Genomic DNA, 72,089 nt, shown 5'->3' with positions numbered 1-72,089 from the left:
GTGGGCAACAGCTCTGTGCACAGCCTTAGCCCTGCCCAGCTGTGGGGTCACCCATCCCCACGGTCAGCTCCACCAGATATCTGTGGCTCCTCTGTGAGCTTGCCTGCACGATGTCCTTCGGGCACAAAAAACCTACCGTTGGGCTAGACAGCTGCAGAACCCAACCTCAGCGACTGAGGGCATGCAGGGCCCTGGCAAAGTGGGGAAAATTAATAAACAAAAGTAAAAATCCAGCTTCATAGTGGAAACTTTTCATATTGCTGTGGTCAGGTATAACACCGTGTGCTGACCACACCAGTGCACAGGCGGAAAAAGGGAAGTCTGATCGATTAGGTTAAGCAATCACATAATTATCCAGTTTTGTTTTGTTTTTGTTTTTGTTTTTTTTTAAATAAATCAGATTAGTTCAAATAAAGCACCTATCTAATATTTGACACATCATTTCCCTTGCTCAAAACCTGCAGCACTGTCTTGCGCTGCTCTTAGTAGTTTGCAAGTAACTTGCTTTTCCCGAAATTTCAATGGACAGCATAAAGATGGCAATATCAGATTGCTTGCCAGAAACCCTCATCATTTATGCAGAGAAAAGCCTGATTAATTAATCAGTCTTTATTTAAGCACAGAATTTAAGCACAGAACAGGAAGGGAAAGCGGAGATACAAAGCCGCTCCAAAAGGGACTCTGTAAGGAAATGCTATTTTTAATATAAAAGATTGGCTCGCAGTGCAGCGTTCCAAGTCGGAAGGACTTAAAAACCGGTTTCTATTTCTGTTAGCAGCGCAGTCACAGTTAGGACGGCTGGAGCCCACTGCTGCTTGTGCATCAGCAACAAGCCTATTTATGTAAGCTGCCAAGTATTAATATATACAAAAATCGCAGTGCGCTCAGTTTGTAAACAGGCAGACAATGCCGGGGAGCCAGGGACACAAACAGGCACTTCATCTCTGCGCCCGAGAGGAGTGGGGAACGCCGTGCACTGAACTACCTGAACTTTGCATGCAGAGGCGCCTCCGCAAGACGAATCCGAAGCTGCCAGATAAATGTTCCCGGGGATGCATCCGCGCACATCGGTGTGACATCCTGTGGCAGGTTCAGTTAGGCTCAAGGGCTTGCTCTTACCTATGTCTCCCCCACGCAGCACCGCAGCTTTTGTCCTTCTCCCCCGCTCCCAACCCCGGGAGAACGGTGGATGCAGGTGGCTGCTTCATCACGACGTGCCATGCTCGAGGCCAGAACGGGCTTTGTTTTAATCAGCTCCTGGGTTAAAGAATACTTTTCTGTCTTTTCTCGGTTGGTGGTTAGCGTCGCACCCCTTTTAGCATCTCCCTCGCTGGAGGATGGAGGCAGCACCCCCAGCCCTCCTGTTATTTTCTCTTGCTTCCCTGCGAGAGCACAGGTTCTGCCGGGGGATGCAGGGCACTGCCGCGCCGTTTGCTGCACATCACATCGCCTTTTAATGTTTCACGCACGGATCCAGAAACGGCAACGCATTTTTTTCTGTGGCACAGCAAATATACCACAAGGCCAAGCTGCTGCTACAGCCCCCGGCTCCAGCAGTCTGTGTTTCTCCAGGGTGCTCCTACATTTAGTCTTAAAAACCAGACCCTCTCCTTAGGTATTTCCCGTTGTCCTGGTTTGAGTGGCACAGGACTAATTTCTCTTCTAATACCCGGGGAAACTGCACTTTTAGAAGACTCCGCTGTCTGAATTTGTGAAAATATTTACTTTATAGCCAGCTATGGTTTATGGGTTTCAAGGTCTCAGTGTTTTTGAGCTAGCCAGGCGCAGGGATGAGGAGGAGCGAGACCCGGGCACTTGACCCAAGCTGGCCAACAGGATTATTTCATACCATCAACGTCACATTCAATATAAATTAGTTTGCTGCGAAGTTCTCCCTCTCCGTTGATGGCTGCCGTCCTGAGAATTTCTTGCCCCGATGCCGGATTCCGGAGCCCTTCCCTTCCTCCTGAAGCTGTAGCGCTCAGTGTCCCACGTTTGCTGTCCACTGCTGTGAGTGCACAGCTGCCTACTGCTATAGTTGGCTGAGTATAATCTTTGCATATTATGTATTGGTATCAGGATCAATATTGGTTCTTTAGTGCTATTAATGTTAATTATCTAATCTTACTCTATTAAATCTGATTATACTTCAGCTCCCGGGTTTCCTTGTTTTTTTCCCCAATTCTCTTTCCCGGGTGGGGAGGGGTCATCGTGTGATAGAACGATTGTCTAAACAACAATAAATTGTTATAGGTTTCTCAAACACCCATTCATTTAGAGGACCACAAACAATAGCATTCCTCTGTGTCAGAGGAAAACCTTTGGTTTAGGTTTCTGAGATGTGCCTTGCCCCAGAGGAGGTCTCAGATGGCTTGGAGTGCTGGCTGGCAGCTTCACTGGCATGAAATACATGAAGATCCTTTATGCAGATGGTGTCTAGGACAATCCAGTCAGGCTGACTAGGTCCTTCCTAAGGAGGTCAAAATCTTAAACTGTTTTAGAGTCTGTTGAGAGGCAGCTAGTGAACTAACAAAGTCTGGAGAGCGGGGCTGCGTCCCTTTCTCACCGGGTGGTGGTGATAGGGCCTGTTCGCACCTCATGGATGAACAGTTTTTCCATTAAAAAAAAAATATATATAAAAGGCATCTGTATTTATTTGCAGCAGCACTTTCATAACAGCTGCCTGAAGCAATATTAGGACTGTGTCTCCATGGAATTTACTAATCACACATAAAATACATACTTTCTTCTCCTGGGACTCGTTAACAGGGCTGGGGGCAGACGGGGCTGAGGCCGCACTTCTTGATGGCTTGGTGGGAAAGGGAGCTTTGCCTACTGGAAAGGTTTGAGAATCGCTGCCATAACAGGCTGTGATTTAATGCTAGGAAAAACTGTATCCTCTCAGTAAATGTACTTGGACTCGATTGTATGTAAGTAAATGCAGAAAAACCTTACTCATTCTTATGTCACTAATCCACACACCTCATAATTTGCACGGGGTGGGGAAAATCAGCACACTGCTGCTTGCCAGCCAAAACATAATGCTGATTTCTCACTACCTAGATTTCATTAATTTTCTACAAGACAAGAGCAGAGCATTTACTAGTATACGCAAAACCACACACAGACCCCTGGAGGTAGTTATTGCCTTTGCTCTTTGATATCTACTATGTATGATTAGACACCTATGCCCAAGCAGATGTAGAGGCACAGCCTTTATTGATGTGCTACATTTTAATGGCCACAATGAAATTAAGTTACACCACTGGCTGTTAACTTGGGGGCATCATCCCTGTTGTCCTGCATGGTTGAAGCTCAAACATTTTACAGATCGGCACATAGTGTCTTAATGTCAAATCACTTTTTCTTTGCACCCTTGTGCATTCTCTGCTCTTGGAAAGACAGCACAGTCATTATCTCCTCCGCTTTTCCATCCTTCCCCTTTACCCACAAACACTTCAGAGGCACGGAGTAATTCAATCACTGCTTTCAATAAGAGCAAATAGTGAAAGAGAGCCTTTGAGGAGGTAAGGGAGCCTGAAGCACAAAATACAGGGTCCCTTGATCACTAGGAATACACACATGCTGAGCCCCACATACCCCACCACACGTCAGGTCAACTGAGTCATGTGCGGGGACTTGGTAAGCGTCCGCTTCGTGAAGCAAACGATGTGCTTTAATCACCCATTGGCAGTACCCAGCAGAGTGTCTGCATAAGCAGAAAAAGAAAATTAATTAGTTGCTAAACCTTTCCCAGGAACCACATTACCCTCAGACTTAATGATCTCATCTGCTGGCTTTGGGGTTCTTCTTAACAACTCCCGATTCTCTTGGTCCTCTTTCCCTGGGAACGCTGCTTTTTTATACACAGGCACATAATTGCCAAGGCAAAATGGTAACATCTACTCTGTTCAAAGTTATTGCCCACAAGTACACCACCATGTTATGAAAGAGTCCCAGCACCCACAAATCTGTCTCGTTCCTCCTTAATTGGGCCCTACAAGACTTTAGGACTACAGATAGCAAGAAGGAACTGAACAAACATATCCACTAAACAAGCCAAAACAGAAATATTTACCAAAAAGTTTCTAAGTGTTCTTGCCTTTGGAAATTGTGCTGCCAAGTAACTTGTGGAATAAAGAGATAACGTCCTGACCTTACTGCCCCTTCACTTTGTACTTGGTAGGAGTCTCCCTGCCTCTTCCGTCGCAGGACCTCCTCCCTCACAGGAAAGGGGAAGAGGAAGATGAAGACTTCTCACTCTGTGGTCACGTTCTGTTGTAACCCTCGAGGAAAGCTTATACTATGTTTAGGGAAGCTTCAGCCTGCATGTTTACCCATTTGGTCTCCACAAAGCTGGGGAAAACAGGGATTTGGGATCATGAGAACGTGCAGGAACACGACCAATGCTCACAGTTCTACCTAGCCGCAGCCAAAACCTCATGCTTTGGATGAGAACGAGTCATTTTAGAGACCCTCCGGAGAAAGCCAGCTCATTGTTTTCTGAAAACAGGGCACTGGTGTACAACCAAAATCCCAAATTCAGACACTTGGGAGTAGCCCACACCTTTCTGCCAGGTAGCTCTGAGAGCTGCGTTTCACCACAGCTGCTGCTTTAGCCCCTTCTAGCAACGCACGCATGAAAACTGACACCGAGTTTCATGAGTTCTAGCCATGCTATAATTCACACTATCCCGCAGTTATTGTCATTTTATGATTTTTAATGATGATATTTGGATCCTACTACATCTAATTATAAGACACGATTTTATGATGAGACCGTACTTCACGCCGGTTGCTGGCTATTTAGTTTTATGTGATATCCAGCATTTTATGAATTTTAATCCCCTTTACATTTCAGCTTTACTCCAAGTTCATGCTACATTGATAATGAAAGGCTGGATTCCCTTGGGGTTCCCAGCGTGTAGGCTTGGGGAGCGCAGTCCCCTGAGAGCAGAGGCAGCACGGGAGCCGTATCTCACCATCCTTGTGCCACCAAGGTTCAAGTCAGGAGCGTCTGCAAACTTGTCACAGGGACAGGAGGGAAAGCGCAAGGCAACACAGACTTTTGTAACTTCATATTTGCATGAAACAGTGTCTCATCCCCCCGACCAGCTCCCTTTCCAAGGGAAAGCATCCGGAACATCAGGATCTCTTGGGAAAGCTCACCGTTACGTTAGGATGAACTAAAACAGTGTTTGGTGCAGACATTTTCAGGCAAGGTGCAGATGTCCCAGACTCAAGATCATTTCCAAGTCCCTTTTTAAGCACTGCATAACAATTGCATCAACACATCACTTCCTCCGATGGTAATTCTCATTGCCAACTGCCTATTTCCACCCTTTCCAAGCAGATAGAAAATGCTATTTCTTGTGCAAGCCCAGTCCTAACCTATGTCCTCTTAACCAAGTCCCTCTTTCATGATCAACCAGGGACAGCTGTGGAGAGAGGACCGTGGTTCTGCTTATTATCCAGAAAGCTACTTCTTTTTTAAATGTCGTAAATTTGCTTCATTCAAGATATTTAATTCAACCCTTTCTCACCCCAACTTTTATGCCACTCAGAAACACTATTCAGCCCAGCCTGGTGGCAATTACGACGGCCCCAGTTTGTTCCAGGATTTATGAAAAGGCTTCTATAGATTCTGGCAGCAGATTTGTTTGTTATTTTTAAGTAACTTTCACAGACCGCAAGTGATCACTGAGGGCGAGAGTGTTATTGCCAAAGGTTGGCAGTAGCACTATATTACTTTAAAGCAAATAAAAGGAAAGGTAGCTCAGTCTCCCTGCCCATGCACACAGAACAAGAACAACAACATCATTGAATGAAAATTACGTGGACTCCGCCGCTAATTAAATTGCTTACATAGTAAAAAAAAAAAAAAGCAGGTTTTAATGGAGGACTGCAGGTTCCAAACTACAATTGGGTTTCACTGATGCTGAAATCCATTCACAACTAACTGAGTCATTTCATATATGCCACAGGTATCTCTCAGCTTTTGGGAAGTACCTGGCTGGATTGGATTTGATAAGTGACCTGACAACACAGATGGACTTACCCCATCACCCTTCTGCCAAGCCATCTGATCACCAGAACCAACAGAGTTGGTTAACTCTCAAAGTCAAATTAGTTTCTCCAGCAAGAACTTAAAGATCACGCTGTCCATTAGGGAGGGAGGAGATCACAGGAATATGGTGCTTCAGTCACTGAATTTGTCGGGTCAGAGCAGCTTAGAAGCAAGGAATGAGGTTTACTTCTTTCTGACTTAAAAGTTAATTTAAGTTATTCATTGACATTTGAAAACCCGGTGTTGCTATCAGGACTGTAATGAAGTAAGGATATAAAAACCTCAACACAATTAAGGTTAAAAAAATTGATATAAAGTACATGGATAACATAATTACATTAAATAATTACCCCCTTATTTGCATTCAAAAAGAAATCCTTTAAAGGATTACTGAATAAGCTCGACATAAAATTAGTCAGTCAACCAGCTAGTATGTGGTTAGGATGACAGAAAGCAGGCTAGATAATTGTTTGTGGAAGGTTATTGCTGTGGCATTCAACCTCAGGGTCAGTTAAGGAGAAGATGATGAAGGAGCAAAGCTAAGCAAGAGCAAAATAAACCGCGTGAGCTCCCAGTAGTGGGAAAAATATGCTGTCGGTGGATTGAGGCAGATCAAATTGTAAGCGTGACCTGTGGCCATCACCATCCATGGAGTCAGGAAGTAAGCAAGCGGTAAAAAGCTGGTGCTAAACATGACAAAGCTTGAAAATCTGGATTTATAAGTAGCCACTTTTGAGCAGGTACACAGATTTTGGCGTGAACCGCCAAAATTAGTGAGTAATTTTAAAAGCATGGGTACAGAGAAGCAGACTTATTTTGTAATCACTCCAACATTGTGGGTTTGATAACTAGACTGGAATTTGAACTTTCACTGATTTATTTTCTGGGTTAGAGTGGGACTGATAAGAAAGAAAAAAGGACCATCTTTTCTGAGAAATATTGCATTCTGTCTGGAACAGGGTGATTGAATGTTCAAAACATAATAAGAAGGGGGGGGGTCTAGAAAAAAAAAAAGATAGATATTTTTCTTTACAAATTATCTCTAAGTTTCCATTTACGGAACACAACAAGAACCTGGAGAGGGGAGCAACAGGAACTAGGTGTGTGGAAAGAGCATCAAAACCTCCTACTCCCTGAGAGCTTCAGCTTCAGGCAGCGTTTGCAGGGCTTCGAAGATCAGCGGTTTGAGAAGGTTTCACCTTGCAGAAGCTTAGAAGCTTTGGGGACTTCATCCCCGAGGCAGTAAAAAGGAAAACAAGATGCTTAAAAGGAGGTTTGCAAACTCATCGGTCACCTGGACTTTGGTAGAGGACATGGAGCTGTAAATGTAGAAGCACTAGGGTGTCTCTCTAGCTACATCACTTCCCACCATCAGGTCTCACTGGGGTGAGAAATCGTCTCTCTTGGAGAGCTGAGGATGCCCGTGCCCCCTTCGCTGGGTCACCAGCCCAACAGAGGGGACACTTCAGCCATATCCTCCATTGCCCTGGTTTCTGAACTTGTGTTTGCTCGGCTGTGCCATGCTGAATACTCGGACAAGTTCTAACCGGGGTCTTCCAAGAAACCACACGCATCTTTCCTGAGGGCACTGTTCAAAAACAGGCAGAAAATGCCACGGCACAAAGACCGTGTGTCCCTCACTTTCTTAAAAATTTACTCAAACTGCTAATTGCAAGGGCGCTTTTGAGGAAATTGGATTGCTAATGCTGCGATCACAGGTCTGTAAAAATTTTGCTAGCAACTTTCGAAAAAATGCTATAAACTTCTATAAAATAATTCAGAGGAGGCAATCCTAGTTTCATCCACGCAAAACCAAAACTGCAAACAAGACACCAAATCCCGAAATTTACATTTTAATAGAGAAATGCTGCTGGAAAATTATTTTAAATGATACCTTTTACCTCATCAGTGGAATTATCTGTATGAAATGAAACAAATGCCCCTGCTAGCTGTCCTGCAAACAACATGCAGATGCTTTTTACAGAAATAAGAGGGAAATTACCAACTAAAGAATATATCTGAATTATCAAGATATTAAAATCCCTTTTTGGCGTACTTTGCTTGCTTCTAACCTGACCTTAGATAGCAGATTCTCCACAGGACTGGTTTCATCATAATTATGAACCATTTTGTTCTTTTCAACACATTTTCAGCTAATTTTCATATATTCTATTGCAGGTCTTTGTACCAGCCTTTACTGCTTGTTCTCTTTTATGACAGAGAAACCAACTTCAACATGCTGCTTTTTTGCCTTCACAATTTTCTTGACTATGCTAAACATCGAGCCTCCTTTAATTTAACACTAATCATCCCTAGTGGATACCTAAACCCTTTTGCTGCGTCTCTGAATGACCCAGGATAATTATGCACAGTCATGAGGGTCATATAGCTGTAAAGACAACAGGAACGTTTTTCCCCAAGATGAATTAAATGCTCTGAATTAGAAAGCCGTGTGTTACCTTTATCTATAGCCTGGTATTCAGGCATACCTTGACTTCTTACTAGCACCTTGCCACAGGAAAAATATGCTTTTGCTCAAGCTCAGAACAAGCACAGTACTTCAGGCACAAGGCTGTCGGCACGGCCCAGCACTAGAAAAGCAAAGCGGAGCTGAACAAGTCAACCGTGGCCAACGCAAGGCCCTTGGCTTTCAAATGTCCGAACTTTGATACTCCCTACTTCTTGAGTTGCTCTTTGGCAATTCAAAGCACTACATTGACTTCAGTTGCATAATGTCGTTTCACAAACATATTAATGTTCCTGCTCTCATTAATAAGCATTCCTATCCCGTTACCACATGCAGCGTCAAATGCTCTTCAAGTGCTTTCAGGGTGAATCCAGAGAAGTGCACCGGCATTTGCTCCTTAGGCCACAGCTCCTCTTTGAGGACCTCCAACTTAACTTCTTCCACCCCCACTTTCTGCGAGGAGCACTGAGCCCCAAGACATAAGCGATTCCCTCCCCTCGTTTTACAAGTGAGAATGCTGAGGATGAGAATTAACATCACACTTCACCACATAAAAGTCTGCCCTTCCGGAAAGAGGACCAGAAACAAGGAAATCTCCCCAACATAGCTGTCAGGTCAGATCCCAAATCAGGTTGGCCAGTCCCTGCTGTAACCCCTGCACGGGCTGGTGGCCAACCTTGGGTCAGGATGCACTCCAGGAAAGGGCTGAAGGAGCTCGCATCCCTCAGAGTGGGAACACAGCATCGCTACAGCCACAGCATCACCCTTGGCAGCATGGTTCGCTCTTGATGTTGTCTTGGAGTCAACAGTTTCCAGGAGTCTCAGCTGGGCTGAACCCTCACATGGAGATCCAGCACTGAACGACCAACTCAAACACATGCCCAGAGTCAACAGCAAAGGAGGTTTTGCATTTCCCGAGACCACAAACTTAAAACTCCTGTAAGGCCTTCTCCTACTTCAGGATACCAAGTGAAGGCTTTTCCCAGTAAACATAGCTGAGGGCTTCTAGTCTGAGTGCTCCAAAGGGGATCAGGTAAACAAACATCAGGAAGGAAGAAAAGAAACACCAGCACAGATTACGCTGTTAGAAACTGTCATCTAGAAGGAAAGCTTCACTTCCTTCTAAGTCTGGCAGGCTGAAGTGTCTAAAGTAGTAGCTTGGGAAAGCTCAAAACTCCTGGTGAGCCTCTGTAAGTCAATATTTTTTAAGATCTCTCATGAGTGTAAGAATATGTCATTATTTTCAATACAGAGAATTTCACCTTCACATTAAGCTCCCATTCACAAATACATGTCTATTTGCCCCCCTCTTTGCAACCACGTAGTCTTGGTAGAACAAATACATTGTCAACACCTACCCTCCAGGCAAGACGCAGCACTCTTGCAGGTGCTGTCAACCATTGACAGGAACATTTTCCTTTTTCAACCACAGCCCCATAAAGTTTAGCAGTAGCATGACTAGGAGCCCATGCCGCAGAACTAACTGCCTGAAGACATTACAAACAGGACACAGGAGCCTCTTTCTGTTTTCTCTTTCCCACCAAGGCCAGGCTGGATCCTTCTCCTACATGGCTCCAGCCACGAGTGAACGCTTGGACTCACCTGGAAAAACAGCAGCCGCATTTCAGGATGTCAGCGCACAGTTCTGACGTCATTAACAGACCTGGGTCACGCTCACCATGCAGACAGTGGAGGCAGGTGCTGTGCACAGGCGGTCCCACCAGCGACCCACAAAGACCGCTCACCAGCCCCTGGGAAGGCACTTCAAGGTGCTTCAAAGTCTGTAAAACAAAAGAGGCAGTCAGGCAAAGCCCCTCTCTCTGCTCGCATTTACTATTTGGGATTATTAGCCACCAGGAAATATTGACATTCGTTATTAGAAGAAACACCATCATTTAAAAAGCTGCCTGCACCGAGCCGTTTAAAAAATGGTTCATTTACAGACGACCGAAAAGTTTTGACAAAAGTCAAAGCGCTTCTTTCCAACAGCAACTCTATTTCATTTCAGATATGCATTCAGAAAATGACATCCTTTTTGGGGGTGAGCAATTGAATGATTTCATTGCTAAAAAGGTCAAAGTGACACACTCTGACCTTATCAAAAAGGCTCCTTCCCAATTATTTTCTAAGCAAAAACTGTATTAGAATTATGCTTTCCATGTAATGTCTTGATGTTAATGAAATTAATAATTTTCTTAATGTAAATTAAATTATTTTAGTTTTCCTAAAGAATAAAATCAAAACACCTTATTCCAAAAACTCTTGTCAGTTCAAGTTAAACGAGAATTACCTAAGAGCACAATGGAAATAGAATAAATCAGCTTCCGATGAGCACAAAGGTGTGCTTAGCCTTGACACCCACCCAGCATGGAAAATTTTAGCCCCAAATAGCTCAAGTTCAGCAAATCTATAAGGAACTGAAACCTGAGCCTTCTCAGGATAAGCGCAAGGAAACCGCAATGAGACTAACAGAGCCAGCAGGGTGATGACAAAGCGCCCAAGTCCCCTCCACGAGGCAACGATTTAACCTTCAGGGCAAAAGGGATGCAGGGAAACCAAGACGGATCTCGGGTGGGCAAGGCTGTCAACAGGCTGCATGTCCAGCCTGGTTTCCCAGCGTTATGACACCAGTTGGACGCAACTGGCTTTCAGTCACCAGGATGCAGCTAGCCCTAGGCCCTTCCTGAGAAGCTGAAGGATCCGGGACGCTCTCAGACCCTTGGACAGGCACACAGTGTCTCCATTGCTTTCTGCAGGTATCCTATCTCAACCCAGCTCTCCCTGCTGCCCAGAGAGGGGCCTAAGGTGGACTTTTGGCCATGTAGAAACTCCCTTTCTACTAGGTCACTGTTTCCATCTTTCTGAACCGGGTCAACAATATCAGAAAGAAATGCGTGAAGCAAAATTATTATTTTGCTCCAGCGCAGCTCCCAGGACCCATTTCTTTCCCTGGTCAACAGCTCATGTCAAGAGGTTCAGCTACTGACTGCCAGGGATGGTGTTCCTGTTTCCTCACCACTCAGCAGAGATGTGGCATTTTCCCCCAAACCCAGGGGAGGAGGGTCTCGCACTTCTGCGCCCAGTTTTCCCTGTGTGTACCACCTGCTGCTTCTTGGCATCTCCCATGCACGGTACTTTTCAGCAAGGTGCTTTTATGCATATTCCACCCTCTGATCATTAAAAGCCTTAAGGTTTTTGATCTTAAAGGTGAAAAAGGAAGCAAAGAGAAATACGGTCTCCAGCTGAAACAGAAAGGAGAATTATAACAGGCAAAACATCATTATTCTGCGGGCGTAGACCATGTGCCTGGAGTGCTACTGAAGGCATCTGCCAGACAGAAACATAGAATAGGAGAGGTTAAGAAGCAAAAATACTATAGTATATTTCCTTGGGATCTTAGGATGATCCAGAAATCCTTTTGCCCAGTTTCTCCATACATGACCCTTACTCTGACAGATTGCACTAAGTCATGGTTCCTCTGCTTCCTCATGTACCATGTACGGTCATCCTAGCGAAAGCAAGGCAAAGGTAGCAGGAGTTTGTTTACTTAATTCCTCAGTGGTTTATCTCGCCATATCCAGCCCAATCATCCCAGGAATTCAGCTGGGAAAGACATTAGGTCCAGCGTACCCTGGATCGGACGGCTTACAAGAAGCAGCTCTTTGGAAGGTGGTGAGTGGGAAAGGGCTCAGCTCTGCAGAAGCCCATCTAGAACCAGGCTGGTAGCGACCGAGCGGCTGCAGCTGGCGGCCAGCACTCAACTGGCACATTCCCACCACGTCGGAGTACGCTATAAGATGCTGCTGTCTAGCCATTCAGTCTTCAAACCAATAGGATACACACAATCCAAATGAAGAAAATAGACGAGGAAAGCATTCCTTGCTTTCAACAGGCATTAGCCTGTGCCAAAACCAAATCTCCCGCCTGCATAATACTCAGTGACCTTCATAACATATGGGTGCAGAAGACCAAATCCCCATTTAGCAGCCAAAACGGTGGTACCATTGCACCTGCGCTTGCGCTGTTGCTATGGTCCCTGTCTTTGCACGGCTTTCCTCCGTCTTGTAACACCAGGTAGGCAGCACTCTGCATCTCACGACGCACTGCACAGCCTCTGCCTTAAGCGGGAATATTTCCCGAGTCACCGTCGGACCTCAGCTTTGGCTTTCTTGCTCGTGTAGTCCCTAACTCCAGGCTCCTACCACAAGGTTTTCAGGATGATTGCAACAGTACCGAATGCTATTAGAGACTCAGGTTCTGTTGTCAGGAGTAGCTCACGCCGTCTCCTGGGAGAAGATTTCTGCAAACACAGCTTAGACCTGAAGTCACTGAGGATAGCAAGAAAACACAGGCTTGGCTTGTTAAGAGTGCTCGTTATAGCCCGTGGAAAAGCTTTGTGCAGGTGTCCAAGAAGAAAGGGGGAAAAGAGAAGGGAGAAGCACAATAGCGCGAGCCCTCAGTTCTCTCTGAGAACTCACTGTAGCAGTGTAAAGCCACGCCAGCCGTGTCCGGGGCTGGTGGGGTGAGGGAACACGGTTCCCACCACACGGATGGTTGTTCCGCACAGCTGATGGTCGCCGGCATGGGCAGCAGCCCCACCACCCCCTGAGAGACGAGCGATGCTGGCGTGATGGTTCACAGCTCGCCAGCACGACCGCCCGCGCTGCAGGACCTGCCAAACCAGCGCTCTTGCTTAGCGTAAAGCCGGGGTTGCACAGACACCCGCGTGCACCCTGGGGGTCTCCCGAAATGCTGCAAAGCCCCTCACGACCCGGGTCATCTCTGCGGTGGAAAGGCAGCCCGGCCAAGTGGAAGTCCCTTCGGGGCTGTGCTGGAAGGCTGTCTTTTCCAAATACGTCGAAAACAGAAGGCCAGGGCTGGATGCAGGTTTGCTGAGATCAGGGCTATTCTGGTGCAGACAGGCTATGTGCTGCTGATAGGGAGGATTAATGAGCCAGGCTGCTCATCCGTTGCAATTAGAAACGACACTACAACTATTTTGGTGCCGTTTCTCCGCAGAGTACTCAAAGGGCTTATCGGCCCTTTCTGTATCTCCATGTAATCACGGCTTCGTTAAATATAGGATGGTAAACGGCCGTACATATGCATCGCTCTTCATTTAGAGCTAAGGTGCAAAGGACCATTTGCTAATGCGAAGGGGTAGAAAGGGGTTTAGTGAATGGCACTAATAAGACTTCAGTGTCACTTCGCTGAAGCTAAAATTGCTCTGGCATTTTCAGTGCACACAGGAGATCCGGACACAATGAGGACCTAATTTGCTCCAGCTTCAAGGAGAAGGGCCTTGGTGTCTGAAGCTGTAGCTAATCACCACGTTTATCAGCAAACAGCTGAAGCTTTAAGAAATGTTTTTGTGACATTAATAAAGCAAGAGGAGTTCTGGCTCCTGGACTCTGTTCCTCACTCTGCTCTGTGACCATGGACTTCCCTCTCATCCACCCCAGCTGCAAACCATCTAAAGGATGAGGTCTCGCCTCCTGCTTCCACAGGGTTATTTACAAGTGTGGGTGATATTTAGGGGCAGAGGGGAACTCCCAGAGAAACCCAATCCTGTCTTATAGCAAACATACTGTGTTTCGTACAGATCTTATAGACCTGTCACCACTTTATCTGTCTAGATCCCCTGACAAAGGTAGTTCGCGACTGTGCACCAAAATTTCTGTACACATCAGACATTCAGAGTAGCAGCTGGGCTCACATTTCAAGTTTTTGAGATTTGTACTGATGCTACGTGGGCAGGAATACAGCCGAGTCAGCTGGCAGCAACAGCCCACCCAGCGCACTCGAGTTCCCCCTCCAGGCAGTGTCAGAGACCCCAGCCCCGGAGAGCCAAGCCCAGAGGGGTTTCTCCATAGGTCGCACTCCAGCGGGAGCAACATCTGAAGCACAGCTGGACTCCACGCTGTGACCTGAGGGTCACCGCAGCCCTCACCGCTCAAGGAGCGCAGCTGAAAACCGTGGAGGGTTTGGAGAAGGAGCACAAACTGTCAGTGGGCTCCTCAGCACCCGTTCGCCTCTCGCTGGAAACGAAGCCCTGCGAGCTACTACCCGTAACGGTGAAAGTTCAGTCTCGGGTGCTGGGGTATTACAAGAGAGAGCAAAGCAGCACGAGGCAGATGCGCAGCACTGCGCTGAAACTGGATGCCTTGAAAAGAGCTTTCAGCTGGATGCTAGTGGGGCAAAGCTTTGCGCAGGACTGTCAGACACACCTTTGACAGCGCAAACAGCTCCAGGCAAGCTCCTCAGCCCAGATGCCAATATCTCACGGTTTTTCAGGCCAGCATCCTCTTCCGTCACCCCAATGGATTTCAACAAATGATGAGAACGTGCTCTTGGGGAAACCACTAGCCAATGCCTCTGGCTAGATGTTTTGTATCTGCATGCGTCCTGCGCTAGAGAGAGATCTTACAAATCCAGTGGCTCTCTATTCAGAGTCCCTACATCACAGACAAACCTCTGTCCATCCTTATAGCAACTTACCACTCTGCTCTACAATGTGGTCTTCTTTAAACGCCCCACTGGCGTCTGCCAGAAGCGCAACTTGATACGAAACCCCCAAGTGCCAGACAGCTCCTTCATCTCTCCATGACAAATAAATCTTTGTGATAAATCCATGCTCTCCAGTGTCACCTCTTATATATAGACAATCAAAGAAGCTAAGGTACTCAAGTAGAAGTGTGAAGACAAGACATTGGAGTCAAATTACATTTAACCTCTGGTTTAGTGCTTTTATCTATCAGAAATAGTTTGTCACATGTTTTAACTTTACTCCCTGTTCCATGTTAGTTTTTTTAAAGCGTTTCTGTACTGTGCTGAACTCTCCCCCTCCCAGACACAGCATTTCTTATCCCCAGGAATAAAACTTTGCTATTTTTCCTCGTCACTGAAGTGAACCCAGCCCTGGGGTAGGAGCTCACGGGCTCTGTGCTCACTGTGGCAAACTCCTGTCACGGCCTGGGAAGACACCAAACAGATGGGGGTCTCACAGTGGAGGATTTAAGCCAGACTGGATCCAGCCAAATTCAACAGGAGCTCAGACAGCTTCTGGGGCAAGGGACCAATATCGGTACATACTCCAGGATACTGGCTCCTTAAAGACACAAAGGGAAGATCAGCCACTGAGTCACCAGTGGGATTTCTGGCTGCACACAGGTTAAATTCTGCTACAGCTCATTCCACACCTGACAGCCTGGGCAGCACCAGCCAGAGACCGGCAGGCATGCTGCTCAGCAGGTGATTTCCATACATAATTTTGTCCCTTGTTTCTCGTAACAAGGTGGTTGTAAGCTTGCAAGCAGGAATGGCTGCAGGAGAAGGTCTTGGGGTTCTGGCCTCCCCAGGTGAGATGCTGCCCAGATAATATCCAAATCAAACCAGGAGCCCATCAGGGTGGCTGAAAACTTTCACCCCACTGCAATACACCTTCAAAATGACTGCCTTTAAATTGCTCTTCGCTAGCCTGATGAATGACAGGGTTGGAAAAGATGCACAAGACAGCTAAAGCAAGACAAGAAAGGAGCCTGCTCCTCTATCTCATGATCCGCTGGGACAAAAGTCCAACAGAGGGAGTAGAGACAGCAGAAGAAAGAAAACCCCTCAGCCAAGGGAGCACCCAATCGAGCAGAGAGAGTCATATTGTACCCAGCAGTGGGAGGATGCCGGGGGCTGGCGGCACCCAGGACCGCTCCTGGGAACATGGCATGGCTTGAACCACCTCCCTTTGCTGCCAGCAGCAGCACGCTCAGGGGGAAAACCGAGGGCTCTAATTATCGGCTACTGATGTCAGGCTGTGCTCAAACCATTTGAAACCTGCTCATCAGTAACCTCCTCTGCGGTACCCACAAGAGCAGCAGGCAAACGTGCCACAGGAAAGCAGATACCTGCTAATGAGGCAGCCATCAACCAACCACTTGTTATCTCTCTTCGATTACCTCTTTAACTCAGTCAAGAGATAGCACGCTTTATTTTTGTCCTCCCTGCTGAATCAGCATCTTCAGTTCCCAGAGGCTTCCCCGCTGCTGGTACTGCACTCGCCGGGAGCCAGCTCCAACCTGGCCCAGCAGGACCGGAGGCCAAAACGCTCCCAACTCTGCTCGGCACTTTCCCGCAACCCGCGTGTCTCCTGTCTTGGTCCCATCAGCTCCTGCGTGTGCTTTTGAACGCACCTCCCTACAACGAGTCGTTGGCAGATCTTGTGACCGTAAGGTAACAACGCACTTCCTACACGACTGCTGCATCTTGAAACACTCCTAGCCTATATCTGTCAAGCGGGTAGGAGAGGGACCTTTGATTTGTCTTTCCCCAAAGGATGTTAGCACAACACTTGTGGAAGGTAAAGGCATAGGAAGCCTCAGAAAATCAACTGCCAAAACAAAAAGGGGAATTCGGTTTGGTCCCCAGTGTGACCCAGAAGAACGAAGCACATGAGATACTTTGCACAGGAAGTTAAACAATCTCGTGGCGCTGAAAGTCCAATCTGAAAACCAGTATAGCTTGCGAGATCAACGAGTTGAACAGTTTTAGCTTTAACAGAGATTTACAGCAGGCCTTAAAACTCTCACACACTGACAGTTCACCACTTGGCAGAGTTCCCGGTTTGCAAAGAGAAAGTAGATTCAAAACCAGAAGCAGCACTTGCTCCGAGCACCCTGCCTTCGTTTTGCAAGCTGGAGCTCAGGGACCCGCTCCCGAGACCCAGGTCTTGAGGGTAACGCTCTCAGAAACGAGCGAGCACTCGGGGGTCTACCCCAAGATCCCCAAGGGGAGAAGCGGAAAATAAGTTATGAGGTAATCTAATTTTCCAGGACAGCGCCTATTTTAGCATACCTCGCACACAAGCACGCAATGCTGACGCTGAGCGGGGAAAAGCAGGTCCTGCCCTTGCCGAGGCTCGCACGTGCAGCAAAGGTTATCGAATTATTTTCCTCATTTGTGTTTTGTTTTAACCGCGTCCCGCCTCAGAGAGGCTGGGAGCGCGCTACAGCCGGCAGTAAGAGCAGGGGAGGGGAGATCGAGTCTCAGTTCTGACCTTAAAGTCAGAAATAATCTTTCTGGAAGTTCTGTGGCAGAGCAACACCCATGTCTGCTCAGACTCCCTCGTGGCTGTGGCCTCCACCCCTTCAGCCTTGTTTCCCCTCTTCGAAATGAGGGAAAACGTCTTTTTTTTTTTTTTTTCTGGCTAGGAGCACGTGGTGCTCAAACAGGGGCTTTCTACTGATAGCCAGGCACGTGTTGGCTGTATATCATATCGCGTACCAGAAAAGGAGGCATCTCCAAGACACGTGCACACAGGCAGGGCTCCCTGCCTCCCAAACGCAAGAACTTACATGGCTGCGAACTTGATCCCGATCCACGGCAGCGTGTGGTGGCTGAGGCTGAACCAGAGGACGCTGCGAGTCACGTCGGCACAGCAGAGCCTTTCCTCCCACGGGAGATGTTCACACCAGGCCAGTTTAGCCCAGGACCAAGAAAACTGGAGCAAAAGGGAAGACCCATTTTGAATTTGGTCCTCCTTCCCCTCACGCTCAGGAGCGCCGTGTCCCAGGTAGGCAGCTCACACGCTCCCCGTGCTGAATAAGCCGTTTCCCTGGCAGAGCATCGGCACTATCGCACGGCGCTTACGGCCACGAACACGGGCTGTGAGGACCAACTTTCCAGTCAGCCCTGCTGCTGCTTTTTGCTTCTCTGGCAAGAAACAAAGAGGTTTTCTAACCTCCTCCCTGCTACCAAACGACCTGCACCTGCGGTTCATGAAGAACAGCTGGAAGAGGTTGAGCCCAAACGCAAGGAAAGGGAGGAGGAAAGGAGACAGACCGTCTCTGCTGAGTGACCTCCTTCCTCCTGGAGCACAAAGGCTCCCAACCAGCAAACGGTGACTCCTCTGTCCAGCCACTCAGAAGTCCCAGAAGTGGTCACGATTGCCCAGGTTTTGCCACCTGGGCAACGCTCACTGCCAAGGGTGTCTCAGCAAAAGGACCAATACTGATCGTAGAAAAGGAAAAAAAAAAATAAAATCAATTCCAGTAGAAAAATAATTTAATAAAGGGATAAGTTTCAAGAAAATATCTGTATAGTAACAACATTTTAAGTAAAATGTCCACAAAAATATACATGTCTAATGTGATTATACATAAGTTTTCCAACAGGTCCTGTTTTAAACTTGGTTCAGTCCATCTAGGCTTTCATCTAGGAAAAACCTTCCCTGCTACCAGACTTCCTGGGATATATCAGTTTGCACAACAGAATCAGACGAGAAATGTTTTCTGTCTCACTTTAGGCTCATACAAATAAACTTTAGAGTTGGTAACAGTCCAGAAGAGATCAGGTTATACCATGTTATTAAAAAAAAAGTAAATACAAAGAAAGAAAGCAAAAGTCAGCCACCTAAGGGACACTGTCAGGCAGAAATATCAGCCCTACAATACACACCACACTTAACACTGACACAGCTGGAAAAGGAGCGGGATGAAGGAAAGATGGGCAAGAGAGACAGGCAAATCCCAGGAGGAGAATTTCCCTGGGATTGTGGAACTGCTAAAGGAGCAGGCTACAGAGAGGCTAGGGAAAAGCACACAAGAGACCAACATATTTCTTGAAACCAGACAACTTTGTAACATAAGCTATTTGCAGGAAGATTAAAAGGAATTGGTGGAGAATGTTTATTTCTTATTTTTCAAAAAGGCTACTGAGCTGTAGAAAGAACGGGTCTGTCCCAAAGAGTCCTCACCGATAGTGCTAATTCAGCTGAACAGCTCCAAAACTGATGTACTTCCAGGAGAGAAAAATCTGGTTACAGAAATTGAAGGATGCAAGACTACAGTAAAAAATAAAGAAAACATGTTCCACTGGCAGAGGACAGGAACGAAACACTGAAAAGATGCCAAACAAGGGATATCAGTTTTGTCAAGGGGAGATGTACACCGCAACAAAAGAAACCAAAAGTAACAGAACAAAAAAACCCATCCCACAGAATGAAAATGGGAACTTGCTAAAGAAATAAAAGGACACACATTTTCCAAAAGATTTTTTGTTTTATAATCAAATTTTTTTTTTTACATAGACAACTGAGACACATCAATATTTTGTGCGAAAAATATTTTTAAATAAACTTTGCTCGTTCTCGATTTTTGTACATTCTGATATACATATGTAACAAGGTTTATGGCACTGTAACCAGGATCAAAATCATACAAAGGAACGAAATAATTGCTCTCATTAATCCTTTCTGAACCAAGCTGGCTGCCGTTGCACTATTAGACTTTAAAAACTATTATCTTGTTATTAGTGGGCAGCCAACTCTAATTGGTTTGAACACTCAAAACAAATCCCAAATTATTATTGCACAAGAAGCCAGTGAAGGCATATGGCATAGAATGATCAAAGTCCCTTACTGTTAAAACCTTACACCCCAAAATAGAAAAATAGAACTGGAACATGAAACACGCCAAATAAACTTTTTTTTTTTCCTTCTTCTTCTTTAGTTTGAGTCAGGAGTGTGAAAAGTGCCTTACAGACTTTTTAAGCTGCTCCAATTTCTTTTGCATCAGTGAGCGTTTTGCTAGGTTATCTTTAGCAAAGCCTTTGCAGAACGAAGGCCCTTATGTTTCAGGGAGGTTTTTTTCTGCTTTGTTTTGGCTGTTTGTGTTTTGTCTTCAACTTAGGTTTCTTCAGTCTATGAACCTGCACAGACTACTTAGCCATAAACTCTACAAGTAGCTGGAGAGGAGGGAAAAATAAAAAGAAAAAAAAGCCCAATATTTCTTCTTCTTCTTGTTTTGATTTTAAAAAGTACTCCTTTTTCTCCGAAGTCTCCCTGCTCTGCTGGCATCTGGGAAGGAAATCACAACAGCATCCCAAACACGGCGAAGTTCTTGGATCTCTTTTAAAAACCTTTCCTTACAGAAAAAAGGTTTTTATTCACAAAAAGGTTTGCCACAACCCCCCTTCCCCTTGAAAGCTAAAAAGAAAAACCCACAACCCACCCATCACTGCCCCAAATCAGGTGAAGAATAGGTCAACCCCTTCATTGACCACCTCCTCACAGCTTCGCTGTCACACGACAGTCTCTACGCCGATCAACTTTGGTGTGAGGATTCGCGGTGTAACACCGTTGTTTAGATCTTCTTCGAACTCCAGTAACTGCCCCATAAAGTTAAGGTTAGGGGAAATGATTGGTCGTTTGCCTTTTACAAATTTATAGGCATCCGTCATGGTCATGCGCGTGTGCTTCATTAAGTACGCGATAACTATGGTGGCAGATCGGGAGACACCAGCCTGGCAGTGGATGAGGAGACCTTTTCCACACTGATGAGCTTCCTCTGGAAACAAGAAAGACAGAAGAAAGTAAGATTTTTGCCAGTTTGTAAATCAGAAAAACCTCAGTGCACTTAAGAGGAACTTAGTGTGAAAAGTCCCTTTATGCAGCTACGAGCACAGCAGCATCTCCTCCCCTTCCCCTCCAGTCCATCTTCCTTTGGGGTTTCAGAGTTACTGAATATGAAACACACAGGCCAGTCTACCACTGAAACATTCACTTATTTCTCTTTATTAGACAAACTGCACATCAAGAGACACCACTGCACTGCTCATGCGTGCTGCCAGGGAGCATCTATTTAGGAGGCATGGCAAAGCAGCTCGGGCTCCATCTCCACCTCTGCTGCAACGCCACTGCCTTATGTCGGCACCCGAACCTCCCTGCCTTTCAAAGCAGGACACCACCTTTTCAAAAACAAGTATTTTCAGATTGGATTCGTAATAATACTTCTGTTTCAAAGCCCTATTCTTTGAGGATTTTACAAAGCTACTTTTGAAATGAGCTTCAACGGGGCACTCTGCTGTGGTGTCCCTGCAAAAGCAGGAGCTGGATCCCGTTTATAACTGAGCAAGACTTCGGCGGTAAAAGACCTCAAATTCTGACTCCTCCTGACTTGCTGAATATCAAGCTCTGTGTGTTACGAGGGAGTCGCCTTCAGCAGTGTGGAAAGAGGATTTGCCACCCCTGTCTCTCCGCAATTCAAGCACAGCACCTCATTCTGCTCAACGCTTCCCCCTCCAGAGCTTCTTACCGGGAGCAGTGGGGAAAGGATGGAGGGAAACAACACCAAACACAGAGAATCACATACATAGACTCTCCACCAAGATACATCGCTTAGAGGGATGCGACCTGGGCAGGATTTAAGCTTCTGGAACCACACGCTAATAGGACATGAGAAAGAGGAGGGTCACTACCATACCACCCTCATCTCCCACAGCTTGCTTTTTAAACGGGAGATAAAACTTTCAGAAATGTGTCACTTCAGTGTATTTCTTCTTGTTTTAATCCACGGGAGGAGCATGAATTTAGTTTGCCACTTCTGGCATGAATCCAACCCCACCAACACTGTGGTTCGTTGTACCCCACACGTTCAACCCGTATTGTGAAAGCATACATGAAGCCAGCTTCCCTCTAGACGTTTTTGCCAGTTAGTATTTCAGAAAGTTGAAACTCTCTAATGCATTAGACACACTTTCCCAGAGAGTTTTTGATGATTTCACTTCCTATGGCTTTAGTCTTCGCTAAACCTGGGTTCAGTTGTGGCTTGCTCAAGACATATTTAAAGAAACACAGGCCAATCATCTGCTGTTTAAACATTTCCAAATCTTCTCGAATGCAATTTGAAGTTTACCCCGAGGAAGGGAAATCTTTGACTAGTTACTTCCCCAGCTGACTAAATTTGCTACAGAGAAGAACTCTCAATGGAGAAATATTTGTTTATTAAAAACAAAGACAGACCCCTCAAGCTGTAATTATTAAAAAGGAAAGTGAAATGGCTTTTGAAACACTTTCTAAACCTTTTCAGAGCCAGGCTGCTTTCTGTCTGCCCTTGGTAAAGTCATAAGCCAAACAGTACTTTTCAGTCGCTTTGAGAGCTCTAATCCTGCAGTTTGTAGGGACACTGGGTGCAGAAGTCTCCCTCCCACCCTTAAAGGGCCTCAACAGAGCTTTGCAGTTTCTTTATGTAAGCTTAGCCTATTGCATCTCCCCCTCTTGTAGAATTCAAAGTTTAAGGGTTTTACTGGGTTTCTTGACCCAGCTTTTCTTCCCAACGGGTCAAAGCAAGGTTCCCTCTCCCCTGCCCTCCAAGAGGGCTCTTCCCCTTCCCTTCACCTTCCCATGCACATAAGGATCGGCAGTTTGGGGAGGTGACAGCACTACCGCTAGAGCTGGGGTTGGGTTAAGAACCCTAAGGAAAATTTGGTTGTAGGTAGAGATCCTTTGGTCCTCCGCACTGTAGAGGACAAGGACGAGGGCTACTGGTGGAAGCTCCCAGTGGTAAGACTCAAGTTGCAATGCTGTACTCCCATCCGAGCTGCAGTGTAAGCAGTGATTTGCCTGTTCACCTTCATTCACTGGAGCAACATGGCTACCGCCGGCACGCATCACCGTACAAGAACCCTCTGCCAACCAAAGCACAGGCGGATGGGGCTGAAGAGCTATCTGCTTCCGAGCAGCATGACCCTGCCTAGGCAGATGGCAGGGTCAGAAGAACATGCTGAGCTTGGACCCGCTTCCTGGGAGACCCAGTCTCATGACTGGAACCCAATTCATGCTGAGCCCAAGAGCAACCCCACAGAGCCAGCACAAGCAGGCTTGAGTTTAGGAGCCGTGTACATAACTCAAGGGCCATAAACACTGCTGGTGTGAGTGCAGGGAGGAAGACAGCTCTGCACCCACTTCAGCATGGGGTCAGCTAAGGACCTAAGCTGTGATGCAGCACAGAAGCACGCTTCCTTTGCCTAGTCCTCCACCATCGCGCCTCAAGTGTTGGTAAAGAGATTAGCCCAGCTTCAGCACAAGAAAATAAAATCATATTTTAGTGGTCCCCCCCAGCATATTTCAGAAAACCTCTCAGGACGTGTACTTGTGCTGGGGAAGCACAAGTGGACATTCACTATGCTGCAAAAGCTGTGCCCGCTAAGACATGTGGAAGGACAAGGCAGGGTCCTCAAAAGCTTTCAGTATCACCTGCTGATGTCCTCACTGACCAGCCCGGCTTAAAGAGGCTGTCTGGCTTTAGCCTAGGTGACTAACCAGAGCTGAACACCCCCCCTGAACTTGGCCAAGGGCTGTGCTGCGTGGATCGTAGCAAGGGTCAGAGCAACGTGGGTAACACTGCTGGGTCATTTCTTCAGCGACCTCCCCCGACAAGCCGCATATCTGTGGTGAACTCTCTCACGCAGCCCACAGGGGTTTTGAGAAGCTTATTAGGACAAGTTTTCATCACAATCTACTCAACCACACATACACTCCAGAGTTATAAATCTAAGGGTAGAACAAGCGAAGTGTGAAGGTCTGTCAGTTTTGTCATGAAATTAAGTTAGGAGAGACTCAGCCATCATTAAGAACAGTTAGTATGAAAAATTGGCTGGAAGCCACGGTGGAAACTAGGAACACAAAGGAATCAAGAAGAAAGGATAACAAAACTCTGGGTTTTGGGGTTTCCTAAATTTGGAAGTCTGGAGGCAGACATCAATACCAATGGATAAAAATTGTAGCCCCAGGCTACTTAACTGGATATGCCAGAGATGAGAACAAGTAGAAACATGAGGTGCTCAGTATTTCTGACAACCTAAACAAAAGTAAATATGGCCTTACGGAGCCTTCAGGGGAGTTAGCGAAGCATAAAATTCACTATAGATTCTTACAACAGGTAGGAAAAAAAAAAAAAAAAAAAAAAAACCAACACACAAACCACATCACAAACAAAAAACCCAGGAGTATTTCCAGTCAAGGGTAATTACCGATGAACTCAAAAGCCTCTTCAAAATACTGCCTGAGATTCTGCTTGTTGCTGTCAGTGGCCGGGAGCCGCTTGTAGTTGAACAAGCCTTTCTCGTAATGGTAGAGGGGCAGGTGGGTGGTCACATTGATTACGTAGCCTATGTTCATTCTCTGCATTTTCTCCAAGTCCTGAGCATCGTGCTCGTTTCCGAGGAAGAGGAAGGGCAGGATGGGGGTGAGCTCCGCGTTCTCGATGTCTGGCGTGGTGGGGATGGACTGAGGTAGCATGGGGGGCACAGCAGACGCACCGCCCCCTCCTCCCCCCTCCGGGCACTCTTGCAGCTGGAGGGAGTTATCGCAGAGGTTTTCGTGGTTCTGCTTGAAACTGCTGAGTCCTCCTGGGGAGAGAGACCAAGCAGATATTTTGGTTAGACATCCTGAGGTCGGCAGCGTTTTGGACCCACCTTTCTTCAGAGCACAACTGGGAGCCACCAGGACTGGAGGTGGCTCTATTGTCCCCCACCACCACTGTCACGGTGAGCGACGCTGGGCACGGCTGCCTACAGCAAGGGTGGCATGAATCAGCAGCACGCATTGTCCTCCCCTCCACGAGGCTGACGGCGCCAAGGAACAGCCTCACAGACAAACATGGCTCTGTGCAACACCAGTGCGCTGGGGCTGCCTCACCTACAAGCCCGTGGGAGGAGGCAAAGTGGTGGTGGGGGGGATAAAAGGCATTTTTCTAAGAAGGAAAACATCTCCAAAACTACAAGCAGCACACCAAAGCAGAGGGGTGAGCCAGCTGGGACAGTCGTTTAGCTTTACCTATCCACATCAGCTTGGCCTGCCAGGAGCAGCCCTGCAGGGCATCCCCCCATCCAACACCCCCGAGGAGGGGTGGGTGCAGCTCACGCTGGCATCACTCTGGGGAACCGTACGTACGCGCTTGTGCGGCCAAATGAAAGAAAACTGCCCCTCGTAACCTAACAGCGACTGAGATGCTCACTTAACATGCGGCAAACAGCTCTCCTTTTTCTGCCCTGGTTGCCTGAAAATATCTAGTAAGAGTTATTTTTAGGACGCTAATATGGATTGGGAAATAGATTCGAGGGGGGAGGGAGAAGTCACTTTTTTGGCTCGTGCCTCCCCTGGCTCTACTGCACGTCTTGCTGGCGTGTTCAAGCAGCATTTTCCCCTTTTTTTATTTATTTTTTTTTTCCTCCAGGAGGGCAGCTCCGCAGAACTGGAGCAAGAAAAGCAGACCTTCTTTCTACACCTCATTCGGCAATTACATCAGCCCCGGGCTCCCCACCTGCCCGGTTTCCATAGCGATTACACAAAGCACACAATGACATCAGCTGGCATGACATCAGCTCTTTGAGCGCAAACAATACAAGAAGAACTACTTTGTGTAAGGCCTTTGGTAGGAGGCGGCGTTCCTGGGAGCTGCTGATGTAATGCTAACAGGTGGCTCCTCCGAAAGAAAAAGGCGGAAAGAGGAGAAATGCAAAGATATATTTCCCCACCACCACCCCCCGCCTCGCCCACAAAAGCGCACGTTTCTGTTGTACCGGGATACTTGGAGTCATGCACCGCATCGAGACCGGCCAAGTGTTCAGACTCAATTGCACTTTGTTAAATGCAAGCAAAAAAAAACAAAAACAAAAACAAAACAAAAAAAAACACCAAAACAACAACAAAAAACCCACAACCCAGGAGGAGGGAGAGCTACGCTGAAGTTACTAGAAAGAGCTACACTAGTCAAAATAAATGCTGAATATCACCATCCCAATAAAGCTATTTCTTAAATAAAAAAAAAAGTGAGGGAGGTTGTTCCTCTTTTCCATGTTCTTTCACGGCGATCATTAGCAAAGGAAGATTCTAAAACAAAGCAAAACATGCTGTCACACAGGCTCAGGATCACACACAGCAAAGGGCTTCGATGTGTACGTCTCGAGTGCCACAACTCCAAATGTCCACACACCTGCCCATTGGGTGGGGTGGGACCCCTCCCCCAGGGACCACCTCAGTGCCCTATGTAGTACTCGATGGGCATGAGGCACCCAGACCAGGCCACAACCATTTGAGCCCTTCCAATACAAGGGCCCTGTTTACTGTCCAGACTTCTGTCCTTCACACGCTGCTGTAGTAACTCATTTTCCCATAAATCTTTGCATTGTCCACAAAATGCAGAGTATTCCCCCCACCTCAAAAGCATGCCTATCTTCCGCTGTTTCTGCTGTTTACGGGACACAGAGCAAACGGATGTGCCTTCAAGATCTTTACTCACAAAGTTGTATAAAAGGGGAGCAGGACGGAAAGAAGAGCAAGGACAAAAATCTGAGCTCAACTGCTGCCCTTGACAGGGTCTGAAAAGTCTTCTTGGGCCATGCAAGAAAACCAACAAGGCTGTGGTCCCCAAGCTGAAGATGTCTGAAGTCTCATCCAAACCAACAGCCCCAGCCCAGAGGTTGGGCTAAGGACTAAGCCCTAACCCACATCCCCATCCTTCTGCATAGGCAAGTGATCCACTCAGCATTTTAAACACCGCTGTTTAAACAATAACCCGAGCATGCTGGGATTCCCAAGAAAACCTCTGAAAAATAAGCTGCTTTAGTGACTCCAGAGCCAACACCCATTTTCCACCTCTCCTGCAGCCTCCTGGGAGTAGGTGGCCAGAGGCAGACATAGGATCCCATTGCTTCTGATGGCGTGGCAGACACCGTCCTCTGTCACCAGCTGCCCTGTAAGATACATCAGAGCTGAAGCATCCGGAGCAAGCTTTCCTCACCACCTATGTCTATGTTCTCCTTCTGGGGCCTCCACCTGCCCTGTTGGCCAGAAGACACTATTACTCCTGTTACCAACTCTTCCTCAGTGCTACGTGGGCTTGGATCCAGCAAATGAGAACAGGGAAGAGAGGATAAGAGACCATTACATAGTGCAGAGTTCCCCCACTATCGCCATACCCAACAGAGACCAAAAGGCACAGGGCAATCCCCACCACTCCAGCAGGAGCATCAGGCCAAAGGATAGGAAGGTGATCCCAAATATGCCACATGGAAGATGCCCAAACAAGAGGGGCCGCCAAACATACAACAGCTTCACCCACAGTGTCTTTCCTGACATTCACCAGCAAAGTAGTAACCTTTCTTGAAGTCAGTCCACGTTCCCCCTCTCCTTGTTCTCCTCCCTCATGTGGGCAGGGAATTAAAAAGGCAGTTCAAGCAATACTTAAAATACCATACCCAAGCAACTCTTGGAGCAAACATCCCTGATACATTCCTGGGGAGAGGATTAATAAGCCGAACTGGCTCAGACACGTGAGCAAGGGAGGACTGGACAAGAACACTGGTGCCCAGAAAGGATGCAGCAAGATGCAGTCAGAGAGGGAAGCTGAACTCCAAAATCAGCAGTAGAAGCTTAGCTTGGCCCTGCAACGACATATGCATCACACAGGTCCCAAAACAGGATCCAAGCACCTCATGAGCACTGTTCCCTTAACCCACACCCACGTACCACACGTGATCCTTGCTCCTAGTTGATTTATGAGACAGCGGTGTAACTTAAGCGGAGCTCATGCACACACAACGCTCAGGTTTTTCAAAAGTTTACGAAACTACTTCCCCAAAAAAGTTAGACTAGTCAGAAGAGTCGAAGAGCAGCAGACTTTCCACATGAAGGTAAATACAATGTACAGGGTATTCAGGTGCACCTGTATTCCTCTGTCAAACAGATGCTATTTCAGCGTTTAAAGTCTTTGTGCAGTGGGGGAGAGAAGAGGCTATAGCTGGAGAAGAACCCAATGTATAGCAAGCCTGGTCCAAGAGCTGATTTGCTAAACTCAGCAAGGACCAAGACATAACACCGCAACTGACAGTGGCTCCAGATCACGAGGAAGCTCAAGGCACAGATGCGGAGACTCCACTCACGGCTGTAACAGCAGCTCTTTGTGAGTGAAGCTGCTCAGGCCTTCCCAAACCTGGGACAAGGAGGAAACGTTATGGAGGGCACTACCAGGGAGTCTGGAGGAGAAGCAACCCCTGGCAGAAGCCTCTCACTAGCACCAGAGTAAGCTGTATTTTAAAAGCAACTTTTCAGCTGCTATTTGCAATATGCAAAAAGCCTTCAGCATATACAAGCAGCCTAAGCAGAGCGGCAGTACAGTATGTCCAACCAGGAAAGACCATTAGCACGTACGGCAGCGCAGTTTGAATGGCAAACACGAAGCGTAAACTCAGCTGTGTAACCACCTTCGATGAGAAACCAAAATGCCAGCAAGCCAGATAAGCCACCAATGTTCACTTCTACGGAATGCCATGCTTGTAACCTGTCTTTTCTAGCTTTAAACACCCCACAGAGCTTTAATAACCAAAGTACAGCAAAACGCTTGAACAGCCCAGCCAGTTTGACACAGCCCACCGCAGGGACGCGGCGAACATCTCCAGTGCTTTTGTGCACGCTCTGCTCCAGCAGGCTTTCAGGGGGGGCTGAACCTACCCAAATGCAGATGAAGGATCCGCAGGGATGCCCAGCACGCTGGGGAACCCACGATATTTCTTCCATAAAGAAATTAATCAATGAAGCAGGACCCTCCACAGCAGATGGCTTTGCCCGCTATCTAGTGAAACACAACAGAAGCCTGAGGACTCTTGCTCGCCACTGTTGGGAAGAGCCGGAGATTTTTGCAGTTATCACCGCATGACATATTCCACCATCCTGTCCTGCCAGAACAGTTAGCGAGCAACAACAGGCTTTGGATTGTCTGAGACCTCAAAACTTTTAGGAAGTTTCAAGACAGCGCTGTACAAGCTCCAGCTATTCATACTTGTTTGTTCAAGTTCTTTGCAGCCATCTGCCCATAAACATCTCGCTTAATGCTTCTCAAAATCCCCCGCTGAGCAGCACCCGGGCAGCAGCTGCACACAGATTTCCCAGCTCCGAAGTCACCCGGGAGCCCGGGGCTTGCACCAGCGCTACGGGGCCAGGTGAGCGGCTGGACAGGGGCCAGAGCAGCTCTGGACAAATTAAGGGAAAAAAGAAAAGAAAAAAAAAAAAAGAAAAAAAGACAAGCAGCATGGTGCTCGCATAAAAAACACACCAAACATGGTGTCTGTCATATGCCATCAGAAGAGGCAGATATGATGCAAAACAGGCACAAAAGGTACGGCTGGAACCAGGCAACCAGCTTTTACAAGGGACCGTGACCTTGCAATTGGAACAATCATCTTCAAAGAAAGCAAGAAAAATAAACCTTATCTGCACACATTTTATACAAGTTGTTTTTTTTTTTTTTTAAAAAAAAAAAAAAAAGCCAGCAAAACAAGACAAAAGAGAAGACTGAGAATTAAAGTACAAGTACAGCAACATCTGCCCTCCTTCTCTGGGTCTTCTTTGGCACCTCCCAACCGTCACTGCTGCTCTATGGCTGTGTGACTACATACAAACTAGGATGGGGGTTTACAAGATGTTTCCGTGGATTTGCAGTATGTTTCCTCTCTGGAAACAGACTCTTACCCCACAGTAATTAGAGTAAGCGACCTTGTTCCCTCTATAGCGAGAGGGCTTATGGAGAGGCAGTTACCATGAAATATCCTCACCATAAAGCAATACCTTTGCATTACCTCATCGGCATTGGCCATACTTTGTTCTGAGCGAGGCAGGTACTGGGTGTTCCCGCTACGATTACAAACAGGAACATATTTCTATACATGACAGACTGCAGATGCGGGATCCACATTTAGACAGAGCACGTGGTCCTGGGAGACAAACAGACCTTTTATACAGCTTTCAAAGCTGTCCAGGCAGAATTCTGGATCCGCTCATCCTCGATTACAATACCACAACGCCATCTCAAACAAAAAAAAAAAACACACCAAAAAAACCACACACAAAAATAAAACCAACACAGACGCGCAACGAGAGCGGAAATCCCAGAGATGCTGTGAAGTATCAGAAGAGACATTCGGTCTTGTAACTTCCCCTCCTCTTGAGCTGCTGGGCTTTCGCAGAGGGGTCAGCGGAGAATGCTGTGATAGCGGGGCTGCGGCCACCAAAAGCTTCACTCGCTCAGGAACGAAGCCAAGGTTTAAAACACCCACTCAGCATGTGCCCTGTCAGTACCGGCACAGCAAACCAAGCCCCGGCGGCTGCCTTTGAGTGCGTTTAAGGTCGAAATGTTGCAGCGAGCATTTGGGGTGCAGGACGGAGATATTCAGACAATTGGTGCATATCTGTTTAAGATTACGCTTTGAATTTGTGCGAGTACAGCCTGTTCCTTTGAACCTGTGACCTCATTTATTTACATTACTGCAGAAAAGCACTGCCAGAAGCAACAGCTAATGACAGTCTCATGTATTTTTCCACTAAGACAACAATTAAACTGCTCCTGTGTTATTAATGAACAGACGACTTTGTGTCAAGTTGATTCAAAGTGCAGGATGCCTCGAGGTTAAGCAAACGTGACTCCAGAATGTAAAAATAGTAGGCCAGGTACTGCCAGCTGCTTCACCCACCCGGTGCTGCACCCCCTCTCCACCCGGGCAGGAGGGTTCGGTCCCCAGGGCCACCCCTCTGCCATGCTGCCAGCGGTGCCCGGAGGTCCTGTGCGGGGTGGCACAATGGTGTCGAGCCACCACCGCTTTACTGCTGGTGTTCGGGACCGCTTCTCTACCACAGGCAGGGCACGCTGTGGTCTATAACACTATACTCAAGTGAGACGTACTTACCTTTGAGCACCGTGCTTGCTTATCTAATTTTCCTTGCTGTCACATATTCCTCCCTTTTGGCTCAGGCTGCCGCCCCCAGCAGCTTCACCAGGTAGGGAGCATTACTTTTCCTGTGTCGACCTTCACATGACGGGTTTACAGAGGGCCAAGGCTGGCTGAGCTTGTTTAGAGGCAGTGGTTTGTCCCCAGGTCACAGGTATATGGCAGAAGTGCTTTCCCACGCAAGGGGAACCAGTGAGCTCCAGCACAGAGGCAACCTGAGGGACACTGCTCCCCATCCAACAAGGGTTCGCTTTTAGCAGCAAATCCATCACAACCTGCTTGCTTCCACCAAGAAAAAGGAGTTGTACAGGCTGAAGCAGAATTCAGCCAGTATAGGCCAAATCCACTCCTAGAATATGGACAACCACCCAGACCATCTCTTCACACCACCAACCAACACAGCCATCCCTGCAGAAGTTCATGGCTGTGCACAAGGGATCCTGTATCTGGGCTGTAACCAAACCAAAGGCCCACCACCTTATCTTCAACACCACCAGATGACATGGAAAGAGTAAAAGCAGGAGAGAAAGCACCTAACTCTCCCCATTTCTTCTGCAGTACTCTCTGAGCCTCAAGCAGGGGTAGGTCTACTGGGTACCAAAGGCACTAGCAGGGAAGGCATGGATGCACTAGGGGTGCACCCAGAGCACAAGAGCTAAAACCACCTTCCATCTCCCACCTTGTAGTGGAAGATCTAGCCATCACACCTTCCCACAGCTGTTGCCGGCAACATTTTAGCCATATCGAGGATGGTTCAACAGCGCACACTGGCGATGATTCTCTGCTCATCCTGAGGTACTGAAAGAAGGGATGTCCAAATTTCCTAAACAACACAAGACAGCCACTTTCCTTGTCCAAGCAGGGCTCCATTCACTGTGGCAAAGAACTGTACTTCCCACACCTCTTCTAGAGCAACGGGGCTAATCCAAGCAGGTCATCGTAGGAGTATTCCTACTCTCCAAGACAGATGTCCTTCTTCTCACCACAGCTGCTGCTCAGCAGTGCTCAGGACTTGCCTTCACTGCTGCAAAAAGCTTGACATGGTTGAAAATATTGTATTTGGCCCACACAGTGGGAAGCTGAGATGAGAAGGGCAACTCCCTTCTATCAAAAGGGGTGGGACCCATCAGATCACACTCATCTAGGTAACATTAGAACGTGCTCCTTCGATTTCAAGGAAATTGTGGTTTGGGGGTTTTTGTTTGTTTTCAAAACACTGGAGGGAGAATGATGCGAGGTCAAGCCCACCCTTCTGCAGTACAAGGAGACCACAGTGACACCAGGACTGCTTTACACATTACCATTCCTGCTGTTAAAGAAGCAGGGGGCAATAAAAAGAAAAAAAATCCATCCTTTTACCACATAAGTATCCACGTTTACCTCAACAACCCACATCACCCCCATGTTTTCCAAAGTCACAGGCACTGGAGGTTCTTCTACTGCCACTAGCAAGTAGAATAGGTCTGACTTTCTGGTCCTGCAAGCGTATTTCTCACCTGTCCGCAGGAGGTTCGAAAGACCCATCACAGGGTTTCTTTCCCTGTTGCCCACATGGTATTCAGCATCAGCCTTGCTGCAAAAGATTAAGCTTTAAACAAACATAAAAAAGTAAAAGTAAACATAGTTCACAAAGAACAGCTTCCACCTTGATACATTCAATCTAATCTAGTCTCTGCCTCTGATCGAGCTGCCAACGGCACTTCAAAAAAAAGGCAAAACCCTGCATTCTGGAGAACTTGCAAGGTCAGGTTTTTTCCATGTGGGAACCATCCCAAGAGGTCAGTTTGTACACAAGTTCTGGCCTGGAGGAGTTACAAGCACATCCTTGATACAACCACTTTGAGGTCCCTTTAGAAGTCAAGAGCGTGGCACCAGATAAAGAGGAAAGGTTTCCCCCCCAGCATTGAGGCATGTGCATTTGCATATTCTTTCTAATTTCATCTCAATACGGCTCATGCCCCTTGCCACAGCACATCCTCTCCCATTGGCCTTTGCAGTCCCTGGTCTCATCTACTTTTATGCTGTACTTCGACACCAGACACAGCACAGCTGGCTGTCCTGGAGACACATCCCAGGGAGGAAGGAGAAAGGTCACTGAAAGCCCCTTCCCCTTCTGGGCTGGGCCAGAAATCCTGGCTCTGTCCAGCTCCACTCTCAGCTCCTCCTGTCCCACCACCGCATTGTCACTCCCAATGCCTCCCACACCTCAACATGGGACTCGCTTCTTTCCATCAGCAGCTCTCACCCCTTTGCTTTTCTTCTTCCGAGGACAACTACATCATCCAAGGTAGTTCCAATTAGAAACAAACAATTATTTTTTTTTTGACCTGCCACTAGCGAGCCTTTCTTGGGATCTCAGTTTGGGATTTTTTTTTTTATTTTTTTATTTTTCTTGTCTTAAACTTAGTTTTTCCTTGGACCCTAAGTTTTGGGCTCAGGCCAGCCATGCAAGTCCCACAGGCCCCTCGCCTACCTTACTCACCACCTTTTCCAAGAGATGCCACTAACTTCTGAACTACTCACCAGCATGTCCAGAAGCCACTGTGAATACTTCTGGACCACATCTCTGAATTCAAGACAGTGGTTCCAGCTTTCAACTGGAAAACCCCTATGGTGGGTGAGTGTGGAGTCTGCCCATTTGAAAGGGGAAAAAAAAAAAAAAAAGTATTCACAGGAAAATAAACCACATGACAGCATCCTTCAAAGCACTGTGTTATCGTTGGGGAGCAGTCAGGAACATAAAAGAGAAGGCCTGCTCTCAATTTTGGTACAAGGATTAAGCTATACAAGAATGTAATTAGGAACAAGAGAAGAAGCCCCACATCCCAAACACACTATGGTGACAATTCCACAGCCACAGATGAGGACTGGACTTACCCTCCCTAGAGGGCAAGCGTTTACAGCAGAAACTCAAAATTAGACACATTACAACCTCTCATAGCAAAAGTATGCGTTCCCGTGGGGATGTAGGCTAACATGAAGTCCAATTAAATAATCACTGGAAATGTCAGCGTAAACCCTGAAGGAATACATACTTCTACTGTGAAATGCTCCCACTGGAAATCATATTAACAAAAAGGTCATCAAGAAATGCTAGAGCTATGTACAAAGGAGGCAGGGGAAGTGCAGGGGGAGGGAACAGAAACTATTTTAATGCAATAAAGATACCACACATGGTTTTATATTGACGAGCTACGAGTCTGTTTTCACAGACAGAGGTAGAGCAGACCAGATTTGCCCAAAACACCAGGTTTGGCTTGGCTTGTTTTTTAACCTCTTACCAGTTCTCTCCCTGCCCATCACCACAAGCATCCCTCGAGCACCTGGCCCGCCTGGCCTGGAGACAGCCATCAGCCGGTGTGACGGCACACAAGCGCAACACGGAGAGAGGGCTTTGGCTCAGCACGCCTGAAGAATGAGAAGGGTCCCAGCACCGCGTCAGACATCTGCAATCCTGGATGCGTAGGAGTGGACATTTCTGTTTGGTTCACGTGTTTTGGAGAACACTAACATTTTCATGGTTCAGCCGTACACTTATTCGCTTTACCCTTTTAAGGGCAATCTCTTCAGGACAGCTTCTTTCTAACAAGAGAGAGCAGCCTGCTTTGTTTCAACACAGGCTCTTTACCAGTCCAGACCACTGCTCCTCCACGTCAGAAACACCAGCAAAATTTGCATTAATATGAAGTTAAAAGAGGGTGCTGAGATACCACGCCAACATCTGGGAGTGCCATCCATTCCCGCTGGATCTTTTTAAAGTGAAGAGTTTCTGTCCTTTGGGCTAGAAATTATTATAATAACTGGCTCCGATTCGACACTTCCCAGCAAGTTATTTCACAGCACATGAAGAAAAACCCAGAAAAAATAACGGGTGCTGTCTTGACATATCCCAGTGCCACACTGCCCAAAAATAGAAGCAGCAAACTACTGGAACTAGCACAGTGCAAGCCAGACCCCTTCTCTAACACAAACTTCAGGACCATCCCCTGCTGGTACTTAAATCCTAATCCTAACAGTCAGGTAGGCAAGGATAGACCCTAAAAACCCCAAAGGGCAAGGGAAAGTTGGCCCAGTTTGCATCCATATACTCTAAAGTCAAGGGAAGAAGGGGGGGGGGGGGGGAGAAAAAAGAGGACATACATACAGAATCCAGAGCTAAATAGCCATCAAACGAGGAATCTCTTCAGCCAGACCAAAATCAACCCTGGTCTCCTTGTCACCACAGGTGAGTTAACACTAACTTTTCCCAGGAAGCACAAGCACGGTGTTATCCCTCAGCTATCCCTCAGCAGAGGTGTCATGCTGCCTTGCAGGACTAACATGGACACCTATGAACCCAAACCTCATGTTGAATGATCACTTTAAGTGGTTTTGTGCCCTAAAATATGCCAGCAGATTCTAAGCAGCAGCAGATTCTAAGCAGCTGCAAAAGGCTTATTCTTAGTTTGCATGAACTAAACAGAGTCCCATTATCTTAGCAGAGACCAAGAAGAATTAGAGCCCATCACCAACACAGTACAGGTCAAATGCTCTAACAACAGCTTTTGCTTTAAAACCTTATTGGCCACCTGCTTACATAAGGCTTAATATCACACTTTGGCATAATAAACTAGAGACAATCAATACAACTGATATGACAGAAGCTTGCAAGTTGTCTTCTATTTTCCGAGTCCCTTTAAGCAACTATAAAGAAAAATATATATATATAAAATTCATGTGTGGACAAGGAGTTAAATTTGTTCTTTTTATCACTTTTAATTAGAAGCTGTTCTTCCCTGTTGCAGTGACTCAAGTGGGAATTAACCCAGGCATGCTGTAGACTCTTTACAGCTAGAGCACAGTAAAAGAGTTGGAACTAACGTGTTCACATCACTTTATTATTATTTTCTTAAGTTCCCCCCCCCCCAGTTTCCTCCTCCAAAGCTAATATCAGTGATACATATGTGCAAAGCAGCATTTAACCCTAGCGGGAGCAGTGGCTCCCAAGCCTGCCCTCCCACCCACTGAGCACACTCATGTCCCCCCAGCAGCGAGTGATGACAGATTTACAGTCACCCCGACAGCGCTAACCCCAGACCCCTGCAGTGGGGACAGCCCGCTGCAGGGACACACGAGCTGGCTGGACCCCAGCCAAGGGAGCTGCGGGTGTAGTTGAGCTACACAAGGCTAGCGTTGCCCCAAGCAGCAACCATCGGAGGCTCCTTCCTTCAGGACAAGAGGGACTAGGTGGTACCCAGACCTACAAGGTCCCAGTTGCTCCCTGCAGACTTGCTGGCTCAAGTCTCTCTGCATGGACTCCCCTGGGACATGCTCTTAGGGGCACCACTGAAAGCAAGCTCCAGGAGATCATGAGCTGGCACCCCTTCTGGATCTTGGTCTCTTCACTGGGAGCAGAGCTTTCCTTTAGAAAGGAGGCAACCTGCCCACCCAAGCGGAGAGAGACACGAAAACAAACCTCAAATGTTTAAAAGAGCAAAACTCCCCTGGAAGCAAATCAGAGCTTACAGTTTATCGCTTTAGCAAAGACATACTGTTAAGGGAGGAGGGGAAGGGGGTGCTTGCAAGCCTCCCTCCAACTTTCTGCAACAGGCAGCTGTGTTGTGCCAGGGCACCACTGTGATGGTGGATGAACCTGGGTCAGCCACACAACACCTAGGGCAACAAGAGAGATGAGCTCAGCGTTACAAAGAGCGGTGAGGACAGAAAAAGAAAACCCAGATAAATTAAAGTGCCTTGTCCAAGGTCTCACAGCAAGCCTGTTGTGTGTGCTTAGCTACAGAGAGGGAGAATGACCATTGCACAGCCTTGGTCAGAGCTCCCCAGCCCCGAGACTGCCCTGCTCTCTAGGCACAGAGTTATCCCTCCAGGAAGATTACACCCTTTCCGCACCACACGGAAGAGACACTTCCTTCTCCCATCTCCCTCCTCCTGTCCTTCAAGCACTAAGGTGCTGCTGTACAGCTTCAGAACCAACTCACAGAACACCTTCTGGACACACACATGCTCCTGGGGAACCTACATCTTTCAGAGCAGGAAAGGACACGCCAAAACCAACCTCTAGTGGGCCGAGATGCTTGCTGACATGAGGTTGCCTTAATCACAGATTTTAATTGGAGCAAAGAGTTTCCTGTACTAAAAAGTCACAAAGCATTAAAAGAAAAAACAACAAAACCCACAGCTTCACCACACACAGAAACCACAAGCACTCCAGGACCTTCCAGCCGCAGAAATAACCCTGCTGAACCCCTCCATGCCTCCTGCTCAAGGCAGCCCCCCGTTCTGCCTCCACATGGGGTACGTTGAGAGGCACACCCAGGACTGGTGGCGGAACCAAATGGCACCGGTGCAAAGGTGAGCTTTACCACCATAACCATCAACATTCATTGGATCAAGACCAGGTGAAAGGCAGCCACCCGAAAGATCTGCCGGCTGAAGCCGCAGGAAGTGCAATGCTCAAGACAGCACCTTTATCCAGCCTCCTCTCAACAGGACTCTTTGCAAACTCTGACTTCTAGGGGAGGAGGGGAAAGCTGACATCCATCACATCCACCACTCTTCATTATGTGCTGGCTTACCAAACACCTTTGTGATAACAAGAACCTCAAAGAAAGTTTAACTTTTACAGTACAGAGGTGTTTAAAAAACACCGAAGACGAATTCAGGTGGGCAGCTAGAAACAGAGCTCCAGGCAAACAAGCCCTCGCGATAATTCAGGTCAGCCTTGTGATTTCTGTAGCCAGCAATCTCCCAGGCCCACCAGAGACTTCCCAACAAGGCCAAGGATCCACACATAATCTTATCTTATGTGCAAAGGGACAATGCATTAGGTCATCTTCATAGATTACCATAATCTGTTTCTTTAAACAGCGTGACTTCTACAGCCCTGCAAGGCCATGCTGAATATTTGAGAAATACTTCCCTCCTGGTTGGCTGGTAAACATGCAAAACAGACAACATTTTAAGACTGTGTGCATGATGCCCCTATTTATGGCATTTCTTCACTTCAGAATTGCTTACATAAATAATAAAAAAATATTATTATAATATAGCTTTTCATAGAGTAAAGAAAGAGTCGTAGCCTAAATACAAGTGGCTGATTCTCCACTTCAAATGCATTGTAACACCAAGGTAATCTCACTAAAAAAAACTTTTGTGCTCATAAGCGTAGTGAAAACATCAGCTGCTGCTTTGGAAGGAAAACAACCTGTGTAAAGGTCCTAAAAAAAAAAAAAAAAGAAGGCCTATGTGTATTAGTTAACATCAGACACCACTGAAACCTCTAACGCAGCTACTCTTCCACCCTGAGCCTCTCAAAAAGGCTGTGCTCATCTTAGGAATAAAAAACCAGAAGACACACCAGCAAGCAACGTAGCAGTAGAGCGTCTCACCTCCAACAGGGCAAGGGCAGCACACAAAGCATTCAACTAATTATAACCCAACCTCTACCTACCAGGAACATCGCAGGTGATATCCCCCCAGTTTAAACAGAGCTGGAGATGGATTTTTCTTTACAAGCATCAGAGATGACAGAATCACAGAATGGTCAGGGTTGGAAGGGACCTCTGGAGATCATCTAGTCCAATCCCCCTGCCCGAGCAGGGTCACCTACAGCAGGTTGAAATATAGATATTTGCCTCATGAAACAGTTTGCTTCTTGACTCTTAGTTTGGTTTCCAAGGGTATGAGAATCTGGAGAGCTTAAAAAAAAAAAAAAAAAAAAAATCGAGTCTCCTTCCTGTTCCTCTCTTTCCACGGCAGTGTCATTGCTCTCTTCCCCTCCAAGGACAGCTAAAACATGACAGGCACTGTGCAAGCCAGCATTTTGACCTCTCAGATGCCATCATCTGGCAAAGTGTACCATTTACTCCATTCCTGTTGAAAAGGCAAAGTTTAGAGGTACTCTTCTCCGCAGAAACATCTCCTGAAAGTGCAGAAGAGATTGTGGTCTCCACTTACACTATAGCCCCAATTTATCTATATGCAAAAGGTACAGGCACAGACAACCAATTTTCAAGTCGTTATAGCCAGTAAGATTATCTGTTCCAGTGGAGACAGAAATACTTTAAGCTCCAGCAATCAGAGTTTGAAAACTGAAGTTGAAATCTCAGCCCTAAGAGAGCCAGCAGAAGTTTCTTCCCCAGTGACTGATGGGGCCAGATTTCCTCTGCAGCACAGAGGGAACAAACTTCAGTTTTAAACACACTGGATGCTTCACACGCATTACTTAACACCTAAAAATACACATTTCCCCATTACAAGCATGACCTAATAATTATTCAGCGGAGATCTCTGATGGAAATAAGTGCCAGGCACGTGTTTTGTTGGTCAGCTGGATTTGTTGACCATTGTGTCAAGTTTTACTCTCAAATACACTTGTGCAGTGTAATCTAATTAGGGTTTAAAGTAACACCATCACTGTTAAATTATGTAATTAATAATGTATTTGACCTGGTCATAATCTGTTGCAGGTATTCTAAAGGCAGCTGATCATAGTATTTTACACAGACACAGGACACCATAAACCAGGTACTTATTCCTTTTATAGGTGTCTCGGTCCCTCGGCACTTGTTTCAACTTCCCTGATAAGAGACTTCAGTGTGGTAAGAGATCTGAAGCTATTCTTAGAACGTAGCACAAAGCATGAAGTGGTTTGCCGGCAGGTCTTATACTCCTTGCTATAATGAGAACAAGTCACTTCATTTATTTCCCTGTTAGATGAACAATGAGAAAACCAAAAGCCAGAGCATAAATAAGCTCCTCGGACCAGGAACACGAACAGAGAAGCAACCAGTTGTTATCACCACCAGCTGGTTCCTCCCCATCTCCCTTGCAGCAGTCCAGCCACCAGTCTACAGCATGCGGGGGGAGGGGGGAAGCGAAAAAAAAAAATATATTATTCACCAAATTACGTTTTGCACCTTTGCTTTTGAATTCGGTGTTTCCCCACAGTCAAACACTGAAGCCTTTAAAAACCAAACACAAGACTTGAGGGGATTCACAAGGCTGCTGCTGCTGGGGCTCAAAGGCAGAGGAGGAAGGGCGGGATGAAGACAACAAGCACTAGTCACCAGCCAGGGAGACAAGGCAACTCCTCTTGTGTTAGAATCATAGAATCGTTTGGGTTGGAAGGGACCTTTAAAGGTCATCTGGTCCAACCCCCTCTGCAACGAGCTGTTGAAATGTGTTGGCACAGATGCTTCAATTTTACATTTTTGTTTCATCTGTAAATTTCATTTAACTTGGAGAGGAAAAAAAAAAAAAAAAAAAAAAAGATGCTCAACTCTAAACCTAAACACTTCATTCTGGGCAGAATAATACTTTTCATCTGAATGCAAATGAATTTCCCACTTCCTATTTTTAGGTCCCAATAGCAAACTCAAGCACACAAACCCCCAGGACTCCAGGCTGCTTTTACTATGAGCAGAGGTGCTCAAGGAGGGCAGAGATGTCTCACCATTGGGTTTGCAGGAGGGAAAGGGGCACAACCCCACCAAGGAGGACCAGGGCTGCGGAGCCAGCCCGGGGCTGCGCTACCACGCTCTCCCTCCCCAAATTCGGCAACAGCTTTGCCATTGGCCTCAAGCAGAAGGGACGCTGGGCTCACATCACTGGTTTTTCCTCTTCTCCTTTCCAATACTACGAAAAAAAAAAATAAATGCATCCACAAAAATAAGGCCTTTAGGTTTCAGTAAGCGTGCAATACCGTGGTCTAGTACAAAGGTGTGCGAGTGCTTGGAGGGAACGTGACTTCTTCCTGTTTTGTATACAAACAGGCTGAGCAGCAGCTTCAGCCCTGAGAGCTTAGGCTGCTAGAGCCCGTGTAGCAAGCAGCACTGTGAAGTACACGATTTCATGATTTATTTTTGTTTTTAATTTAAAGATAGGGGGGTTATGCCAGTCTCAAGTGCTGTTCTACCTTATGAACAAAGAAATAAGCACATCTTTGCTTCTGAAGAGCTTAAATCGAACTTATGCAAATGTTATATTTAGGACCAAAAAAACGCTCCATATTAAAGGAAGCAGCAAAGAGAGGCATGGATTGGAAGGAAGGAATACAGGTCTTAAAATCCCCCCCATACCACAGCATAAATAAAACCCCAACGCTCTCTTGCCACAGTGCTAGTTTATATATTGGTCTGCTACATTAAAAATAAATCAGGCCACCTCTATTTAACTTGAGCCTAATAAGGTGCCCCCATACATACATTTATCTATAGATCACAGCCAGGGCTTCGTCAGCAGCAGAGTTTCTCTCCGCCGCTTAAAAACACTCAGGCACCTAAAACCTAAATGCACGCAGGGCCACGTCGCTACCCCGGCGCGCTGTAAGCCAACGCTGTAACTCAAACCCTCGGCTTTGCCGATCGGATTCGCCCCACGTCGCGACACCGCCCCACGAAAACGGCAACGGGGCCGCCGGCTGACAGGCAGCACCAAACATGGAGAAGGTGGCACCGGATCAGGGGGACATAAACTTGGACGGCCGGGCTAGCAACCAGTGTTTGCAAACACAACACAGGGGGATCAGATGGACCAGCAGTAAATTAGGACCGGATTGCAGCGAGCAGGAGAAATCGCTGGAAATAACGAAGGCAGGCAGAGAGGGCTCCCCAGCCATCCCTGGCTTCATACCGGTGCCCGAGCCTGGGGCTGTGCGTGCGCCAGCTCCCGGGATGCTGAAGCACGATGGAAAAAACGCTCTCTGACAAGTGAAACTAAATAATGAGTGCTTCCAGCACCGCTCCTCCAGCTCAGAAACTTAACCACAGCCTTCCTAAACGCTGCTTCATCCTGCGCTCGACCCCAGTTCGAGCCTCACTTCAAAGGAGGGGAGGAGAGTTAAGGTGATGGGGGAGAAAGCTCCTTCCTACACACTTCCCCAGATGAGGTCTGCTCTGGCCCAGACAACCACTACATCCAAAAAGCAAAGGATTTGGGCTTCCTCTGTCTACTAGCACGCTTCCACATCTGTTGGCAGAACGGTTTGGGGAAGGGGGTTTCTACTAAGCAGGTCTTCAAGGCAGATGTAGCCACAGGTTTCCAGTGGTTGAAAAACAGAAATGGCCCAAGCAATCCCGCAAGCACCCAGTTAAACCCAGCACAGCACCCAGGAGCAGCAACCAGCCTTGGAAGGTGGGAGAAGGGGCTGCCCACAACCTGCCCACAGGACTCGAGAGCTCGGTGCTGCCCAGCCACAGCTCTGCGGCTCCATCGCAGCCAGGGCCTCGTACTTCAGGCACTGACAAACTGCTAGTTTGAGGTCCACAGAAGCTTCAGCATTTTCAGAGAAACACGGCAGAAAAACATCTTCAGCATCCCACTTTTCTGAGGACAGGAAGGCTTGCAGACTACGACCACTTATCTAGTTGTAAGGGCTGTACAACAGAACAACTACTGCCAGAAACGCAGGACTTCACCAGTAACCTCACCCTCCAAAGCACCTCCTCTCTCTTTCTTATAGATGAAGGGCACCATCATGACCCGAGAGATTCAATAAAACCATACCAGGAACCTGTAGCAAGTGTCAAAGTAAACCCAGCATGGCCATACACTTGCTGGGAGCAAGAAGAAAGTTCAGCCCAATTTTAAGCTTCCACAAGATACACCCACAAGCGGTTATCTCACAGGACCCCCTAAGCTCCTATAAAGTTCTGAAAGTAAACTGAGGAAAAGGGATAAACTATCAGCCCAGGCCGTTCTCCTGCAACACTGTGCGGGTTAGGAGTAGTAAGCTGTACAGAAAAATTATATACAGGACGAGCTAAGCAACAAATCCTTCCATAGACTACTTCCATAGTCCCTGCCAACCATGCCTCTGAATGGCATAACCGCCCAGGGGAAAGAAGATTCAATCTAGAGGGCAGCATTGTTATAAGCAGGAGCTGCAGAATTAAGTAAAGAAAGGGAAGCGTTGTCCTTGGATGCTGCTTCAGTTGCTGGGGCTCACTTCCCCTAAGCGCTAAGGGACAGGCCAACCACCACATTAAAACAGGAGCCTTTACAGGAAAGCCATATACACGTAGAAGCATGCATACATGTTAACACAACACTTTAAGATCACTTTTTAGACAAAGCGTCTCACTCTGTCCATTATTCTGACCCCATACAACCAAAACAAGGCTTGACTGCTTCTCAAGTTTTGCTGACTGTCCACGATGCAATGCTTCAGAATGAGTGGCCTCCCTCATCTTTCCTCCCCCCTTCTTCTGCTCTCCAGCACCTACAAGTTCAGATTTATATGGACTAAAATAAAGCTGCTAAGTAAAGGTCAGTCTGAGGAGCTAAAAGAGAAGTATACCCTCCTGGACCTCTGCCCCTTGGGCTATAAATACTCAGAGCAAGCACTGGGGGAAATTCTTTGTCTGCACAGACAGACACCAGGAAGCGCGTTTCCTCCTCCTTCCAGTTCCCACCCTCCCCGCTACCCAAGGACAACAGTCAGAGAAAAGCAAGCATCTCCCCGCTATGTTCATGGAAGACGCTGGCTTTGCCATAGGTGACTCGAGGCACGCACGCCTTCCTCGAAACAAGCGCTTTGAAAGCCAGGCTGACGGCAGCATACGTGCACTGCAAAACAAACCTGGAGGTTACACGTCGGCAAAGAGGAGGATTACCTTTTAGGACTAGGGGTTCCTTGCCTTCTCTCTTGAGAGACTCCAGCACTATATGGAGCGGCTGGGAAGGCATTACTCTGCTTGGCTCATTGGTATTCTCATCATAAACTATGATTTCTTTGGAAAAGATCCTCTTGAAGGAGTCCTTGCCTTCCCGGCAGGAGATCAAATCCAAGACGGTGATCTTGCCCTGCTGGAGCCTTCTCCGGCTGATCTTGTCAGAACAGTTAATGTGGACAGCCCCTTGAATGTGGCTTTTATTATACTCCATGAACGGCCTGCAGTCAATGATGACAGGCCCTTGGTTCTGTTGGTGGCTCTTGCTGCATTTGGTCATCTTCTTCGCCAGATCGTTGGGGTAAATGATTTTGATGCTAGCAAGCTGCTTGGTGGTGCCCGAGACCGGGCTCCCCACTCCGCCCAGCGGGCTCAGGCTGCCGGCGTTCTCATTGCTGTTGACCATTTGGTTGGCAGGACAGGCGGTGGAGGCTCCGGCGTTGGCGCTGCTGGTGCTCGCTTGAGTATGGGCCTGAGTGTCCTTGTCGTACGTTGCCACAGTGCAGCAACTGGCACTGCTGCATCCACAACTCAGGGAGCGTGCAGAGCCGTTGGATGAGGGCATATACGTGAGATTAGCAGTCTTTAGGGACACGACAGCTGCGCCGAGCAGACTGGAGTGGCTCTCGCTGGCAGAAGAGGCAGATTCAAGATAGCTAGAGTCTAAACAAAGGTTGAGATCCTGAGGTCTCACTGGCCTCGAAAGTGCCACTACTACCCTGTCGTCTAAAGGAGATGGAGGCATGAGGAGGCTGAGCACTAGCAAGTTAAGAAGAACTCAAGATCACCCTGCAAGAGAAAAAAGGGAGGGGGGAATGGGAAGGAGAAAAAGGTGATGAAAACAGATCGTGAAATCACGCAAGCCTACAAATTCAGCAACTTTGCCAACACCCATTACATACAGGTAACAACCTAACAACCCCTTCCAACAGTTACCAGCTCACAGGAGTTGCTAAATAAACCTTTTCCAGTCCCGCAGCAAATACTTTAGCTATCTGCATGTGTGCGCCTGGCACGCGGAATACACGCGACCAGCCTGGACCGTGCAGCTACACCCAGGAGGAGACATTTGTCTACATGCAGATGGTGCCGAGCTATTCTGAAACCTCGGGCTGCGAGGCACGCAACCGATAATGACGGAAAGGCACGTTCTCTCGTTCCCGTTGCTGACTGCAAAGGAAACAACTATGGGCTGACTCTACTACTGGGAGGAACGCACGGGAGCCGAACGTGTCAGCGGCGATACGCAACTTTTCCAGCAAGCTAGAATAAAACTGGCTTGTGAATAAATTCTCTGAGACGGTTACAAGCTTGAGAATACAAAGCTAAACAGAAAACAAGGAAATTCAGTTCTGGAGATCTCTATAAAAAGTTAGTATACACCTTGCACTTCCACCCCTCCCATCAGAGAGATGAATCCAGCTCCCGTTAAGCCTCCAGGCCCGGGGAAGCTGCTGTTCTCCAGCAGTCCCGGAGCAGTAGTTCCCTCCTGCCCAGCACCTTTCACACCTTCGAGAAAGAGGTGTCCCCTCCGCCCCAGCCAAGGTCACAGCCTGCCCGACCCCGGGGCATGCCGTTTGCTAAGAGACAGCACGCACGATTAGGAGACACCCCCCCCCCCCTTTCCACTCGGGAGGGAAGGAAAACAGGAGCAAAACAACCTAAGAGAGCCCAGACGGTGCCTCCTCTTCCCCAGCAACTTTGGGAGCAGCTCCGGCTCTTGCTGGAAAACGCATCCGAACAGCAACTTTTCACGAACTCCGTCAAACCCGCAAAACCGAGAGGACGCTCCCAACGCGGCTTCGTCTCCCCATCCAGCTTCGGGCCGGGCCCGCTGGCGAGGGGCACGGATATGCCCCATCCCGAAGAGCCGGACCTCCTCCCGGGGCCGGGCCCGCACGGCGCTGTCGCGTGTCCCCGTCCCCCCCCCGCACCCCGACAGCCCCCGGAGCGCGGGAAGGTGCCGCGACCCGCCCGCCCGCCCGCTGACGGCGGCGGTGCCGGGGCCGGGCGGAGCGGCCCCGAGGGCTCACCCGGGAGGTTCCCCAGCCCGCTCCGGTTTTCCCAAACCTCCCCTCGCCCTTCTCGCTGTTGAGAAAAAGGGTAAACGAGCCCTAACGCAATTAAAAAAAAAAATAAAAATTAAACAAGCGAGGGAGATAACCCAGATCCTCTACGCGGGGAAAACAAGGAAACAGCACCAGAGCAGCGGGACGCTAAAGTTTTATCCCCGAGCACCGGGACCCGGGGCCGCCGCCGCCCGCAGAGCGGGCCGGGCCCGGCCGAGCCGGTGCTCCCCGCCGCGGCAGCTCTGCCCTGCCCGGGCTCCCGCAGCCCCCGTGCGCCTCGTGTCCCGGGGAGCCTCCGCGCCGCTCCGCTGCCCTCCCCTCCCGCACTTACCGGCGCGGCGCGCTCCGGCCCGATGCGTCGCGGCCCCGCGCGGCCGCCGCTGCGTCTCGCGCCCGCTGCCCCGCGCACCGCCCGCCCCGCGTCCCGCGCGCCGCCCGCACCATCCTCGTTACTTTCTCTTTTGCTACCGCGTAAATGTACGGCCGGGCGGGGGCGGGGCGGGAGGCGACGGGCGGTCTCGCCGACCAATGGCGGCGCGGCGGCGGGCGGCGGGGCGGGGCGGGAGGCGTGGCCAGCCGGCCGGGCGCCGGGGCGGTGATGTCATCGGCAGCCAATGGGGAGGGCGCGGCGCCGGCCCCGCGCCCCGGGGCGGCAGCTGCTCCCCGTTGACAGGCGCAGGCGGCCCCGCCGCGCGCGCGTCCTCGTTCTCCCGTCCCCCCACCCCCGGGGCGCCACAGCGCCCCCCGCAGGACGGGGTGCGCTCAGGCGGCCCCGGGACGGCGGCGGTACCGGAGCAGCGGGAGGGGAGGAAAGGCAGCCTGCAGAGAGCGACGGCCGGCGCCCAGCCGCACCGGGGGAAGGGCCAGCCAGGCTACCGACCGACCGGCCGGCCGGCCACCCTCCAAGCGGGGCACAGAGAGCAAAAGCCCCCCGGTGCTGGGGTTTGGGGGCAGCGGGGCGGCACGGCGTGTTCCCCTTCCCCCCCCACCCCGCCACAAGCAGTTCGGTGATGTAGTAAGTGGTGTCCAACCAAGGAGGCGGCTCTTTAGATGCTTTTCCAAACTCTCCTCTTCTAACAAAAAATAAGCCCGCGCAAGACACTTGGCGTAGAAAAACAATAACTTCCCCGCACGGCGGCCATAAATCACGGGGAGGGCGGGAGATGTCCCCCACAGGCAGCCCGGAGCCGGCTAGGTCCCTGGGTCCCTGCCCGCCCGACCTCCACGTTAAAGACGGCTCCAGTTGCTCCGCGTTAAGGCAAATTGAGATCAGACCCAGCTCCCGGCACGCTGCCAGCCCATCCCGGTCCGGCAAAACACCGTGAGCGTTGGGATCGGACTGGGCTCTCCCAGTGCAAAAAGGAAAGCGATATAGGCTCGAGGGCGAGATTTTAGGTACCGGTTATGAGGACAAATATAAATCCCTCTTATCCTTTCCGTCAGACCTCAACGTAGGTGGAACGCTGAGCTCGCACCCTTGCCACGGGCGCACTACAGGGAAAATTGATTTCCGAGCCATATGGAGCTACTCATCAAACACTAGGAGGGCACCTGGCAGCAGCACGAGGTTTTTGCCCCCCTTCCTTCCCCAAACTCCATTTTAACATTTCCTGGGTCAGCAACCACAATCTCATCACCTATCAAGCCATCACGTATCAATCCATCACCTCAGAGACGGGGAAAGTGGCGTCGCCAGAACGATGCATCCCAGCGTGTCCTCCCTGACGGAGGGAGTGCTGGAGAGTTTCGCCGGCAACCGGGAACGCAAACCCTTTGAGCTAGAGGAGGAAGGGTGACATTAAAGCAGATAAGATGTTGTCAATATGATAACGGCGAACCTAAATTAGCCCCCAGAGATTTTGGTTCTGGGGTGAACATGGAGAATTCGTTTTTCAACTGGGATTTTCAAACTGTGACTACTAATCCAACCAGGAAAATTACCAAAAATAGCGTAAAATGCAGCAGTATTAGCACTCAGCAATTTAAAGTGAAAAAGTCACAAAAACGGGTAGCAAGATTTGAGAAGCACTGAATACTTGGGGATTTTTGATGAATAGTTCTGACTTAAAACAGCAAGTCGAGTCGTTCTGCTCACAGCCGTCCCTTAAAGCATCAGTTTCTTTCCCCTAAACGTTCCTCGCAGGGCAGTGACTCATCCCGCACAAACTCAGGCTTTTGGTTTCCAGTCTCGCGATGCCACAGACGGGCACCGGTTCTCCTGCACCCTGGAGAGGAAAGGGGAGCCGGGCCGAGGTTCTCCCGTGCCACAGCTTCACCTCCAGCAGTCTGCGCCCACTGAGAGCAAACACACGGGCAAAGACTTTGGGCAAGTCAGGCATGGAGCGGCTTCATCCTAAAACGGGCAAAGACTGGGGGTATTACTTTCGGAAGGCTTCTAAAATGTAAGCCACCGTGCGTGATACCCAGCATAAAGGCAAGTCGGGCTTCTAATACTGGCTTGTAATTACTGCTATTTTTTTAAAATTACAGTTGCTCCCCGCAACGGGACAGTGAACAGATGGATGGAGAAACGCACCGGTCGCCGACTCTCCCCACAAACGCGGTTCGGTTCCCCGGAGGTACCAGCGTGAGACACCGCTGCATCTTTTTCATGCTTTCTATTCCTCTTTGTGCGTGGCTTGCTGCGGTCGGCACCGGGCTCACCGCGGAGAGGAGGGTCAGCTCACGCTTCCCTCAAAACTGTCCTTTCAAGCCACGCTTGGGCTTGGGTAAGGAGGTCTCCATGGGCTTGTGCTCGATTCACCGCCTGAAATGGCCCTTCCAACCAGGGGAGCTGGAAATGGTGCTTCTGTGTTTGGGCATTCTCCCAGAACTAGACATGTCCTACAGCAAACAACTGCTAGAAAACACTTGGAATCATTGATTTAACTGTTTTTTACTTTCTGACCAAATTACTTAGTACGAACAAAGTGAACCAAGGAAATGTTTTGTGACTTGTTTATGGAGGAACTCACCTCGAAGAAGAGCCGTGCGGAGCTTACCCATGGCAAGCACTGCTCCCTTCGGAAGGGTACTCGGCCTTTGCCAAGTTTTCTTACAATACAAAGGGGGGCTAAATGTGATTTTGTCACATATTTGACTTAAATTTATACTTTCCTAAGAATGTTGACTATAACTTGCTATTCGTCCCTGGTTTCAGAGGATTTCCTACAGTACTTTTACTGACTTCATTCTTAATATATTTTATTAGCCTATGACATAAGATTGGCCTTTTTCTGGCTCTCAGAAACCACAACCCGCTGTGATTTTTTTTTCTGAGCGTTTTCAATGAACAGCTTTCTAAATGCTTTTGCTTTCTGTAATTCAACACCCATAAGAGACACGACTTATCTATTTCCTAACAACTAAACTTCTATTTTCTGAAAAGCATACAAGAATCCTTACTATGAGAGCTGGCAGATCTTAGTGAAATTCCTGCTACCAGCAGTAGCAGCACACGGGATTTTGACATTCATTTTCCTCAAACGCTTTTGCCATCATGGTGCACTTGCTCAGATTATTTGTAGAAAACCACAAGCAGAAAAAGAGAAATCATCTCAGAATTGAAGCAAGTCCTCACAAACTCTCACAGTATACTAATTGCATAAAATCCAATCAAAACCCGTTCAACCTCACAAAAAGGGCAAAGATTGCTAAAATCACATGCTGAATATTGAACAGATGTGAAAAAGAAGCCACCAAAATTCTCGCCAATAACACAGACATCCCTTAAGTGCTCTCAAACTAAAGAGTCCTTTGTTATTGAAAGACTTCTTCCATGTCAAACCATTCTTATTTTCCACTCTACAATCAGGTACGACCTTTTCTCTTGTTAGGGATTAAAACAATAATAATTACCTTCGCCAACACAGCCATGTACAGCACCCGCCCTGTGTTTTAAGTGGAGAGGAAGGTCTGCTGTCCTGTGCCCCCCGTAACACTCGGATCTCCTCTGAAATTATGTGTGAGGAAAGGATTTGACCCGATGTCCAAGACAGTGCATCCCTCCGCTGTGACCACCGCACGCTCTGTGCTCTGTACGATGGCAGGACCGGGCACTCCTGTGTCCGCTGGTGTTATTGCCGCCTCAGTGGTAGCATTATTTTGGTTTTTAGGAGTAGAGTAACAACCAAAGTTAGGTGTTCACCATAATAAGCTGCGTAAAGACAATAAAGGACAGTCGCCTGGCCCTCCTGAGACTGGGATTTAAACAGAGTAAGGAAAGTTCTCCAATTTACTGGCAGAAATGTGAAGCAAGAGGCTGAATGACTTGCCCAAAGCTACACAACAGCTTACACCATGGAGCAGAAAATAGGGAAAGCTGGGAAAAGCCACGGTGATAACCAGCACAATATTTACATTGCAAACCAGTATCTTGCACTTCAGCAGGTATTGCATGAACTGGCTAAAAGCAGATCTCCCTGGGGCCAGACTGAACTTCCATGTGTTCACTACTTAAGTTTGCCCACTTGTTTTTTTAAGCACTCTTTGATTCTTGATAGGTTTTAATGCACCACATCGTGCCTTCATTTGTCCTCATTAGGAACGTCAGTTCACCACACAGGCAAAGCTGAGAAACCCCTTGCTTTAATTTCTGTTGGCCTTTTGCAAAAAAGGATACCCCCTTTTTCTTTTTTTTTTTTTATTCTGTTTTCAAGCCACCTTCCTCAGTAAAATCCAAACTTCCCTCTTAACTGATCCTCTAGTACGAGAGGAAACAAAACCCCTTTTAGACAAACAGTTCATCTTCTAAGGAAGAGGATGGGTTTAAAACTGTGCACAAAATGAGTTTATAAGGAAAATGAGATCCAGTAGTAAGCATAAATTTGGTTCTTCTACTCCTGCTTGCTTTTTACGGCTTACCCCCAATGGGGAAGCTGCTATAAGATGACCTAGGTGAGAAATTAAAATGCAATAGCTATGGCACTATAACTCCACGTGGATGCTTTTGCTCTACAGTGAGCATCCTGCGTGGGTTTGGTAAGCCACAGGAGATGGCGGGTGTCCCTTCGCCAGGGCATGCCCCGGGACCATTCAGCAAGGAGGTCACGGCGGCGAGCAGCATTGTTTAAACAAAGCAACAGTGTGGGCGGTCAGACAGGCGAAGTCAACCCACATCTGCTGACCTCCATGCCTGCTCCAGTTTACCTCTCGGCCGCTGCCGTGGGGCTGTGGTCGGAGGCTCACGCCGCAGCCCTTGCAGCACCCTTGCCTTCCCGGTACTTGGTGGCAGATCTCGGCTCAAGACCACCCTGCAAGCACCTTGAGCTGCTGCAGGTGGGATGGGTTAGGTTGAACAGCAGCTGAAGTAGAGGACAAGCCAAACCGGGGAAATTTGCCTGCAGCAGCCCTGTGAGCACCCCTGTGACCCTTCTGCCAGCGGAGCGTGGGGACTGCTGCACGCTGGGACGAGTGGGAAGTGGTTCGACACCTTTAAGACACGGCGCTGGAGTAAGAAGATGATCTGTGCTCACAGCCTTGTTTATACAATTTCATTAAACAAATGCAGCTACAGATTGACATTTTAATTCCTCTACAAGACATTTACTCAGGGCTTCAAAACAAACATATTTCCACTTACCTGGCAGTATATGCCACCTTTAAAGCAACACAGGAATGATTAAATAAGAGTTTGCTTCAGTAAAGCCAGCTAGTTTTTCAAACCTGCCTGGGTCCAATTTGTTCATTTGTATTTAAGCTTCTCCAACCATCTCTGGCTGCAGTCTGGCCAGGAACCTCAGCAGGACAGACATAGAGTTTTGGGGTTTTTTTGTTTTTTTTTTTTACAGTCTTTTTATCTTTATGATTTCCCTGTTTAAGCAGCGGCTGTTTGGGTGAGCACGCAGTTACTTACCTCCCCGCGGTACGTGTACCATAGGGAGCAGAGCAGAACAGACTCCGGTCACGAGAAGTCTTCAGGTGTGCTCCTGGAGCCCCCACACCACCAATACGAAGCAAGGCCAGGAGAACGTCAATAGGAAGGGACAGGCGGCACATATGTGCCATGCAGGAGGGGACGTGAGGGCCAGGGAGGGAAGGAGTTAGAAAGTGTGAAAAGAAAAAGGGAACTGCTCTCTGAAGGTCTTTATTTATAAATTGCATTCAGGTCAGACACAGTCTTACTTCCTTTTCTTAGAGATTGGGTGAGATCCCTCGCTCTGTTTCTCCTTAGGAGAGCCCAAGGGGAACACACCGGTGATTAGGAAGCATGAGGACTGGAGAAAATCCAGCTGGAGTCACTCCTACAGCTCTGTTCAGCAGTTTGGGGTCATAAAAGCTAGTCCCTCCTGGCTTCAAAAAGAGATCACAGAAGGTGAATTATTCAAATCAGCTCTATTGGAAAATAAGTGCAGGAATAGTTGCTGCCCTGACAATAACTGTAAGCTGAGAAAGCTGAAGCACTATTGACAGCCAGCTGGGCCAAATCCCGCTCTCCATCACACCCAAACCACCCTATCGATTCAGTGAGAGCAGACTCTGCCTTTCATGCACTGGCACAAGGTCTCCTTCCCAGAGGCAAATATCCAATTGTCCTGTCCCGGCAGCCTGGGAACTGCAGACGGACGTGCACAGGGTAGGCGAGGGCACGCTGCGGCTGACACCACGGGACAGGGGGATTCTGAGGGTCCTTCCAGGCCCCCAGCTGAGAGATGCTGTAGGTGCTCTTCCAGGCAAATCTGAGCCCTTGTTCCCCTTTCCAAAGCCGGGCGAGGCCAGACTCTTTCCTCCTCATGCCGGAGAGGACAACTACCTGCCTGCCAGAAGTGACAGCTCTTGCCTTTTGTGTGCTCTCCCTCCTGGTTTTCCTTTCACTGGCCGATGCGGCTTCTCCCTCCTGAGGCACAAGAGTGAGAATACCATCTTGCATATTTCTCCTTCCACCCCCATAAACAAAAAGGGAAGCAGGATGGGAATATGACCTTTATGGCTTACCATTGACTTGGAAGCATACCAGAACAGATCTTTGAAGACACTTGTTTCAACTGCTGCTGTAGTTGCTTCAGCAGCGGCCCCCATACAGCCCCTCTTAGGGAAGGGCAGCTCCTGTCTTACGTGAGAATGTCCTTGTCTTCCAGTACAAGCTTCCCCATCAGAACTTCCATCCAGACCACAGATTTGGTCCTGCTCGGCTGCAAACGCCAGCCAGGCTCTGAAGGTCAGGGGTGTGAAAAAGCACAATGCTGCATGGCCAGATGAAACCCCGCTCGACAGCAGATGTGTGTCTACAGCAGAGTTGAGCTCTTACCAACCCTCCTCACTGCCATGAGCGTCCTGACTACCGGGAGGCAAATCACACCCCAGGCACTAGCAGTCCTGGTTTGCAAGCAACTTTTTAACCCAGCGTCTTGTGCCTGCGTCACCTCCAGCTGCTGCTCCTGCCTCTGCTGGCCTGCACATGTGTGCAGACGTGTGGCACGGGGAGCTCATCCCACCAAGACAGGAACCCGCAGAAGAGGCACAAATCCCCTCTTCCTCTACCACTTCTCGCACCAGGTCAGTTCTTGAATTTGCGCCAGCACTTGTGCCAAAACAGCAGAGGGGCAGCAGGGACCGGCCACTGGGGTGGGCGCCTCTGCCCATGCCCAGGGGCACAGAGCAGAAGAGCTTCACCAGTGAACCACCACCCATGTAGGGAAGCCACCAGCTCCACTCCTTCGCTCGAAGACTGCCTGAGCCTGCACCAGCCTTTCTTGGGGACATGAAGGACACGGCTCGCTCACCCACTTAACCAGGGAGAAGGACCCCGGGCTCCCAGCCCACCCTCCTTCCAGCCCAGGGGAGACGAGGGGCTGGCGGCCGTGTACCGGCAGGCTGCAAGGTAAAGCACATCAGTCAGCCACCAGCAGTGCTGCGCTTTGGCATTCACAGGTGTTTCGGAGGAAACTAATTGAACTATCATAAAAGCACTCGGAATGTTTGTCCTAAGAGAACATCCTAACTAATTTGTTTATGGCACAGGCTTTGTATTGTAAGTTGCTTCTCGTTTAGATTAGCATTCAGTGCCAGTTTCCACCCCACCCCATTTCCGTCTGTATTAGACGGAGCTGTCAGCATCTCGCCTCCAACAAAAAGAGCATCAATATTCCTTGGCAGCAGGCAGGGGAGGCTTTGCGCAAAGCCAGAGTTTTAATGGTTTAATGGATGTGTAGACTTGCAAACCTGGAAACTTCTGCTTGGCTGGACTACATGGTTCAGCCCAAACACCTCGCTTCTTCAGTGTGGCCACTGCCAGAAGGGAAGGAGAACAGGTCCTCTTCTGACCCATGTACCTTCTGCACGGCCACACCAATGACCAGACAGGAACAACTCCTGAACTGCACAGACCCTCCCTGTGCGCCAGAGACTCGTTTCTTAAAGTACATTTTCAAGAAACTCCTCTCCTCCTGCCTGGGCTTCAAGCAACTTCCCCTCCATGGGATAAACAGCCTCATCCTCAGCTTGATTACAGCAATCCTAAAATTGGAACTGAGAAGTTAACAGGAAGAAAGAGCTGGGATCTTATTGAGATCAACTCTATTTCTGTCACGTTGACTGAAATAGGCAGTTGACCTTGTTCTACTTACGACTACCCCAGCACAAGCCACAGCTTGCTTTATCACCAGCGCGGGGCGAGCAGGTATAGCAGAGGCTCCTCGGCACCCTCCGTCCGCCTCACAAATCCCATACTTCGACCACAGTCGAGCAACCCCCATGCAGCCAAAGTCCAGCAACAGGGAAAGTGGAATTCATATTAACGGGCTCCAAATTTTCATCTCGCTAGTCAATGAGCAAAGTGCTCTGGGTGACAGGACGAGCTTGTTTCCCTCCTCCTCTGCTTCCCTGAGGCTGTGAGCAATAATTACACTCACCATCTTCCTTACGCTGATACGACAAACCAGTTTAACTACAGGGGGTGCTTCCCTTGCCAGCCTATTGTACCAAAGGCCAATGAGCCCCACGCAGGTTTATCAGCTTTCATTGGAGAGATTTGCCCTTTAAAAGGGATGATAGTTTAATCAAAAGCATCTCCTGCCTCCACAGAGCCACCCTCCCACCAGAAAACCACTCCTCACTTCCTTCTGCTCTCACAGCTGCCAGCTGGGTCCCACAACATGCCTATGATACCCCTGAATTTTGGCCCATCAACTGCAATACCGGGGGCTGCCGGGACTTCCCCGAGGGGGTGCGGGAGGCTAATCCCTGCAGGTGAGGCAAGGCGAGGCGATGCAATGCAATGGGGGACACCAGCCCACGGGTTGCTGGTACCAATTTCTTTCCTTGGGATGTCACCCTTGCTTTTAGCTTAGCACAATGCACTGGCCTCAGCGAGCCTCTGAAAAGGATGTTGTTCCAAGGGGAACAGCACGTTCTCTCACCGTGGTTCGGGTGTCCCCTCTTCCTTTGTGAGGTGAACATATTAAAGCCACCAGGAGATGAGGGAAGGACATTGAGACCAAACTCGTGACCAAACTTTAAGCAGGCAGACTATGCTTTTACCATATAAATCAGTGCAGGTCATTCAGGTAACTGAGCAATGGGACAGTATAATCAACTAATCAGCATAATCAATGCTTGCAATTGATAAAAATTTTAAGGCAAATCCTGCTCAGTTGACTCATGGAATTAAGGGACTTCCTAAGGGACTTCTATCACTCTTGGTAGAAGGAAAACAACATGATGTAATCGAGGGAGAAGAGGAAGCTGGCTCCCTCGTGCCCACTTGTGAGAGTACAGCAAGCAATATTTGACCGTAAAGATAGAACTTGTGTAAAATGCTTATTCTTGCTTGGAAGGTAGATTACCCACACTCAGGTTAGGCTGGTTGCTCCCAAGAGAAAATCGCAGTGCCCTTCTCTTATATAGCAAGGTACAAAAAGTAAAAACAAGTTTATTTAGGGTTAATATTAATGTCCCAGGCATTTCTTAATAACTTCTGTTTTCTCATGCTGATGATCCTACAGCTGATGGATTGTGAAACCACAGTGCAGGGACTCACACAACAGATGTCAGCAGTGGAGATTACACACTCCAGGCTTGCTTCCCCAGCCCACTGAGGATTATCACCACACCTACCATCTACTTAGATACCTCCTTGAGAGATTAATTTGTTGGTTGGACCAATAATCATTTTTCCCCCTGCTACCCGCTGAAAGCAATTCGGCATACAGCCAACAGCCAACCAGTCCTTTTTCCTATTCCACTCCAATTCCTGTAGTTCTCCTGACCTCTAATGAGCTCCTTCAGTCTTTAGAAGTATCCCGTTCTCACTAGGCAGCCACATGGCTGGCTATAAAATCCCTACCAGCAAGCAGTGGCCCTGGCTCCAGACCCCAGAAGGACTCTGCCCTGCAGCTGGTGCAATGCATTTGGAAGACATCTCTTAGTGAGACGTTCATGCCACAGTTTGGGTTACGCGGCTCCGCTCTGGCTACGGTAGTCTCTCAAGCAGCACAGCTGTAGCTTCACTTCAGTGTCTGCTGGTGGTTTTGGTCAGCTCAGCCCTTGTTTCTCTGTTTAGCAGCAAACTGCAGAGAGTAGGAACTGGATGGGCAAGCTTTAATCATAGCACCCTTCGCTTTCTCAAAGCAGCACCGGAAACGGTGCACGTGGTATTCAGTGAGATGTGGGACAGGCTGTCGCGACTATAAGGTTCATTAGCATGCAACATCATATTGCTCCGTCACTTCACCACAGTGGCCTTTTGCAGGTGATCTCTGTAACTCACAGGTCACCCTTTGAGCTCTGTCTGGAAAGTCACTACAGCTGAAAACAGTGCTAGTGACAGTCCTCCACAGCTGAGTCCGTGTTGCCCATGCCACCCACATGGCAACAACCACACCAACCCACAGGTTGGCCTCCTTCCTCTGAAGAACAGCTCAGAGTGAGCTCGTAGTAATGGACCTTGTGTGTCCTCAGAGCATTGTCAGCATGTTGACCAGTCCTCCATGCCACCTGCATGAGATGAGGAAAAGAGGACCTGGCACTTTGCAAGCCAGTTAGATAGTGCCATACCCCAAAGTGGCCCTACAAGCTCCAAAGTGACCATCTGAGTGATAAGATGCTGTCCAAGGGGTGGGGGTGCATGGTGGCTTAGAGATCCCACATGACTTCAAACCAGACTGTTTAGGACATAAAAGAGTGAGGAGCAAACACTGAAAGAAAAATCCAGGGCAGATGTCTCTCAACCCCAAGATCAAACCGGTAAGAGCGTGCCGGGACACGCTTCAGAATTTCAGTTCTACGTGAATCCCACATCAACAGCAACCCACTGAGACGGGCTGATGGCATAAACAACGTCTGGGTGTCTTTCACCACTGTTTCCAAATTCTGCTCTTTTTCCTAAAGCCCTGCTCAATTTTGCTTTCATAAACATGCTCAAAGAACACTGCTTCCCCTCCTTCTTCTCCAAATAAGGCCATTAATTACTGAGATCTAATAATAAAGATACAATAAACTTGCAGGACCTTGTATGTTATTTATGAGGTGGTGACTCAGCCTTAAAATGCTGCAGAAGCCAGTGTAAGTGGCTGTAACCTAGCAGAAGAGAAACGTTTCGATAGCAAAGTCAAGTAAAACAATCACCTATGCACCAGGACAGAGCATTGTGCAAATATTTCCAAGCTGTGCCAAGCATTTGTGCTGCATCAGGCAAATCAAGTGGATTTCCTCAAAAATGGAAAGGGTTTTTACTAGGTGAGCAACTGCATTTGCTATTAGTCTGATTATAGTAGTTTTCAGATACGACTAATCCCATCGGGCCAGCAAGAAAGTAAATAACAGCTTTTTTTCCCCTCATCAGATGCAGCAGTACTACGTACGGCAAACACTGTCACTCCAGGTATCGCGTTCGTTTGCTCTGAGTCCTGTCAAGGGACTTTCATTCAGGATTTTAGTCCTCTTCCTTTCTAGGCAGCCATACCATCCAGATGAGGCACCCGAACCACCCGGATGAGGCACCCGACCATCGCTGCCTAAATTAGACACCACCCCCGGATCGCTCCAGTGCTCTGAGTCACTCCCCTGTCCACTGCTTATCGCACGAGATCTAAGAGGAGATGCCAAAGTCAACAGTGCGAGTAATTACTCACGGTTTTAATCGAAGGAGTGTAAAAATAAAAAGTGATGATATAATGAAGTGAAAGATTCTTTCTTGATGAACGTTAATTAAGTCACAGTCACACAACCCCTGTGGGAGATGTGAGTAGATTATGGTCTTCGTGGTCTTCAGGTGGGGCAACAGACGTGGGTCTGCTGAGCCTATAGCCATTCCTGGATTAATGTTCAGCAAGGGGCAGTTACCATCCCTGCACTCATTCTGCGAGAGAAAACTCTCTCTCTCCATCTTCCTGATGCCTTTTGGCTCTTCCCCTCCCCAAAGAGGGAATTACACCCTTCATCTGGTGTAAGATATCCCAGTTCCCCTCCACATCCCGTCCCTGTTCTGCTTCAATGCTTGGCCAAGGAAAAATCACCCAATAAGCAGTGGTCAGGTACGTGTCATGTTTCGGAAACACCACAGAAAATCACTAAGGAAGAACAATTTTTCCAAGAGGTATTTTCAGAGGCATTGTAGTAGACATACGCGTTGACAACAGCGGCTACCAGATCCCTGCATGTCTCTACAGGCACAACACATGTTCAGGAAGATTTCTCTTCTCTATTTCTTTACAGTACAGAATGACCTCTTCAGAAATAAGCACTCCTAAAGGGACTTTTCCCGTTACGTTAGTTAAGATGTACTTCCCTGTTCACACGGGCAGCCTTACATCACGATTCAGCAACTATTAGCAGTAGCAGCACTGCCCAGGTGCAGTTGGAGGATACAAAGGGATGGGAATCAGAGTTCCATTGCCCTTTTAAGGGCACAGATCATTGACTAAACAGCTTCCAAAAATAAAACCATAAAGGTTTGAAACTTTTTGCATAATCTTTAAAGAAAAAAATAAATTCTTTCTGGTAACATGGCCGAACAGGGGCCAGCAAATGTCACAACACAGCCCAGCTGCGTGTCCAGAAGCACCAGTACACACAGCTGAGTACACCAGCGCTGTGTGCTTGTGTGCTGTTCTCACTGGCATACACAGAGAAGCTCTGCGGTGTGTTATACGCCCAGCCATACAGCAGCCTGCCTATTCTGAGGACAGAGAACAAGCTCTGAGTCCACACCTGGATAATTTCCCTTGTAGCTCTGTGCCCCATACCCGCAGACTGCATGCGTAAGCCCGTGCCTGCAGCTAACAGATAGGGGCAAATCCATTTACTATTAATTTTGCCAAGAATGGGGAACCTACGCTATAAAAAAAGTACCTTGCGCATGTTCAGTGTTAGAGATGAGCAACTCAATGTCAGTTTTTAGCTCCAAACTAATTCTAATGGCTGAACCGTAAGCACTCAAACAACAGCGTAATAAAAATCATCACAAGCCCTTATCTGCAGCAGCTCTGCCAGCTGCTGCTGTGATGCTGTTCCTCACTTCTAACGTGGGGTGTTGTTTTTTTTTTTTCCAAGAGTCTTTGCCCATAGCCTAGTTATCTGCAGGATGAGCAGAAGAGGGATTGAGAAATGTGCAGCAAAATTGTTTCAGACCCATGGAGGCTCTGATAATGAATCACCAAAGCTTTCCCTGCCAGTGAACACATTTCTAATCCCAAGCACAGCCCGAGCACTGTTTCTCCTCTGCCCTCGTCCTCCCACCGCTCTCTCATCAGGGTATCAAGACCAGAAGAGAAGAGGGGTCCTGCAGTTCCCAGGCATGCCAGTTTTACTCCTGTCCTCTGACTGGCCCCCTCCCAACTCTCAGATCACACCTCCGTGCCCAGGAGGGGCTGTGATAGCACAGGGCGCCCATGACAGGGATAAACTTTGCTCCTGGTGAAGGAAACAGTGATGTTCCCACCTATAGGTTTAATAAAATCAGCACCCCTTTGGCTTTTGATTTAAATACCACCTATGTCTGACTACACTGCCTCTGATTAAGAGTAATTGTAAATGCCTCAGGAGTGAGCAATGTCCTCTGTGTTAAACACAGAGCACATACAATTAGTGCTCAATACACAAATAAGGAATTGCTTCATCAGCCGAAGGATGTATGCAAGTGCCACGAAGGACGATAAACAGGTCTCTTCATCTGTTCCATTCATCACTGCAAATATGTCATCTCTCATCCACAGCATTTCTTAAAAGACTTCATTGTATTATAAAATGATACACCCTTTCAAAATGGATGAAATAAAAGCTGAGGAGGACAGTTGTGTGATCTTATGGATATTTCGTTCATGACTAACGTTTTTCTGGCAAACTTTGCATAATTAAAACTTCAGTTTGGGCTCAGGACAGTGATGGGGGCTTCCAAGTATTCTGTAATCCCGGCTGGATTGACATCCTGCAGCCTGGCCTACTGGGGAACAGCAGGGACCCCGAGCCACCTCTTAGAGGACCGGGTCATGCATGTTCCACTAAGGTATTCCAAAGAAATCCAAATATCAGGAAGAGCCTGGAAATTTTCGCTTACGCTGCAAACTTTGATATGAGGATATTACACAGTGCAGATGTGCAGAGGGGGTGGGGAGAGAAAGGGAAAAGAAGGTTGTTTTAACCTGATTGCTTGTTCAGCCCATTATAAAGAAAAGGATTTGAAAAATTCAAACCTAGCTCGGTGTAGGATTTGGGAACATGCATGGGTAAGCAGCTGGGAGACTTTGTTTTGATTTTTTTCCTTGATACTGCTGTCTTCGTTGCTACATTTGCTGAGGTCAGTATATAAAATGGAGCCTGCAAGCAAAAAGGTGATAAACGCAACTTTTCTCCTTGACAACATCATGCCTTCAGATTTTTCAGCCACAAAGCTTAGTGAGGTCTGAACAACTATGCCTATTAAATAGTTTCAATTTACACAGTGTGCACAGTATATTTACACACACACACACACAAAATGCTTTTGGTGATTCCCTCCATGCTATACAAACAAACTGTGGTTGCGGGCGACCCCAGTGACCCACCTACTCTGATACTGAGCCTCTGAGAGCAAAGAGATTCAAAAAGACTGAATGAAGCCCTCAGGGGACAGCCAAGGAACAGCTACAATATCCCAGCCTTGGCAAACGCTCCCAAAGGCGAGACTCGTTAGTGCTTTTGACTCCTTCTAACAGAGCTGTTAGGAGCAGCCTCATTAGCCCTCTAAGTGTTTCTTCACTCTCTTAATCCCACCTGCCTCTTGACCTCGAGACTCTCTCCAAAAGGAATTTCCACGTGTTAATTATGCCTTGTGTAAAACAGCGTGTTATTACTCCTCGCACATTTGCTGCCTCCTAATTTTTCGGGGATACTCCCACACTTCGAGAGGCACCATAAGCCTTTGGTGACCTAACTTCCCCAATTCACGTGCTAGTTAGCAAAGGGCTGTGACAACCGCAGTCAGTTTCAGTGAGCCATTCCCTAATCTTTTGGTTTGATCTTTCCCATTACGGGGGCGCCTTCCTGCTCCTCTGTGACTTTATTCCCCTGCTAATGAAAAAAAATGCCTGAGAGAACAGTCATGTTCGGGTCGAAGGATGAGCTCATTCGTCTTCATCAAGGGACAATGTTTCACAATTTGCAGTCGTTCACGACAGTGATGACTGGAGTCAACCAGTCATGGTCAGACGTTCACAGTACAGGAAACACTTTAAAGGAAAAATGTTCGCTATCAAGCTATGGAAAAGGGAAACAAAAGGTGATTCATGAGTTTTACGCATTTAGAAATCAAAACCGACACAGAGGTGGTAAGTACACTGGCAAGGTGGCACAGCATATAAAAAAGAACAAATTTCGGCAACTACCCTCCAACCTGCATGCAGCTCACACCCTGCCAGGTCGCATTTTCTTTTGCGAGGGAATAACCCTTGTGGTGGGTCAAAGAGAGGTTTGGCTGAAATGCCACCACCAGTAGAGGGTATAACACATATCCAAGGGTTTCATGGTGATATAGTTTAACATCAGTGGAGTGGATGCGCTATAAAACATGGCCATACCCTACAGATGCTGCATGGGACTTGAGGGATTTCAAGAACAAGACTTGTCAGGCTGCAAAACACTTTCTTGGTGGTGCAGTACTGCAGCTCCATAACCTGCTGCTTAGAGAAAAGATTTTAGTACACGCTATGCATAAATATACATTCCCAGGCAGGATATAGGTCTCTCAAGTTTTCTGCCAACTCTTTGTTGGCAGAAAAACAAAGGCTTCACACACTTTTTCTACACTGATGGACAACTTCTTCCAGGCTTGCAGGCTGGAGAGCAGAGATCAGTTACCACCAAGGGTGTAACGCCAAGCACTGGCATTCCAGGTCCTGCAGAGTTGGAGCAGCACAATAACAACCCATTGCTAATGTAGTATCTTCACAGTACTGCACACCCACCATACAGTAGGAAGATCAGGGACAGTATGTCTTAGGACAACTGTGGGCAAGCATTGCCAAATGTCTCAGACTGCTCCTTTCTGCACAGCCATTGGGAGCTAAACGTTACAGGGCACTCAAAAGCCTTTTTGCCTCCCAGTCCCTTGCATCATTTTGCATAGCCCCGTGGAGCATTAAATCCAATTCAATATAGCTGCATGCAAAATAGTAAAAATCAGCCGCCTGAAAGTTGGTGTGGTATTACAAGGAGAGATCTCTGTATAAGGTAAAATACTCATTCTCCCCCAATATATATATTTTTCATAAATCAGTACATTAAAAATAACAATTTATGTTAGCATAAGATATAATGAACTGTTAGACTCATCCAACCCAGCTTAATCACCACACATATCCCATATGAAAAACTGGTATGAGTAATTCTGAGTGGAAACCTGAAAAAATGAGTAACCAAGGCCGACGGTAACAACGAGGCCAATGTCCCCTGTCACGCTGGTCAGAATAGCTCCAATGACACCAAGGGAGTTTTGCCTTTTTATGCCGCTTGAGGCTCATGCCCTTAATTACAAAGGGATAGTGGAAGCTATCAAGCAATCCCTTTACTAATCCCAAAGAAGGGCAGATATTTTGCCGTTACTACCAGACCCGGTAGTAACAACCTACTGATTGAAGACTTCACTCCACGTAAGGACGTGCCTTGAGCATTTCTGATGGACAAAATTTTTAGTATTTTGTTGCCTCAGAGAAGCAAGTGACCAGCTCTGATACGGCTCAACTCTCCTGTTGCTCTGGGGGCACTGATGCTTGCTGGGTGACCCTGATCCCAGGGAAGAGTTTCCCCCTCCCCAGCTGTGCCCACTGCCACGGACAGGCCAGATCTGCAGCCGGCAGCAACGGGCACAACAGCACGGGTCCAACCAGCTGCTGAGCCAGGCTTGCCTGCTGAAGCTGATGACAGAGCCGTTGCCTCCAGCTTACATGCACCGTTAATATACGCTTAGGATATGTGTATCCTGAGAAGAAAAGACCTGGGAAGTAATTACAAGGATTATTCAACGGCGCATTAGTGGTGCACAGCATTCAAGAATCTGCATTCCAGGTCTGGGAATGAAATAAACATCCTGGCCCTTCTGAAGATAACACAGATTTGCCACTGGTCTCTAGCTGAATGGAAAAACTGAACATCATGCAGGAGCAAGGCAGAAAGAAAATTTTACTATGTGCCATGCTGGGAGATGGCTACGTCAAAAGCCTGGCTATAATCCTGACTTTCAAGTGACACTTTTGTTAGCCCTAAGGCGCGGCCTGCATTATCATTCTCCAACTTACCAGTATGCCAGGAGCAGCAGTGCCCCACTGAATGAATGAGAGATAGAGGATGGGAGACAACAGCCTTCTAAAATAACTCTTTATATATAGATACACACGCATGGATGCACAGAAACTAATGGGGTTGGACTGAGGGTTTTGTTCTTTTTTTAATTGCAAAGTTTCCTTGAATGCTTACAGCTCAAAATGGAAAAATATTCATTTCACACACTCCTCCAAATCTCCCTCCACCTTCCGCATGCAGCTGGCCAACGTGGACTTTTCAGACTCACAGAGCTCCCCATTGTGCCGAGACCCAGCGCAAGGTCTACGTGGCACCTCTGTCCCACCTAAGCTTTCAGCTACAGCTAACATGAATCAGAAAGTGTCACAAGGGCTCCCAGTCACCCAGAGGAGTGAGCTTTACCTGAAACCACCGCCACAGTCCATCCTTATCTGGGAGATATAAATAAAGCTGTCTACAAAGCTCAAGAATTTTCCCCACGCTTCCTCATACCTCATGCACTAGACGTGCAAGAGATGTGTGGTGCTTGTATCGTGCAGGCTTTTGCCACATCATTCCCCTTCTATTCAGAGCCCTGGCTGGAGTAAAACCCCTGCCACTCCTGCAACACCTCCCTGATGCACTCAGGATCATGGGATGCTCCATGCCCGAGCTGCCCCCCCGCCTGAATGGCCACCTCAGGGAAGGTTCACCTTTGGAGGGGAACAATCTCCCAGTCTGTCACACGTCCTCCACCTCAGAGGAGTCCAGTTCATCAAGAAAACAAGTGGGAGGTGGCAGGGACACGTGGACACACCTCTCATCATACTTCCCCCAGCAAGTACATTGGCTCAGCTGACTTTCTCCAAGGCAGGTCTTTAGAGCAGCAAAAACAGGGATGGCTGCATTTATAGGCAGAGGCTCTGCACCCATTTATCTTCTGGTGAGGATTTGACCCCTTTCTATTTATCCATATCAAAGTCCCTGTTTTCACATGCAGCCTTTCTACACCAGCGCTTCAGTCACCCTCTTCACGCCAGCGTCCAGCAATCATGAGCAAGCGCATCCAAATAAGCAGGCAATAAAAGGAAGAAATCTATCGCAAAAGAGAAAAAAGAAAAAACATTCCCCACATACTCTAGTCGTGTCTTTATGCAATCAACACACCTCTGAATCCAAACCACTCACTTTTTCCTGCAATGCCTTGTGATGCCCGGGTCATGCAATGCAACCCAATCAAATAGATGCCATGAGGTCTACGCAAGGCTTCCGCTTTGGATCACCCTTCTTGGAAAATCCCCAGTAGCTGCAGATGAATCCTGCCTCTGGAAATCCCCTGCTTCTTGCAGTTCAATCTCTTTTGTCTCTGGACAAAACCCAAGCTGTGTGCTTTACTCTCCTACATGGGTACCGCGAGACCAATCTTGCATGAACAATGTTTGGAAAGGAGAGAAGGCAGAGGTTATTTTTGGCCACTCAGATAAGGAAAGAAGTACAGGTGAAGGAAGATAGGCAAGAATTAGACATGCCTCAGTTGGCATTTATTGTCCTACCAGGGGCAGGGTAGGATCAGATTGAAGAGGCAGCAGGCAGGAGAATCACATGTATCAGACCCAACTCTTCCCCAAGCTATCAGCCCTTCTGCAGCCCGAGTCAGGCTGAGGGGTCATATTCTGACCACAAGGACCATGCTAAGTGCTCCGCTATGGAGAGGTGGCCTTAACTAGCACAGTGCCAGGATCATTCCTTCATCCCACTGGGCTGGCTGGAAGGAGCGGCCCAGCAGCCCTCCAAAGCCTGGGATGACCAACTACCTCCTGGGTGACCTGGTAGCTGCAGCCACCGAGTGAATGCCATGGCCATTCACAGATTGTGGCAGCTTTAAAAACTACCAGCAAACCTCAGGGATAGCTGCAGTCCCTGACAAATGCCCCTCTCCCCTGTGCCAAGCAGATCTTGGCACGAAAAAGAGCTTGGCCTGATAAACTGAGGGCTTCCCTTCAATGAAATCAATGCTGGCAGCCACGACGAGCATATTTGAGGGCAGACATGTGGCTGGCACCATGCGGCACTAATGTGTTGGCCTTCAGCAGCAAGTAGAGCTGCTTCCGGCCTTCACAAAGGGTTAAAGCAATGTGATCTCATGCATGGAGGGTGTGCTCAGTGTGGTGCCAAAAATCAGGTTCGTGCTGCCAGCCTGAAGTTGCCCTGAGTGAAAGGCCCAACTCCTCCTTGGCCAAGTTGCTACAGAAGTGGATCCACAGGAAGCTTTCCATTGGGACATACCGAGAAGTCATTTTCACTTAGGACAACATCAATCAGGACAGGAGTCGTTTGCCAAAACTGGAAGAGCAGTGACGTTTCTGTGGTCCACTACAAGGAGCCACACCACCAGCTCTTCTCTTGCTACTTCATCAGAAACGGAAGCTGAAAAAAACCTGAAATATCCCAACAATTTCTGCCCCAGAGCTGCGTGCAGTCAGCTCTGCATACCTGGGGGCTCGCAAACTGCTGAGGTCAGGCTGAGAGTCTCCCTCCAAACCCTGGGGAGGAGGGCTGAGCAAGAACCCAAATTGCCGTGATCTTCCTGGTGGCCTTGTTGTATGATGGAGTGAATGCAGTCCGTGTGAGGACTACACGATGCTGCCACATATGAAGCACTTTGCCACTCTCCAGCTCAACTCCTCGAGCTATTTAATACTTTGATAAGATAGGCCAGTACAAATGTTCACACTTTCTAGAGGGAGAAAAGGGCATAAAAATGGGAAGCATAAAGTCCATGACAGTGGAAATGGGTCTCAGCAGGCCTGAGTTAGACCTTAGACTTGCCTTGGCAGCAAATCCAGCCTTCCTCGTTTCTCTGGTGCTTCCTACAAGTCTGAGCGTGGATCTCTGAAGGTAAGCAAAAATGAAAGGAGGTTGTGGTCTGTAACTTGAGCAGAAAGAGGAAGCTAACACTCGACAAAGCTTTTATTAAATAAGCTTTAGGTCAGACCAAATTCTGCACCATGTGAGTCCTTTAATAACACCGTTTCCTTTAACAGAACTGTACCAGGCATAAAATAATACTGATAGTTTTACATGACTGATGGTGAGGAAAACCTAAGATTAAGCAGCAATCATTTACTGGTCATTTAGCAACTAATTGGGATGTAGGTAAAAGGGATAAACTCTGAATTAGGCAGTTCACAGGCAGTTGGACCCACCTGCAGCCAGCTCTGTGCTACTGTGAATGTCCCCGGGGGCCTGACTCGGATACCTCCGTCACACCGTCACACCGCTACAACCCCACTGATGTTGGCGATTCAGATGGGATCTCTGGGGGTTACCCGGTGCAACCACCCGCTCACAGCAGGGCTTGCCCCAAAGATGCAGGTGACCTTGAAGCCAGACCCCACCACTCTGCTTTCCTACAGAGTGATTACAAAGGGGAAGAGGGAGGGAGGGAGGGGGGAGGCAATTCCCAATCCAGCCGTCAAGCTGCAGGGACCTCCAGGTAGTCCGCTCCCCACCCTGGAAGGGATATGATGAAACATCCGTGCTGCACAAGTTTTTTCCTGCTGGGTCGCTGCATGCGCAGTCAGCGCTGCGTAAAACCCACCTCCGCGGCATCACAAATCTGGGTCAGCATCTTGCCGCATCCCGCGGAAACAAATCCTCCCTCCCTCCCTCCTTCTGTCCTGGCTCTGGCTGGGGTATGCACTGGGATCATTTTTTCTTCGTATCCCCTCATTTGACAGGGATTTTCATCCGCTAGCCTTCGCCCACAAAACATACACACCCACCATTTTTTGGATGGATTCCCAAATTCATTTAAAGCCCCCAGCAGCCGCAGAGCGGACATTTTGAGCGGGTGAAATGCAAAAGAAAATCCACATGGAACAACATGCCTTGCAGCTGCCATCTCAAGTGAACGAAATCATGGCGTGCCCCAGATTTGCTGCAACTGCCCTGGGAAAGGTTTTTCAACAGCCGCTGTCGTGTGAGTGCTTCTGCTGCACTGCATTCATTAAAGTCTCTTCCTAATCTCCAATGAATATTTGCCCAAGGCCCACAGTCCGTATCTTAAAATTGACATGAGACTGGAAGTCTCTGATAAAGGAAGACGCAAGATAGCGGCAGACAGAGATACCAAAGGTCAGAGTTGAAATATATTGCAGGTCCAAGCAGATTTAGCCACCTTATTTTCAGCCGGTTCCCACTGGCACGCCACACTCCCCCCTAAATATTACAGACAGAAAATACACACAGCCTACAGTATCCGTGGGGCAATGTCCAGCGCAGAGCTTCAGCTGTGCCCACCCTGTAGCAGCCTCAGGGAGGACGTGGCATGGTGTCCTGTCAGCCATCAGGCACCAGCAGAGACATCCGTGCTCCCTTCCCTGTGACTGGGAGTTGTGGCATCTCACGGCCCCATTGCAATGGAGCATTTTCTCCAAGTAGCAGCGTCTTCTCACTCAGCCAAAGGCCTGATGGATTCGTTTGTATCAAAACCATCCCACAGTCAGGGAAGGGCCTGAAATCTTTCTTCCAAATTTTCAAAGGGCTCACAGATTCATTTTCAGCTCACAGCCATTTCCATTTCCCGTCTCCCTGCTCTGCATCAGAAACACCAGTTACACGGGCAACCACCTCCCTGCCATTACAGGCTGCATGCTCCCCGACTGGGAGACACAAACAGCCATCTCTTGGACCCTTCTGGGCTAATTAAGCCCAGATAGCAACAGGAAAGGAGAGCAATTCAGGGGACAACCGTATCTTGCTCCCCACTGTCCCAGAGAAGGTGTCCTCCAAACACAACACTTCAGGGGAAAAAAAAAAAAAAAAATAAGGGAGCTGGGCTGCACCAAGAGGAACAGCTCAGTTCCCGCCTTCTCTTGTGAAAACGTGTCCCAAAGAACCTGACTTGAGGTAACTGCTCCCAAACAAAAACAGTTCTTTGAGTTGATTAGGCGTGGTATAATCTAGGGCTTGGAGAAATTATTCTCTCCAAATGGAAACCTTTTTTAATGTTAAATGAACTAAAACGTTCTTTTAAGCAGCATTTTGTTTTGTAGAAAGTAACACCAGAAAAAAAGGAAACCAAAACCTGCACCAAACTTCTGCATAGTGCGACAGCCTGCAAAGCCTTCTTTCCCATTTCCTAACAAAAATATTACCATGAAAATGTTTAAAATCTTTAACACCCTACAGAGATATGGTAGCAGTCACTGACCATGCTTAATTCAAAAGAATCATATCTGACCATTTTGAGTCATCAAAATTATACTGAAAATCTGGCAAAAGCAGGCATTTTGCAAGACTATCATTATTCTGCCCCTTAAATAAGTCTTATTAACAGGAAGAATCTAGGTGGCACTGCGATAGCCTGCTGCACGAAAGTTAATCAGAAGGAGCTAATTTCAGATCCAATTTTCCTGTAACATTGCGCTGACTTGCTGGAAACATTCGTTCTCATACAGACATTAAAAAAAAAAAAAAAAAGACTTTTTACTAGAAGCCAATTGTCAGTTTAATGCACGTTTGAGATCATTATTTGTCAGCTGAGGAGAGCAGCAACCTCGCGCGCCGCAGAGGACTGGCAAAGCAGAGGGCTCTCACGCAAGACCAGTCCAGATGAGATTTCCGAACTGATCTAAAAGGGCTGCCTGAATACCATTTCCTTCCTTATCCAGGAATGCTAAAAGACAGTCAATAGCTGTGCAGCCCTGTCTTTTGTTTTGGAAGATTCGGGGGTAAGGAAGAAACATTGCTTTCAGCACAAAAATCCATCTGAACGGAACATCTTTGAAACAATCCCAAGCGCTAAAACTATCTTTATTAACAAGTTGTGGTAATTCTTTCTTCCCTGCGTGCCTGTTACATGACGTTAGTAAGACAGTAGCTCATGGCAGGGCAGCAATCTAAGCACCATGGATGATTATAAAAATTTCTCTTACTGGGAAAGTTGAGAACCAGCCTGTTCCAACGCCTTCATCTTCGCCGTGGCAGAGGCAGTTAACGAGGAAGAAATAAGGAGACAAACTGTACCTTCCTCCACCCCAGCCAATGGTCCTCTGCTGCCCGCTATGGGATCACGGCTGAGCCCCCGAAGCTTGTCCAGCTTTGGCCTGCCATGGGATCAGTCCCATTGGAAAAGCACTCAGGTGAGGCTGCACTGCCCTGGGGGTGATACGCAGCGGTCGTGCCCCTCTGCTTGCACATGGGAGGAGAGCGAGAAGGGGAAATGGGCGCAGAGAAACAGGGAAAAACGTAACCATTTTTTTTAAAAGCCTGGGTTGCACAGGGCTCGCTCAGGGGTACCAGGAGCGCCCAGGGCACGAGGATGGCTGTGGGAGGCTCATGCTGTGCCGGGCAAGGGAAACGCTCCCCTCCCTCTTGCAAGTCTCAACACCTTCTGTGGGAGCTCCGCTGTGTTACTTACAACAAAAATCTGAAAAAAAGGTTAAAAATTAATCCAGTGAATAAAAAACCTCCTAAGTTTTTCTGGTCTGGAAATGCATTTTTTTTTTTTTTTTTAGACATTGTTGTCTGGCACGGGTCAGAGCCAGAAATGGTGTGGACACAAGGACACATTCAAGTTAGCTAGGAAGCTGTAGTCACCTCCAGTGCTTCCAAGTTTGTCTCATGATACACCCAAAAAGTCGAAGTTTTAAGTTTTCCCGCTACCTAGAAATTCTTTTTAAAAGAAACCAATTCAGAAGTGTGGAAATACCTCACTTCTAAAACGACATCACAATATAAATCTCTGCTGCCTTTGATGAGTTCTAATATTAACATTCCCTTCAATGTAAATAGACCAAGTGAAAAGTAATCGAAGCATTGCAGTTTGAAACAAAATGCCTTCGTCTCGTCCAATCAATCAGTCTGGCACCGATTGGAACGAACGGAGGATGTCAAAGCGACCACGCATCCCCTCCTGCCACCCCCTGAATGCTGGTGTGCTCCCACAACACATTTCGATTTTGACAGACTCCATTTTCTGATGCAAATGCGGTTCCGAGAAAAGGTCTGAGCCATCTCTAGGGAAAACAGCTCCAAAGCCTCCGTGCCGAGGCACATGCGTACACAGGCTGAGCGCTCTCCTGCCAGAAAACAGGTACGAATTCAGCGCAAAGAGGGACAGAAGACGTTTTACCAGGGGTGCAACAACCTCTTCCTTGCTTTTTATATCCCTGTGGAGCGATTTCATACTCGGATCGTAAGGGTTGGGGTTTTTTTCCCCTGAGCTGTGCCCCGGGCCATGTGGATACTACTGCAACGTACACATTAAACAGTCGTTGGCAGTATACTATAATCACCCAGGAATGCACTGGTTGTCACATGGGGGTTCGCTCAGTACAGCTGTTAGCTGGCCCAGCTGAACAATAAACATTTGAAGTATGGCAAATGTTCTTTGAGGGGGAAGGTTTGTTATTAATGTAAATACAAAAGGACTCTTGAAACAGCCCGATGACTTTTTGAGGAGTGCCCAAAGTTATGAAGCTGGAGAATACAGAAGTTGAAAACCAAGACATTACTTCCCTGTTATGCAAGCAGTGAGAATTCATTTAAAAATATCTGTATGACCTCAGGGGAGTCACAACCACAGAACCCAGAAGATTAAAGAAAATCAGCTTAAAATACCTTCCCCACAGAGTCATGCATTTCTTTCCTGATCGTAAGAAGTGATGGGCAAACCTCAAAAGGTCCAGAGGTTTGGATACATCTCCGGAGCAGCTGATGCCTTCTTAAAATCCCCCTCAGGGGAGATTTCCACTCACATTCATTGGGAACAAGAAAGATGGCAAGGTTCAAGCTCATTCTCCTGCACTGCCAACCCAAGTCCTTCATTACCTGTTTGCTCACGCTGATTCTCACTAACACAAATAATCAAGTCTCCAAATCAAATACCACTAGCAACAATGTCGGCCAAACCACAGAGGAGGTCAGAAGCTGTGAAGAGCCCACAGAAAGTTGTTCGGGTGGCATTTTCTGTGGACAGAAAGCGCTGGGAGAGATTAAAAAAAAACCATTGAGAGTCACAAAATGAAAGAAAATGCAAGAAGCAGGCTTTCCTGGAGGGTGCCGGTTTTCCCATCAGAGATATCCCTCCCATCGTGCCAGACTACCAATAGCTGATTGTATTTGCACAGCAACCAGCCAGCAACCAGCTTTTTTCAATTTATATTTACTCTGAATTACATGTTTTCTGGTGTGGACTTTAGAGGTAGATAAAACCTAGCTGCAGCAATAGCTTTCAAATCAGCTATCATCCATGCTTCAGTCAACAGAAACCTTTAATTAAAGCATTGAGTTACACACGTTCTGGTTACCATATAACTAGCAACATCTTCAAATATTTGGATTGTAAACAATCCTCATAACTTGGAGACAGGCATCATCTTTCCTCCTTCACGTCGAAGGCTTTGCAGGCATTTTGTAGGTGTCTGGCAATTGGGAATGACAGAAGGAAGCGCTGATAAGGTACTGCAGCTCAGCAATATGGTAGTGCAGGAAAAATACAGTAGATACGTAATGGCTTGTGATCTTTGCTTTGCCTTGGGTTGGAAACAAACTCTAGGATCTCCACACTTCTA

General features: G+C 47.9%; 1 protein-coding gene across 1 annotated transcript; it reads right to left on the bottom strand.

Annotated features, from left to right (window-relative positions):
* Positions 1–20,524: 20,524 nt before the first annotated feature.
* Positions 20,525–46,233, bottom strand: DUSP10 (dual specificity phosphatase 10). Its single transcript, XM_082481742.1, has 4 exons — positions 46,154–46,233; positions 43,697–44,542; positions 24,333–24,710; positions 20,525–20,869 (listed from the first exon to the last, which is right to left on the bottom strand). Exons 2-4 carry the CDS (start codon positions 44,496–44,498, stop codon positions 20,604–20,606), a joined length of 1,446 nt encoding a protein of 481 aa, XP_082337868.1. The 5' UTR covers positions 44,499–44,542; positions 46,154–46,233; the 3' UTR covers positions 20,525–20,603.
* Between the last annotated feature and the right edge of the window lie 25,856 nt (positions 46,234–72,089).

The sequence above is a fragment of the Vanellus vanellus genome, assembly GCF_965231255.1.
Source record: "Vanellus vanellus genome assembly, chromosome: 3".
Taxonomy (NCBI): Eukaryota; Metazoa; Chordata; class Aves; order Charadriiformes; family Charadriidae; genus Vanellus; species Vanellus vanellus.
The sequence above is the reverse complement of the archived record's forward strand: the minus strand, read 5'-3'. Positions and strand labels throughout refer to the sequence as shown.

Excerpts from the sequence above, each read along its gene's own strand:
- DUSP10 (XM_082481742.1), bottom strand. The coding sequence starts at position 44,498 with ATGCCTCCATCTCCTTTAGACGACAGGGTAGTAGTGGCACTTTCGAGG. Across the intron at positions 24,711-43,696 it reads GGAACCCCTAGTCCTAAAAG|GAGGACTCAGCAGTTTCAAG; the intron begins GTAATCCTCCTC and ends CTCTCTCCCCAG. Across the intron at positions 20,870-24,332 it reads AGAGGCTTTTGAGTTCATCG|AGGAAGCTCATCAGTGTGGA; the intron begins GTAATTACCCTT and ends TCTTGTTTCCAG.